The sequence below is a fragment of the Selaginella moellendorffii genome, unplaced genomic scaffold, assembly GCF_000143415.4.
Source record: "Selaginella moellendorffii unplaced genomic scaffold, v1.0 SELMOscaffold_91, whole genome shotgun sequence".
NCBI classification, from domain to species: domain Eukaryota; kingdom Viridiplantae; phylum Streptophyta; class Lycopodiopsida; order Selaginellales; family Selaginellaceae; genus Selaginella; species Selaginella moellendorffii.
The window spans coordinates 548640-610076 of NW_003314352.1; the positions used below are offsets into that span (position 1 = coordinate 548640).

Here is a 61437-nt window from a genome sequence, read left to right on the forward strand (position 1 = left end):
ATTCGATTTAAGTGCATGGTCATTGACTAGTTTTTCAATTAGCCTAAGTGGGAACTGATAACAGGTCAAACAATACCGACCTTTTGCCATTGTGGCAATATCCGAAAGGACTAGCCGACAAGTAACTTTTGATACCCGAAGTCACATTCGCGATATATGGGCAAAGATGTTCAATGCTTAGATATACTGTTGGTTATGAGAATTTATGTTGAGGTGAACTTATGTGAAGTTGTTAGTAGAAGGAAGTTAGTTAAGTCTTGAAAGTTTGTATTCTTGGATTGAGAGTCATTCTTTCTCTAGGATAGAAAAAAAAAATTCCACAAATTTTCTTAGACTTATTTAATGGCTAATTTGTTGATGATTTTGTTCAAAAACCATTCCATCTTTGTACGCCAGTACAAACTAATGAAGGGGTTAGAGTTGACTTTGTTAGTTTAGACCTTAGTAAGTAGTTTGTATGATGTGACCCGAAAGGGATGGTAAATTTTGGAGCTAAGGCAATTGAGTTGAATAGAGTCTGGAGTTGTTGTAAAAAAGTGGCTATTACGCTTTTCTAGAAAGGTGACCCTTATGCCTTTCTTTTGTAGCATTATGCTTGGTGGCAGGTTACACCTTGCATTTCGTTAGACTCTATGAGAATAATGATCTCTCAATGATCTTGACTTGGTCTTTGTGGTCTTATGCCTTGGCTGAGGATGGTGATGTCCAACTTAATTGTTTAAGGTTGAGGTATTGGTACCCATACTATAGCTTTGTCTATAAGGAGGTTGTGTACCAATATGAGTCCATCTTATGGTTTTCACTTTAGTTTCAATTGAGTGTTAATCGTGCATAATTAGCCTCTTCAAGGCATGCTCAGAGCTAATGGTTAAATGCATTGGTGAGCTTATTGCGGATAAGTTAGATTTGAGTGGTCATTTAGTTTGTGCTTGTCCATGAACCTTTATTTTGTACTTGAGGTATTACATTCTTGTTGGATGAGTATATGCCTTGATAGCATGAGTTTAGTGTTTGGGTCTTATGAATGCAAGTTGAAAAGTGATTATTGGTTGCTCTGCGACTAGTGATTATTTGTAAACTTTGTTAAGGATTGTTAACACTTGCTTCCCTCGATAAAGATTTATCACCGATGGACTTCCTTTATCAGATGGTGTTGCGAAGGATTGTATCGTTAATCTTACATGGGTTGTCCATGTTGGCATATTAACTCTACCTTTGTCAAGGATTGTTAACACTTGCTTTGTTCGATAAAGATTTATTAGCAATGGGCTTCCTTTACCGGATGGTGTTGCGGAGCATCGTGTCGTTAGTCTTACATGGGTTGTCTATGTTGGCATGTCGACTCTACCTTTGCCGATATCATTTGGTTGCGTTTAGTTCGTAATGTTGGATTACATTGAGTCTTGGATGTGGTGAATCACTCCTTGATAACATGTTATCTGTAGTTGAGTGTTGTTGAAGGTTTAGTCTCGGATACTGAGTAAAGTATCTTTGACTTTGGTTAGTTTAGTTGCTAGAGAGTTTTGAATGGTGATTCACTCTTGATTTCTTCTAGCTTTATAGAGTGATATTGAGTTTCATTTGTCTCGATGTAAATAGTGTTAATGCTTGGGCTATAGCTTTATGTTATTGGCATTCGTGCCTTTGTTAGTTAGCAACTGTATTGACATTCAAACAAGTTGAGTGGCAAGTTGAGTTAGTTGTGTTCCAAACGAAATTGCTTAATTGAGGTTGAGTTTTGAGTTTTTCCTTGAAAAATGATTTAGTCGTGCATTATGCTAGCCTTACGAGTGAAAGAGTTAGTGATTGATATTGAAGTGATTGAATATTTATTGGATTTGAGTTGGGATATATCGATCATTGATGATTTTTTTTGTGCTTGTTATAAAGTGAGTTACGTTTTACTATAGATGAATTCATGGAGGATTGTTTAGTGATCACTTGTTGAGCATAACTTTGTTATGCTCCACTTTTGGATTGATGCAAATATGCTCTTCATTATATTTGGCATTATGAAGTTTGGCTATAGATATGTTGAGGGGGATATTGTGGGTTGCACCATGATTTTTTCTTTAGCATTGAAGTTGATTCATGTGCAACTTGTGATCATTGCTAGGCAAAACTTAGCTATAGACTTTTTTGAGTTTTTGGTTCCTTGAGTTTTCATGCTTGTGGTCCATTTGTTTGAAGTGGCTGGGGAAGGCATTTTGGCTCATAGCTTCGATGTTGTAGTTAGTATTTGCATTTAGCAATTGTTGATGATGATTAACTATCATCTAGGATAGTTGATTATCCTTGTCAAAAGGTTTTGCTTGATTGTTGTTGATATAGAATAGTTCGCTATTCTTCGAGATGGTAGATTCTTTCTTTGACAATCATTATGTATCTCTTTATTGATGGGATGATTAATAGTCTTATATGATAGTTAGTGGTTCTCCTTGGTAGCTTTTGGCTTTTCACATTATCACATGTTCTTTGTGGTTTGCTCTAAATTGGTCTCTTAGGTTCAAGACATTAGTAGGATGTTGTTGACACTTACTTGAGCAACTCTGTTTCCTTGGTATTGTTAACTGGGATCTATTCAAATTGGCTAATGCGATAGTTGGCATAAATGAGTGTTTGTTGATCTTACTACATTCATTTTGTTTTGTTGATTATTACTTAAGTTAATTCTGATAGATTGGGATGTTATTTCCTTTGGGTGATACATTCGCGACCATTTTGCTTGTCATTCAATGATACTTTGTGTTTATTTGGTTCTTTTTGGTAAGTTGTTTAGCATACTATTGACAATCTTTGGTAGTTAAGTTTTATTATTGAGTTTCCTTGATAATACATTGGCTATTGAATTTTGTTGGATGGTGAATTTTATATTTCCAAAAACATGATGATCTTGGTGGTTCATATACTGTAATACTAGTTTATCAGATGATAACTTACTTGGAATACTTTTGTGTTCTAATTTAAGATTTAATCACTAATAATTAAGTCTCTAAAATATCATTGTCTATGATTTTGATATTGTCCATCTATTGATCTTTGAGTTTGGGCCAGTATAGGCAAACTAGCTTCAACACTTCATGTGCATGGTGAAATCTTTAGTCATGGGGTAGCTACTATCGACTGGTCACATCACCTGCCTCTCTGTTGATGTTCCTTATTCTGTTAAAAGAGCATGACCGTGTAAACAACATTAACTGCCTATTTATAATAGTCTATTTAAACTTTACCGATAGGTTTGGTTTCTTTGCTCAAGAGGGTTGGGGCCTCTGATTTCTCTATCTATATCCCTGTGTGTAGAGGTGTATCACACTTTTGTAAGCTGGGTGACACCTAGAGTAGCAAGGGTGGCTAACACCGTTAGTCATTTTTTTGTTGGTGATGGCCAGAAGGTGTCTAAGCTGGTAGTGCATCCGCGTTTAACAAAGAGGTTGCCTTCTAACTCATTTAAGTTGGTGCATTTCTCTTATAGTATGAATACCGTGAACTTTTTCTGGAGTTTCTTCCTTAGCGGTATTCTAGACTGGAGTATGCATCGACGAAGACGTTAATTTTCCCTAAAGAGGGGAAAGTGTCACGAATGTGACTTCGGGTATCGAAAGTTATCTGTCGGCTAGTCTTTTTGGATATTTTTTTCTTATTGCCACAACAGCAGAAGGTTAGTATTGCTAGACCCGTTATTAGTTCCTACATGGGCTAATTGAGAAATTGGTCAATGACCGTGCATTTAAATCGGATGAACATAAGGTAGGAACCCTATGTGTTTCTTGTTGAGCATACTTGGCCTGGTTTGAGAAACTCCTGTCATTGGCTTGCACTTGCTAGTATCAAGAACCCCTGAGATATTAAAATTAATCCCTCAATATTCACTACATGATAGCTTACCGTGTGTGCCAAACAACCTCGTTATCATGCCCTTTGTATTAGTTGCATTTCAGTCCCAAATCCTATTTATGGAAAGTGTCTAGATTTGCTCATTTGTCATATCTACAGTATAAAGATTGACTTGCACAGTGGAGTACAAAATGGATGACTTGGTGTTGGTCCATTTTCCCCATCTTACGGTACGTGGTTTATCTAAAGGACTCTTTGCTTAGTGGAAAGGACCGTATCAAGTGTTGCGGCAAATGGGACCACAAGTTTATGAGGTTCAGCATGATGTCCAGCAGATCAATCCTCTAGAGATTGTGCATATGCAATGGTTGAAATGCTTCATACAAAGGGATCAGGAGCAATTAATACCACCTACAGATCCACCAATGCCTCCTCCTGATGTTCCTCCAGATCCTAGCCCATCTATAAGAGAACTCTGATGGTCTTCCATTATTCCGAGAGGAGGGGATGATGTGAGGGCCAAGTGTACGGCTACGATGCCGTATACTAATATTAGTGTAGTGGGATTTTAGTAACTGTTAGATTAGTTTCAATCTGGACCTATATAAGCTAGGGTTTTTGGGCTAATTGATATGCACATTTTCTGTATTTCCTTTCCATATTCCAAGCACTCAAAAGCCTTAATTTTTGAAACTTTATAATATTTATATTAAGCTTGTAAACTCAAAAATGGTCTACACTCATCACAGACATTTAATGTATGCATTTAATCTTCCAGAGGTTATATGGAAAATTTGTTCAAAGTTGGAACTTTAGTTGAATCCAAAGCCTTGGTTCATGCAGCCTGATTTCCTAGATTGCTTGTCCAGCTTGCAACGAGGGTTTCTTTTATAGGATGAATCATACAGATGTAGTTGAACTGGACATAAGTTTTTCCTGCATCTAAGTAGAACCTGCATCCGGCTGCAACCAATGCTGTGAGCAATTTTCCTATCCCATGATTCCCATCTCTAAAATCAGAATCATTGTTCAACATGGAAGAGAAGCACAAAGTTTGACTGGATGACTTTGATCCTTTGTTTGAGTCGAAACTGACGCGTATCCTGGATGTTTCCATAGCTTAACAATGTTGGTCTCACTCTCAGTTTCATGATCGAGAGAGTTTAGCACATAAATACAAGAGCATCATTCCATCTGAGCCAGCATGCCGTCAGACTAGTCGTTGTTGAACATTTGTTATATAGAAGTCCAGATCATGGGTCACAAAGTCGTGATGGAAGTCTAATAAGCACAAAATTTCAGGCCTACATATCCATATGAGAAAGAACAAACCTTGCATCGTCTGGAGAAGAGCCATGTTGTGGCTCGCGATATTGCTCACATTTGCGACCGTTGGTGGTGGGAATGACTCCACGATCCTCCTCCGCTTGAGAGAACATATGGCAGGTAATGCTTGGGATTCAAGCACAAGCAGCATCTGTGAATGGGAAGGCATTGCTTGTTCTAACCAGGGGCGGGTAGTTGGACTTCATTTACGGAATCTGGCATCGTTCCCGAGCTCTCTTCTGGCATCTGCTATCCAAGGACTGCTGGAGTTGAAAAAGTTGATCATTTCCAACACCAACTTCACGGGTTCTGTTGAGGATCTGTCGCTCCAAACATGCGCTTTGAACATGCTCGACTTGTCCGGTAACAGATTGGAAGGAGGCGTCCTGTTGCAGCTTCTTGCTGACTGCTGAGGCATGAAATCGCTGAATCTGTCCAACAATATGCTCAGTGGTGCCTTGCCACCGTCATTCTTTTCTCTATCATGCAGCTTGCAGCATCTGGATGTCTCCAAGAATTGGCTAACCGGCAGTGTCTGTAGAGCTTGTTCTTTCAGAACAACTCCTGACCGGTGGAATCCCTGAGTCCCTCGGGGACCTCAGCAATTTGCTCTACATGGACCTCTCACAAAATGCCTTGCAGGGAATCATACTGGCTTCCCTCTCCCACCTCAACATTGGCCTATTCAACGTTTCTCACAACAATCTCTCAGGTTCGATTCCACAGACTGGCAAACTGACGACGTTCCCGGCCAGCAGCTATGCCAGGAATCCATACCTCTGCGGCTTACCTCTCATCACTGTGCAATGCAGCCCTAACCCCACCGAATGATGATCGCCGCGAGCAGCAGCAACACAATGCTGGCGATGGTGATGGACTGCTCCCCTTGAGCATCGCCATGGGTGTCATCAGCTTCATCACATTTGGCATCTGAGAAAACCGCGCCATATGCAGTCTGGAGTACCTCTTGTATTATTACGTGCTGCCTTGATACGAACATGAAATTAAATATAAAAATCTTGGATTATTATTATTTGTATCTGGGCGATATATTAATCATGGATGTTGTAGATGTCATAAGTTTCATATTGTTTTTGGTGTTCCTAATGAAATTTAGTTCACATTCAATAGAAAGCCTCTCTAGGATTCCAAAGTATTTTAGAGATTGCATCCCTTTAACCAAAGTCACTAAAAGAACTCCATCCACATCTTTGTTTATACTGTGTTGTAAACTAAAATTAAATGAAAAGAACAAAAGAAATCAAATGGATGCTAGACTTACTTCATCTTCCATGGGAAAGTCTTGGAATGTCAATTCCTAATATGGACAAGGTGAGGGCTTCTGTAGCTGTTTTATTTGTTGTAACCACCTAATGCTTCTGCTTTTGGAATCCACGAGCACTATATCATTATTCCATAGTTCCGCTCTCTCCAATCCTCTAAATGCCAAGGTTTCTCCAATAACCCTTCAATTTCCCTTGCTAGATACTTTTGAAAAAGAAAAGACTAACATATTCAACAAGCTCACCAAGGATGAAGTCTTCATACTCAAATTTGTTGGTCAATGCACAGCTACAAGGACTGCAAGTGCAAGTAGCATCTAAAGAAAGATCACTCATCTAGTGTTTCATTTATGTCTTTCAATTTCCATGTTCTATCATCTAGCTCCTCTAGAAATAGACAACATTGGTGTTTACAATATATGGTTTTAAAAGAGTGATTTTAATATTCTAAGACATAAGTATGTTTTTTATTTTTTATTTTTATTTTTAAAAAGAATAAAAAAATAGAAAATGCACATTTAAAGTGCTTAGGATATAAAAATAAGTATATTAATTGGTTTAAACCCTTACTTATATACATGAATAGATGGACTAAATTCAATCTTATATAGACAATCCACATGTTATATTATGTATGTTAGGCAAAAAAGTTTTGGAATCCTTGAAGAGATGGGTAACACTTTCTTACTCATGTAATAAATAGCTAAAGCTAAACAAAACTAAATAAGAGTGGGCTTTGACAAAAAAAATTTAGCTATAGTTAAAAAAAGAGTTGTTAAATAAATGAGGTAAGTTAGCAAATTAGAAAAAGAAATTTTATGGCTTACAATATCTTGTATATTTAGTATGAGAGTTAATCTCATAAAAATCCAAGTTGTAACTGATTGGCTTGTTTCTTTGGTATAATTGGAGTTTTTTCACAATTTATAAAGCACTTTTTAGAAATAGTTATTCCCTTGGCCATCTTCTTTATAACATATTAAAGCATGCTACTATTTGTTTGTTGAGATGAAAAGTGTCAAAATGGTGTTTCAACAATTAAAGCAATGTTAAGTCATTATCTAAGAGCTCTAATTTCTCTAGTCTTAACTTTGATGGAAACTCTCATAGTCAAGTTCTTGATGGACAGGTTAAGCAATTATAACATTGAGCTAAACTATGGAACTCCAATTACTACTAAAGATTTCTCATTAAAATCCAAGCTTTACAGGCTCTCAAAGACAAAGAGGTTTTTTAGGACCTCTTGCAAAAAATTAGAGCTCAAATTGAGTAGCTTGAGCTACATGTTCTTGCAATCAACCACCTCCAGAGTGAGGAGATGGTCCAAGTGGCTAGTGATGGAAGGTAGTCATTCTAAAGAGATTAAACATGGATAGATTGATGGTATTCATTTGGTTATTTGAGCTCCACTCCACACTCAGCTATGCTCTTGGAATGGTGGTCTTGGATTAGTGGTATTGTGATACACTTTGATATCAAGCTTAACACAGAGAATAATGTTGAAGATTTTAAATCTTAAAAAGCCTTTTATTGTTGAGATAGATAAAAGTGACGTTGTATTGCTTGAAGTTGGGCACCTCTGACATTTACAAGTTATAAGTTTGATATTATACAGTAAAACTAGCTTACTTAAGACAAAAAGTTCTATGTTATAAACATTGGTGTGAAAGAATGACATTATCCATATAGATTGGACTTCCATGTGGATTTAAACCATTAAATGTTTATTAAGATCCAATACAAGCATAGTGATAATAAGGTGGCTGATGTATTATGTAGGATTATAAATTCTATCTAATTCATGGCAATCTCTTAAATAAACTTAAAGAGTTTGTTAATTTCAACTCCTTTATCATTAATGTTTATGCTAAAGTTTTGTGAAGGGATACCCCTATAGATTTGAGGGGTGATAAATTTGTGTTATTCAATATACTATATCATTTGCTTGTGGGCAGGGTTAAGCACACAGCATTCCCAGAAAAGCTTGAGGAAAGCAACGAGGTTTGTACTCACACCTTACCTCTTGTATACTGAGTTTGCATTGTATTTCAGGTTTCCTCTGGATAAAGCGGCACGGATTGCTGTAGAAAGCATACAAAGGGCACTCAAATGTGCTAAAGTGTATGTTCAAGCAAGGTCATACAATGGCCCATTCACTAGCCTCCTGCTCTTGCTGTCCCGCTCCTCTACTGCCACTATACACTGCACCTTCTTGTTGCCCTGGTCAGTGGTGTAGCTCACCATAGTTTTCTCTTGAATGGCAAATTAAGAAATAATTTCTTCCATTCAACACAAGCACTAGATACTTGGAAGCAATTGAACCCCAAGGATTAGTGCTGAAGCTCTGCATGTGGCCTGTATAGTTTCAAAAGGGCACTTGTGAAGGCTTTGTTATACACTTCTTTGGGGGTGAATGAAAAGTGAGGTCTGTTGCTCCAACAAGATATATAGCCATCATAATCATCAAAAGCAAGGAGGTCTGTTGCAGCTACCTAGGCTCTCTAAAGTGGACCTACAATTTCAAACACGAATAACAAACACATGTCTAATTCAGGGCAGCTTACCTTGCTGTCGGCTTGAAATGAATCTTACGGCCATGTCTTAGAATATTCTTAGAATATTATTGTGGTGAGTACAGGGCTAGAGAAAAGATTTGCAAATAACAACACTAACATTGTGATAAACAGCCACAAAGGAAAGAAAATAATATGGCTTTTTTACATGATACTACATAAACAAGAGAATGAAAATAAAATAACAGTATAACAATATAGTTATAGAACTTCTTCTTTAGGAATGTTGCCCAATTATAATTAAAACTTGGAAATACTTTTTTTAAGTCATTTACAAACTTCACATATAGCCTTTGCTATAAGCCATTCCACTAAACTAACAACTCCTTAGCTATTTTATAGTGTATCTTCACCAACTTTATAGGTTGGACTAACTTCTTTAACATCAATTTTTAAGAATAACATTGCTAAAGTGCACACACTTTAATCTTCCATGTGGAATGTTGAATGGATTTTAAATTAGAATGTTGGATAATCTTCAAATACCATAAAAATAACTTAGTATTACCACCTCCTTTCAAAGACCATTATGTATTAGATAGCTTAAGGAAAAACTTGTCACTAACTTTGTACTCCAATGATAATAATGCTCACCATCCAACCTTTTGTCTCATTCTTGAATTTACCTTATGTTCAACTTTGCTAACTCAAGCTTATTTTATATATCCTTGAAGAAATTATAAGTAAACTGCATTCAAACATAAGTCAAACTCAAACCTATGGTAGACATACAATGCTATAAATGAAGATATATCAATAGCTAATTTTTTAGAATTATTATGACAAATAAGTACTTTTTCCCATATCAAGTTTCCTACAAAAAAAACCCTCAACATATCTTCTAATAGCTAATTCATGCACTTTATTTACTCATTTAATTATGGATGCTCACCACTACTAATGCTTAGTGTAGTCTCTAGCTTTTTAAACACTACTTGCCAAAACTTTGATATGAATTTAAGATATCATTCACTCACAATGTCACTCATCAAACCATAAATACTGAACAACTAATGTACATAAGTTCAAAAACTTTAATTGTTGTTTTCACCAAGAAGAAGTGAGCCAATCTTTATCAAATGATCCATAGCAACCCAAATAACATCATTTCTTCAAAAAGTCTTGAGCAAACCAATGATAAAACTCATCAAAATTTTATCTGAATTATTCAGATAACAAACTAGATAACAAACTTTGAATGATCAACTTTGACTGCTTGGTAAGTCAAACAACTGTATATTTACCTCTAAGCATCTAACTTTATCCCAAGCTAGAAAAAATGCCTTTTCATTAACACATATGTCTTTAGTACCCCTAAATGCCACTACTTATAGCAAAAGCACAATGTATTAAATTTGCTACTCATACCTGTAAGTGAGACCAAGATGCTTGGCAGCTTCCATCTCCCTGACTTTGGAGTATTTTGGGCCTTGAGTAATAATGCTGGCAGTCTTGCTGAAGGGCTGAGAAACAAGTTAGTTAAAAGGTAAAAAGATGAAATAAGGAAAGACAGTTACATGATATCCAACAGTAAAGGAACCATTAGCAAAACATATTTCTGAAAAGACAAAAGCTCAAGTCAAATGCCAAACACCCTTTGCTTTACCTCTGTGTATCTGACCTCTAACAGAATTACAATAGCATCATTCTTTCCGTCCACAAACCACTCTCCTATGTTCCCACATTTAATCACAAACTTGCAAGAGTTGACTTTATAAACAAGCTTGAGGTCCTTTTCCTGATAAAAAAATCTCAAACAACAAAGAAAAAGAGAGGTGAATTTGAAGCGCTATTACCTTGAAGTCCATCACCCTTATGCAGGGTTCCCTGGGACGTGCGGGCTTGCAAGACGTAACGGGTTTGGGTACTTGAGGGTTCCCATTGACTAAAAACGGTACTATGGTTATATAGCTGCAAATAGATTATGGATGTACGGTGGGGGTGCAAACCATGCATTTCTTTGTCTTCAGACTCAAATATATGTTGATTTCCTCTTTGTCCCCTGTGGCGCTGTATAGCTGTCCACTCACCTCTTGAGTCACTCCATTGGCCACTTTCTGTCGCAGCAGCTCTCCAACAGGAACTACTGCGAATGTCCTGCATTCAACAGTCCCTGTACCGGCAATCTGGCGGCATGCTTCCTCGAGGCCCTGTACTAGTTCGCACATTACAAGCTCGTCTTTTGTGGATTAGAAGTAGTGCGTCAATCCGAGAGGTGAAAACGCTTGTAAAATCGCTATCCATGTGACACTCTAGGTGATTTGACGCAACAATAAGATAGGTGTCTGCTGTAGTCAGCCGCTCCTGTGTGCACAAACTTTCAGAATATGTGGTAATAAAAAGGTTGACTGCTACTTTGCAGGGGGCTAGCATTTTTGAGACGGTAAAGAGAACTTAGACGGCTCAGCATCTCGTCCTTCCCACTTCGACACAGCGTCACCGACGCAAGGGCCTCGCCAAACACATACACATGTGCGTCTCCAAGCACCACCTTCAAGGACATGTTTTGTGCACACCAATCCTATACTGAACACCAAACATTAACAGCAATCAAGAAGATGGATGGACACATATCCAGCAATCTGATGTTCCCACCTCAGCCCGCAGCTGCAAAAGAACCACCGACATGTAAAAAACACCCTGTGTAACATATACTCACTTTGTGAATGCGAGCTCCAGAGCTTGTGGCGTACCGCACGTTGACAGGAGATGCTCGAATGTGACCCATGAGTCGAGATCGGCATAACTTGAGAAGTTCAAGTTGTACGGAATAGAGGTGGTAATCTGTTACCTGCAGAAGAGATGCATGGAAAAACTCGCTCCTGCACTTTCTCTAGCTCCGCCAAGCACAGCGCATGTCCAGTCCTACCCTCGGGCGGCTCGACCAAAACTGCCTCTTGGCGCCTTTTATCAATCACCATTACTGCAGTGATTTGTTGAATCAAGCTTTAGAACTGTGTTCGCCATCAGCAACAAAGCCTAGATGACAGACAGCTTGTGGCCATTTTGGCTTGAAGAGTTTGTAAAATCATTACCAAGTGACCAAAATTGCCATGGACACAGCGAGAATGTTAGGCATGGATGTGATATTGCCACATGCAGCCATTGGACGTTGCATGATTCGACCCCTACAAGTGTTACTTCAAGCAAGGTGTGGATGAAACTCTTGGACATCTTGGACACACAGTCAATCTCACACAATTATCCAGTAGAGCCATGGCTATGGCTTTGACAGCTGCAAACATCTAGTAGGTTTGAATGTCATGGACACTCACCTTGGTCGAAGTACACTCCACGCAGCATGTTTCGACAACTTTGAACAAGACTTTAAGGCTCCGGAGCTAGGAGCCCAAGACACTGGTAGCCACCTCAATCATGAACTAGAACCTAAGCTCTCATGCAGCCTGAGCAGCATAAGGATCCAGTGCAGCTCGAGCACAGCACGAGATCCATCCAGCAACCGAGCAGCCACTGCCGGATGAGGTGACTAACCTGGTTTCACCACACTTCGTACCGGGCAAGATCGGTACTTATTTTGCATTCACTTCTGGCCTTGTTGTATAGAGAGACCTTATGAACTTTCTGAACAAAACTAATTTAGATCTAGCAGGAATTTTTGAAATCCGATCAAGTTAGCCTTTTGATGCTTCTAAGTAATATTCCTTCTTACCATCTTCTAAAGTTGATTATTGTACCGACTTATGATCGAGATACACTGCGTGCGGTAGGAGCTCCCAAAGAGATTGTAATGGTTCAAGTAGTGGTAGAGCTTGTAGAGATGGAGCCGGTCTTCAAATCCCTTCTGCTTTGGCATCTCCTGGAAAAGAAAAGAACGAGACTGTTTAACACGCTTTCTCCTCAGCAACGATGAAGGGAATGACGACTTTTTACTTTGAAGTATGCATCGTAGAAGCTTGAGTTGAAACTCGCACACCACGACATTCCAAATTCCGCCTCGTTGTGACCATCTGGGAAGAAAAATTGAAAACTTTGAGAGGACGACGAGGATCTTACAGTAGCAAGCTGGATCGAGAATGACAGGCTTGCCATCCTTGTCGTAAGCCATGTTGCCACTCCAGAGATCTCCGTGAAGCAAGCACGGTTGCACGTCCTTCAAGTCTCTGAGAAGATATGGGATCTTCTCCAGCAGTTTTTTGCCTGGAAGACAAAATGGCGCTTCAGCACTCTACTTCACGTGGAAGAACCTTTCTCGTAGATTTGTTGGTCGCTGTAATTCGTCAAGAGTAGTTCCAGCTGGTGACCAATGCGGTGATCACGGAAGAACGTGATCCAGTCGGGTGTCCATGGATTCGGCTGCGGTGTGCTGATCACAGCAAAAACACAATGACAAAACACGAACTCCAAAAGCACTTGCCTGCCAATGGTGTTATCCATCTCAAATCCAAATCCCCTGTCAGAAATCCCAGCCTTGTGCATTTTCCCAAGCATCCTCCCCAGCTCCCTCTGGAAAACTGAAAGTGTTTAAACAAAACAACTCTTCATCACCATGCACTGCTTTCTCACCTGGCCATGAAGTGTCGATCCGCCAAACTCGATGTATTCCATGATGATGAAAGAGCCTCCTCGGGGCAAACTCCCTGCCTAGAAAAGAAAAAAAAAAGGTAGAAGCAAAGAAACAAGACAACTCTATGAAACAAAGTTGGAGAAAGAAGAAAGAAAATGTGAGACCTTTAGAGGCTTTGGCACGCGTACAGTGTTCGTCCGGTACATGGCATCCAGGCCAGCGGCCTCGGCCTCAAACATGGAAGAATCGATTCCTCTGTAGAAACAATCCATCCATCCATCCCGGTAAGAAACCATAGCTCTCAAGAGAAAAGAAAATAAGAGAATTCCGCGCCTGTTCGTTTTCACGAAGAAAGAGCCAGCGTCCGTGTCGTAGCGATTGGCAGCATTGATGCATCCGCCTCCCACAGGCGTAATCCTGGTGATCTTGGTGGCGCCGCCATCTCCAAGGATCCAATGCCGGATGGGATCGCCATCGCCATCGCCGCCGCTAGCCACTGGGATCACCAATCAAGAGAGTGATTGACACCACCCAAATCGCAACGACTCACTGCTAGCAGAGGCCAAATGCCGCTGGGACGTCGATCTGGGCGCTGCGAATGGCGATGGCGATGGCGAGGGCGAGAAGAACCTTACTCCACATGAAAATGCCATGAAACTTAGGGCATTCTCATCCGGCCCGGATGACGATCGGCTATGATCCAGCGCGAATGGGCAAGCAACGCCGCAAGATCGAGACTGGCAGCTCCCTCCGTGGATCGGCTCGGCGAGGAGATCCGCCGCTGCGCCAGATCCAAGGCCCTAGCCGATGGCAAGCAAATCCACGCCGAGCTCGGCAAGCTGGGGCTGGATGGATCAACGTTTCTGGGGAATCTCCTCGTCCAGATGTATGGCAGCTGCCGCGATATCGAGGGCGCCGCGAGGGCTTTTTCCAGGATCAAGGAGCGCAACGTCTTCTCCTGGAACATCATGAGTGCGGCATTTGCCCAGAACGGGCATTTTGGTGACGCGAAGAAAATCTTTGAGCGGATGCCTGAGAGAGACTCGGTCTCCTGGAATCTGATGATCACAAGCTTCGCGCAGAAGGGATGGGTACGCGAGGCCAGAGAGGTCTTCGATCAAACCCCGGATCACGACACCGTGACATGGAACGCGATGATCGCAGCGTATGCCCAGAACGGGTATTCCCAGCAGGCGATCGATCTCTTTCGACTGATGCAAATTGAGGGCGTCGCGGCGGATCGCATTACATTCACGACCGCGATCGAAGCGTGTGCTGGCTGCCTCGCGTGGGCGTCCCTCGGCCGGATCATCCACGCGGAGGTTGCGAGCAGTGGCGTCTTGCTGGATCGCAAGGTCCACAACAGCTTGATCAATCTCTATGGCAAGGCCGGGCAGGCGATCGAGGCGGCCAGCGTCTTCCACTCCATGGCCGGGAGGGACGTGATCAGCTGGACCGCACTGATGATGAGCTTCTCGCAGCACGGCCATCTCTCGCAGGCGAGCAGCGTCTTCGATCGGATGCCGCAGCACGACAACCTCGCCTGGAACGCGCTCATCATCGACTTTGCCCGGATCGGTGACCTCTCCTCCGCGATGCGTCTCTACAATTTCCTCCCGGAGGAGAGCCCCGTCTCCTCAACCACGATGATCGCAGCGTTCGCCCAGAACGGGCACTTGCAAGGAGCGAGAGACGTCTTCCACGCGCTGGCCGACCCGGATGTGGTGGCCTGGAACGCGATCATCGCGGCGGCGGTCCAGCACTCGAGCTTCCGCGAGGCGCTGGAGCTCTTCCGGGCAATGGTGGCGAGCGGCGCGTCCCCGAATCGCATCACCTTCATCAGCAGCCTCCACGCGTGCGCGCGCGAGGCCGTGCTGGACGCGGGCAAGGCCATCCACGAGGAGATCTCCATCCGGGCCCTCGCCGCCGACGCCACGCTCGCCGCGATGCTCATCAACGTCTACGGCCGCTGTGGCCATGTCGCCACTGCGCGCAAGCTTTTCGACGACCTCCCGGAGCTGTGCGTGCTGCTGTGGAACACGATGCTCGCGGCGTACGCGCACGCCGGCCACTCCGCCGCCGCATTGGAGCTCTTCCAAGACATGAACCTGGCGGGCTTCCACGCCGATCCCGTGAGCTTTACCGTGCTTCTCTCGGCGTGCAGCCACGCGGGGGAGCTCCGCGACGCTCTCCGCTGCTTCGCAACCATGGTGGGCGATCACGGCATCGTCCCTGAGAGGGATCACTTCGGCTGCGTTGTGGATCTCATGGGGAGAACCGGGCAGCTGGAAAAGGCCGAGGATCTCGTCGCCAACATGCCGTTTGAGCCCGACTTTGTGAGCTTGACGAGCTTGGTGGGCGCTTGCCGGGTTCACCGAGATCCAAGGAGGGGTCGCAGGATCTCGGAGTTGGCACTCGCGTCGTCGCCCAAGAGATCGTCCGCGTATGCCCTCCTCTCCAGCCTCTTCGCCCAGGATCACGAGGTGGACGAGTCGAAGTCCTTGCTGCTAGTGGAGGAGACGATAGATCATTCGTTCTTCGAATACAAGCAAGTTAGAAGAAGCTCTTGTTATCACCAATGCGATTGATACCAAAACTTTGTATAAGAGTTTGCTCTTGTGAAGATCAAGCACATCAACGCAAGAGAAAAGGCAAAACACCGAAAACTTCGGAAGTTACTTCTTTTGGGCGGGAACGCGCAACTCTCTTCTCGGTCAGCGTTTCACCGAGATCAACGTTCAATTCAAACAGGAATTAGGGTTCCTGGGTCAATGCTGTAGGAGAGGAAGAATGGCGGGCGATGGCGTAGACGACATGGGCGCCAGGGGGATGGGGCGGCGGGGCATCCTCGCCGCTCTCTCCTACATGGCTTGCGCAGGTACGCCGATCGATGGATGAATGGACCGATCGATTCATCCTGTAGGTTAGGAGAGCTGATCTCTTTGTTTTTTTCTTCCATCTCTTGCAGTTTTGCTCGTCATGTTTAACAAGGCTGCGCTCTCAACTTACAGCTTTCCCTGTGCTAACGTGATCACACTTCTTCAGGTACTTCGGTTTCTTTTTTTCCTCCTGTGGACTGTTTGTGATGTTTCTTCCTTTTCACATTTTTCGCAAAGATCATCTGCTCGATCTGCCTACTTTACACTCTGCGATACTGGAACTTGATCACGTTTGAGAATGAGCCACTGGAAATTATTCTCGGGAAGGAAGGGTCGACCAGCAAGAGGCTTTTGGTTCCCATGAGAACTTTCAAGCGGACTCTACCACTGTCATTCTCGTATCTAATGTACATGGTGAGTGAGCTCGACTTTGTCAATCTCTTCTCAGTTTTCGCGCATGAACAGGTGATTGGAATGGCCTCACTCAGAGGAGTGAGCGTGCCAATGTACACAACGCTCCGGCGAACGACAGTCTTGTTCACAATGGCAATGGAGTACGCCATCATGGGACAGAGGCATTCGAGAGAAGTGATTTGCAGGTTTGGGTCTAAGATCTCGCAAGATAGAGAAAGGAAAAACTTTAAGAACTTTTGCCTCTTTCTTTTTGCAGCGTGGGAGTTATAGTCTTTGGAGCGTTTCTAGCTGGAGCCAGAGACTTCTCCTTTGATACCGCCGGCTATTCTTTGGTTGTCATCTCCAACGTAACAACGGCAATCTACCTAGCGGTGATTGCTCGCCTCGGTATGTTTGCGACTTTTTCTCCCGTTTTATGCTCATTGTCATACGATCAATCACTTTGCAGGGAAGGTCACAGGACTAAACAGCTTTGGCCTCATGTGGTGTAATAGTAAGCTCATTGGTTTTCCGTAAAGCTCTGTGTGTTTCTTTACACTTTTATTCTGAGCAGGCTTAGTTTGTTTACCAATACTTCTAGTCTGGACATGGCTAACGGGAGAGCTTCACTCAGCAACAGATTTTCCAGCTTTATACGAGCACGGATTCCAGGTTGGAGTTTCATCACTCGGTTTAAGCTGCTTCATGATTAGCTTTTGGTTTCCTCTCTCTCAGGCTGTGCTACTTTTATCATGTATTCTAGCCTTCGTTCTTAACTACACAATTTTCCTCAACACGTCTCTAAACTCGCCATTGACGCAAACAATGTGCGGAAACATCAAGGTTCGCTTGCTACACATCTGTTACTTGGCAAACTTTCAAAGTTCTTTTTTGGTTTTTGATTTCGTTTGGCAGGACCTCGGCACTATTTTTCTGGGATGGCTGCTTTTTGGAGGCCTGCCGTTTGACTGGGTGAGGCCATGTTTTTGTGCTCGTTTTTGTTCTCACTCGAAAATCTGTGTGGCTTTGTGCCAACAGCTAAACGTTTTGGGCCAAGCTCTGGGATTTTTGGGTTCTGGATTCTACGCTTACTGCAAGCTGCATGGAAAGTAAGCAAGGCAAGAAGATCTTTCTTTCTTCGTTGTGTATACAGGCGAGATTGAGAGTTTCGCAATGGGGGACAAAGAAGCCCTTTTGTGAGAGCGTTTGACAATCGACTTAACATTATATAGTCTGACACAAATCCAAGCTCCAATTTTTTTTTTCAGCTTGTTGAGGAAAAACATGATTTTGTTTTGGGTCATGCTAAGGTCATTTTCTTTCTAGATTTTATGTTTCAGGGCGGGAGCGATGCACGAAGACAGCGAGAGAACAGCGAGAGCTCTGGATGCCATGGCAGCGATTGGGCTGCCCAGAAAATTTGTTCTCGGGGTTCTCACCGAGGCGCTCAAGGTCTCAAAAGAGCCACTTTTTTTTTTGTGTGTGTGCCTCGATCGTCGGCTTGCAGGTTTACAATGGATGGGCATTCCTGGAGCAAAACCATTTCGAAGTTCTGGCCGAGCTTTGCCTCGACCAGATGGTATTTCCCATTCGTTTCTTCGTTTCTTCCCTTTGGTTTCGCTTCCATGCTCATACCCGATGTTGCGCAGCAGGAAGCGGACACATTGGCGATCGAAAGCGGTACTTCCATGAAGAGCTCCTCGACTGGCACTGGTAAGAAAAAAAAAATCTCTTTTCTCTCTTTTCTCGAACAAAAGCATGACTGCCAGTGGTCGACCGGGGAAAGGAAAAGAGACCATCGCGATGTCGCGCATCGCCAGCGGCAAAGGCTGCTGGATTCAAAGCTTCCACTTCCAGTCCGGTGGAAGCTTCAAGAAAAGCTGCCGCTGGAGCCAAAGTTTCTTCCTCTCGTCTCAAACCGGTGGAAACTCAAAAGCCTGCCGTTTCTTCCTCTCCTCTCAAACCGGTGGAAGCTCAAAAGCCTGCCGCTGGATCTAAAGAGGAGATCGCTGTTCTTGGGGGAAGCAAAGCCTTTCCTCCGGCTAATAAAAAGCCTCGAACGAATCCGGAGCGTCTCGGGATCGTCCTGGAGCCATTCATCTTCCGGGCTCCAACAAGGAAAGTCTCTCCATACGGTAAACGAAAAAAGCGTAGCTTTACGACTATACGATCTCATCCTCGGCGAGTTTTGCAGGAGATTTTCCATCCGCTGTGGCTGATCCCATGAATGGTAAGTTCGTCCCACTTTTTCTTTCGTTTCTAGTTGAAAAACGATGGTTTTTGCGCAGGAGCCGAGCATTCCAAGCAAATGATGGTCACTGGTAAGAGCATTGATCTTCATTCTTCCGCTTTTCATCTTGGAAAACGAAGCTTTTTGCGCAGGAGGCGAGCATTCCAAGCAAATGGTGGCCTTGAGCGTCCAGCCCCTCGCGGAGAACATACCCCCAGAGCAAGATCTGGCTCTGGCACCGGTTGTGAGCATGAGCGATCAAGCCAGCGAGCTCTCGGATGATCCAGAGCTTCCATCGCGTGGATTCAGCCCGGATGCTTGGGCGCTCTCCTTGATCAACAGCCAATATGGCGATGACGACTAGAGAATCTCTTGGGAGGGTCGACTTACGAACGGTTTTTGTATGTATGGATGTATATTCCTTGATAGCTAGAATAGTTCTAGAAGTCCAAGCTTTGATCAAAGCTACTTTAGCTATGATGGCTCTTTACCAATGTTTTCTAGAATCATTATCAATGTCCATCGTTTCTTCTTCCTTCAGCTTAACGGCTTGGTTTGGGCGGATTATTCCAAGCGCACTGGAGGAAATGGAGGCAATGAGACCGCCACTACTTTTTATTAAACCCCCATTAATTAACTCTTAATTAGCACACTCTTTCTTCCTGTTTTTTACCGTAGCTAAACCCTAAACCCGTTCCATCCTGGCTTTATTTGTTTAAATTAGCGTAACTCTCAAAACCCTAGCGCAAGATCGGAGAGCGATGGTGCCGCGGCGCTGTGGGGATCTACGCACTCGCAGGTAGCAGCCGCTGTGCTGCATTTCCCCGACGCGCTCGCCGCTGGCGCTGGGATTTGGCAGCGAAATCAAGGCGCGCGCCACGAAATCCACCGGCATTGCTCTCCTCGGCCCCGGCGCCTCCTGCTCCGCCGCTCCAGGGAACACCGCAAGCACCGGGGGAGTGGCATTTCGCCCGGATTCGACAATGCCGGGGGTGTACACCGCGGATCTAGCACTGACGGGGTAAGGAGTGCTTCTAGGGAAAATATTTCGGCACGGGCATTGGTTCTTGGCGCGGGGCAAGGGAAATATTTCGCGAGATTTCGTCCGTCCACACCGGGAAGGCCATGGCTGGCAGCAACAGCGGCAACTACAGCATCCCGACCACGAGCTTCCCCTCGCATCAGCTCAGCAATGGGCTCTACGTCTCCGGGCGGCCGGATCCGTACAAGGAGAGGCTGCCAACGATGAGCTCCACAGCGATGCCATACACAGGTGGTGACATAAAGAAGTCTGGCGAGCTGGGCAAGATGTTTGACATACCCGTAGAGGCTCCCAAGACAAAGAAGTCGGGTCCAATTGGGAGTGGAGTTGGGAATCCACAGGCAAAGCAGCAGCAGCAGCAGCAGCAACACCAAGTGGGTTCCGCGGTGCTGTCGCGCTCACACTCCGGACCACTCCCATCTGGAGCACCTCGGACGGCTTTCCCCACCTCGGGCCCGATGAGCGCTAGCAAGTCCTACTCCCAAAGATCCAACTCGGGGCCCCTCTCCGGGGCGGGCTTTGCGAGCTCTGGCTCCAAGTCGGGGCCGCTCACGGGACCACACGGCGCTGGTGGTGGCTTGAAGACGTCAGGGCCTTTGTCAGGCGGGACAACGCCCAACGTTCTGAAGACTTCCGGCCCACTTACGCCTAATCTCCCTGCCACCGGACTCATCACCTCTGGGCCGCTCTCCTCCACCGGGGCTCCGCGCAAGGGGCTGTCCGGCTCCATGGAGCTGGGGGCGTCCGGGAGGTTCCCCAGGGCGTCGTCCATGCACGGCCAGGCGGTGACCAACATGAGCAACGAGCAGAGCTACTCGCTCCGGAGCAACTTCCCGAAGGTGATACTGTGGACGGTCATCCCGCTCTTCATCATGGGGTTCATCGCGGGCGGCTTCATTCTCGTGGCGGTCCAGAACGCCATCCTGCTCATCGTGGTCGGGTCACTCTTTGTGGCCCTCATGGTTCTGCTCATCTGGAACACTTGCTGGGGAAAGAAGTCGGTGCTCGGCTTTATTGCCAACTTCCCAGACGCTCAGCTCGGGAATGCGAAGGACGGGCAGTACGTGAAAATCACCGGGGTAACTCTGCTAAACTTTGTTCTTTCTTTTCTTTCATTTTCTTCTTCTGATGGTTTTCTTTTGTCCCTTTTGTAGGTTGTGACTTGTGGCAGTGTTCCTTTAGAGTCATCCTACCAGAAAGTAAATCGCTGTATATACACGTCAACGGGTCTTCATGAATTCAGAGGCGTCGATTCAAAGCCGGTCAACGACAAGCAGAGGAGGTTTACCTGGGCTCTCCGACACATGGACGTGAGTTTTCCTCTTCCATTACCAGAGATTCCTGCTTATGAACTTCCCTGTTTGCGCAGAGGCATGTGGTGGACTTTTACATCTCAGACTTTCAATCGGGCTTGAGAGCTCTGGTAAAAGCCGGCTATGGTGCCAACATCACACCGTATGTCGAGGAGAGCCCCGTGGTGGAGGTCGCCCCCGCTACCAAGGAGCTGCCAAAGGATTTCGTTCGCTGGCTATCGGAGAGGAACCTCTCCCGGGAGGACAGGATAATGCGGCTCACCGAGGGGTAACAAGTCGACTCGCTTTGATCTTTCCTTGGGCTGATGGAATCGTTTGTTCCTGCGCAGGTATATCAAAGAGGGCAGCACCGTCACAGTGTTGGGGGTTGTCCAGAGGCACGAAAACGTCCTGATGATCGTCGCTCCTCCCGAGCCCGTGTCCACTGGCTGCCAATGGCGTAAGTTCCTCCTCCCGGCCAACTTGGACGGCCTCATTATCAGATGCGACGAAGTGTCCAGGGTGGACGGGATACCTCTGTGAAGAAATGCGATCGCAGGAGATGGAGAGTGAGAGGGAGAGAGAGAGAGAGGGGAGAAAGTTTCCAGCCGAATTTCTCGTGTTCTCGAGGACGCTGCTCGCAACAACGAAGAACTAAAGATTGGAAGAAAACGAGGAGCTGCTGAAAGCTTTGCTGCTTTCAATAACTAAATAGTGAGTTTGATTTCCTTGTGAAAGTCGATATGTCACCCTTTGTACCGAGTACTATGAATCAAAGTATATAGAAGGAAAAGATCAAAATTGTATTCTCTGGATCTTAGCTTGGCTGGAAGTTTCTCCAGCCAAAAAAAAAAAATTGGATCTTGATGGATCTCTCACCATGAAAGAATGGATATCTCAATCTAGTATCGAAACTGTGTCGAGGACAAAAAGCTTGAGGAGGATGATGTAAACGAGTGGGGAGATCTTCCCCGCGGCCACCATGGCCTTGATCGCTACCGCGAGATCCCACTGCTCGATCGAGAGCCTCTCCATGCAGACCCTCTCGATTGCCTCCAGCAGTTCGCGTGATTCGTCGTCACCTTGGATGGAAGAGAGCCAGTGCCACTCCGCGCCCTGCTGATCGAGCGAGACCACCATGCTGGCGATGCTGGGCAGCAAGAACTCGCGCCGGAGTGCCAATTGCTCCAGGTGAAGGAGCGCGTGGTGATCGTGCTCGTGGCGGTGGCTGTGATCCGGCGAGTTGGGCGGCTTGTACACGGATCTCGCTGTTGGCGGGTAGCGCCCCATGAATCGCACCACGATCGCGCTGCCCTGGGTCATCGCCCTCTTGCAAAAGGTCGCCATGGATCTTGTGGCGAGCGGCTAAGAACTAGATGAATTGATTACTCGATCGAGCGATGGATCGCCAGCACGCGATCGATCGCATTTTGATGGGGGCACTGATCGATCGCGCACTTCTAGTCCAGGGCCGCAGCACGCGACTTCACCGGCGGAGCGACTTTTCCGCGTAGTCAACGGTCAAGGATACGGCCACGGTTGACCAGTTCTTGCCAGCGAGATTGCTAGGTCGCCGGCCAATGCTGCTAGGCGCGGGGCTTCCGCCGCCACTGCCTCTTCTCCATCGTCCTTGCGCGGCAGCCGCGGGATGGATGAGAAATCTTCCTTTCCCGGGAATGCGAATGCGGGTGGCGGCTTCTTCGTCGCCCTTCGATGGCGACGACGCGAGGTAACGAGAAATTGTTGCGCGGCGGTTCTCGATTCATTGATTGATCTCGGCAGCGTCCGGAGGAATGATGCTGCTGCCACCGGGCCTGGCGCAAAACCGCTGCCAGAGGTAAATATCTCGATCGAGAGTGGTTTTGTGATTGTCCTCAAAACTCACACGAATCCTTTCCAGCTCAATGCCGAGGAGGCTGTGCGGATCCAACTGGATGCATTGCTGGAGAACAATACTCCTCGCCAAGATCACGGGCTGGAGGTCAGAGTTACCTCTTTTCATCTTTTTTTCTTTGGCAAACGCATGGAGTGGAGGAGTTTCTAAAGAACGCTCTCGCAGGTGATGTACTTGTTTGCAAATGCTGAAGGAGATTTTGACGGTAGCCTTCCTTGCTACTTTGGATCCGCGGCTGACCTCTACCACTTTGGCCATTTCGCGCTCAAGTTCAAGACAAGGTGAGTGTACGCGAATGCTATCGTTTTCTCTGGTTTCTAAAAGGCTCCAGGCAGGCAGATTTCCGGAGCTTCTCAAGATGGAAAGCTACGAAATCGTGAATGCCAGCGACGGCAAAGTTGTGGCGAGCGTGAGGCATGGCAAAAGGCTGACTAAGTGGCTGTTCAGGATGTCCAAGGTCACAAGGGGTGAAATCAGCTACTGGCTTACAGATGGTCTTGTCCAACTTACAGAACCACAACAGTAATCAAACCAGGTTCGTCTTGTCATTCTCCTGATCTGCTTTGTCTAGAATGATTCCAAAGATGCAAAATATCGTTTTTTACACTGTCAATTTTCCTTCAGATTTGAGATTCTAAATCGCTGATTTTCTTTGCGTTTTCTTTCTTCGTTAGTGCTAAGGTGAAGCGACGTTGGCACATAAAGTCCAAGCATTATTTCGATCGCTCTTTCTCGCAGGTAAGGTTTTGGTTTGCCTCACAGCCTGTGTGTGTGGCTGCCAATCCAATCCTTTTAACGGCCAGATATTAACCTTTGGTGGAGCTTCTTGGAAGTTTGCTGCGGGGTAGCTAAATAGTCTCGATTTGACGGACGAAGCCTGACAAAGGAGGAAGAATGTTACCTGGTGTCGAGCTTGCGCGTCGAAGGCGGACGAGCAACTATTCGTGCGTGAGCTCGGACAGATCCAGTCGCTCGACTTCCAACATAGTGGCGACGAGGGAGAAGCAGCAGCAGCGGCAGCAGCAGAAGATTGGAGTCCCCCGCTCGTCCTCCGAGGTACAAAATCTTGTTTTGAAATCGTTCTCCTGACACTCTTCCAAATCATAGATTGAAGAAGCAGCTGCTAACGCTCTAGCAACACTGCAAGCGCGCTATCGTTTCCACCCAAGAGACGAGGCATCCAGGACCGCAGCAAACGAAGCTCGGGAGAGGTTGGAAGCCAGGCTCCGAGCACCGGAGTTGAGGTAAGTTGTTTTTCTCTCGTTTCCTCTCACGAGCTCGAGCGAATGCGCAGAATAACTCGGCATGGATCCAACACGGTTCCTACTCCAACACCAACAAAAAAGAAATTTGGCAGTGGCAAGCACCAAATTCTCTCGCACAAGGATGAGAGGCCGGATTGCCCGATTTGCCTGGAAGAAATTGGGCGGACGAGCCTGCTACTGCCGTGTAGACACGGATTCCACAAGGAATGCATAGAGCCGTGGATCGAGCGAAGTAATCACTGTCCTTGTTGCCGCGCGAGTGTTGTGTGAGATATTCGAGGAAGGAGAGAAAAAATTTTTGGTAAAACGTCGTAGTTTAGGTTATCCCACATGCCTTGTTGGAGGATGAATATAAATTAAGTCCCAGGGCTAATGTCTAATGTAAGTGGCTGATGGCGAGCAATATGCTGTAAATCGGGTGGAAGAGTTTTCAACACCAAACCGTGTGAGGAATATTCTCAAGCAGAACCAGATTATTCTACTTTAAGATAAAACAGTCGTTAATGGTTTCATGGTGTAGTTGGTCATCACGTCAGTCTAACACACTGAAGGTCTCCAGTTCGAACCTGGATGAAGCCAGCTGAACTTTTTCTTGAGTACGCGTGTTGCACACGTCAGCCGATTAATTTCAGCGGGTTTTGATTTTAGGCATCTCGTGGAGGAGTGATTGGTTTCGAAGCGATAATGCGGATTGAGCATGGGCTTCTTTCAGTCGTAGAGCTCAGACATAGATGCACATATTCAATTTAGGTTAAGTGTTTTCTTTGAGAGTTCAAAAATTTTATAACCCAAAATTTTAAACTAAAGTAAAAAGTAGATAATCGAGTATTTAATTTATAAACATGGTGGAGTGGTACCTCCCACCAGGGTGCCTCTTTGCATACATTGTGAGGGATAGAAGCGAGAGCAAGATTTGAATAGTAGAGTTAGATCAAGCAAAGGCTATTCAAAGTTGTAATTGTTGTTGTAATCAAAGTTCAAAGTTGTAATCATATAGCAATTTGTAAATCTTACCATCCCCAGAAACAAATCAGCACGATTAAGAGTTATTTCAACTTTTTAATTCAATTTATGAATTTTATTTTTGTGTTATGTTGACATTATTTCTTGACAATTAACAGTATGAGATTGCCCTAATTTCAAACTTTTGAATTTCGCGCTTTGTCTGATCAAAGTTTCACGGATGCCAATGGCCAACAACGAGGGTCATATCATCGCAAACTGGCCGTCCAATGCCATTGATCAGAGAACGCAGCAGCCGGTGGTACGATCGATCTTTTACAAATTGCTTGTTCATAAAGATCAAAACTCTTTCTGGATTGTAGGGAATGCCGATGATCGTTTTACGAGACGAAGAGAGCGAAGGCAATGGCGTGGATCCTTCGACCACATCGGACGGAGACAAGTTTCACAGTTTTGGAGATCCCAGAGGCGATTGTTGCCGTGCAGCAACTGGACGGAGAAAAGGCAAGATTTGTCACAGTCTTTCTCTCGAGACATTATTTCGATCGCCCTCTTTCTCCCATGTAAGGTTTTGGTTTCCCTCACAGCCTGTGTGTGTGGCTGCCAATCCAATCTTTTAACGGCCAGGTATTACCCTTTGGGTGGAGCTTCTTGGAAGTTTGCCGCGGGTAGCTAAATAGTTTCGATTTGACGAACGGAGCCTGACAAAGGAGGAAGAATGTTACCTGGTGTCGAGCTTGCGCGTCGAAGGCGGACGAGCAACTATTCGTGCGTGAGCTCGGACAGATCCAGTCGCTCGACTTCCAACTTAGTGGCGACGAGGGACAAGCAGCTGCAGAAGATTGGCGTTCCCCGCTCGTCCTCCGAGGTACAAAATGTTGTTTAGAAACCGTTCTCTTGACACTCTTCCCAATCATGGAAGCCAGGCTCCGAGCATCGGAGTTGAGGTAAGTAGCCATAGCTTGTTTTTCTCTCGTTTCCTCTCACAAGCTCGATCGAATGCGCAGAATAAATCGGCATGGATCCAACATGGTTCCGACTCCAACACCACCCAAAAAGAAATTTGGCTCCAAATTCTCTCGCACAAGGATGAGAGGCCGGATTGCCCGATTTGCCTGGAAGAAATTGGGCGGACGAGCCTGCTACTGACGTGTAGACACGGATTCCACAAGGAATGCATGGAGCCATGGATCGAGCGAAGTAAAGACTGTCCTTGTTGCCGCGCGAGTGTTGTGTGAGATATTCGATAAGGAGAGAAAAAAAAAATGGTAAAACGTCGTAGTTTAGGTCAACATGCCCTATCCCACATTGGAAGGATGAATATAAATTAAGTCCAAGGGCTAATATGTAATGTATGGTCGCGGCTTACTTACACTCGTCACGGGATATAAATTGGTTGGATGGGGGACATATTTTTTGCTGTAGTATGAATTGCTTTTTTTGATCATGTGGGAGATATTAATCATTTAAATGTATGTTGCAAGGATTTGGAGACGAGAAGCTCTAGTTGCAATTATCAGGCCGCGAGATTCATGGCGACCAAACCGTGTTTAAAGTCTAGCAGATTATCCTAGTTTAAGATAAAACTTTTGTTAATGGTTTCATGGTGTAGTTGGTTATCACGTCAGTCTAACACACTGAAGGTCTCCAGTTCGAACCTGGATGAAGCCAATTAAACGTTTTAGCCCCTTAGCGGCTTTTAGGGCTGACGTGGACTCCCGGCAGTTAACTGTTAGATGAAGGATCAGTTCAATGCAGAGGGGAGAGAAGGGGAAAGGATCGTCTCTCTGTCTCCTCCGCGATCTCTTTCGATCCGTGGAGGAGTGATTGGAATTTGGAAGCGATAATGCGGAGGAGGAGGAGGAGCTCTCGATTGAATCCGGGAGCACAGTCGTCTAGATCATGATTCAGGCCAGGTCTCGCAGGCTTCTTTCACTCGTAGAGCTCAGACATCCATGATAGATGCCTCCGTCTCTATGGATCGGCAGCGCCCGGCGGAGATGGGCGAGCTTTTGGAACCGGATGGTATCATGGGATCTGGATCATCACATCTTGGGCAACGATCACTTGAATCCGCCTCCGCCGCCACATATGATCATCCCCACCTCCAACAATAACCAGCACCATGTCGTCCTCAAGCACAAGTACGTTGTGGCGCTCTTTCTCTTCCTTGTTTGTGTAGACCTGGTGAGTTCTTGCGAAAGTTTAGGCCACAGTTGTTCTGATGATCGATCGATTGATTCGGTCTTGGCAGATTGAGATTGTGGGAGTTTTGTGCTACCAGCTTTTCACGGCCAGCTATTTCCCATGGCACTTGTATCCCATGATGCTCAACCGGGCGATGGAGATAATCGCGCTCATTTGCTCGCGGGGATACATCCCATCTCTGGTAAGATTTACAAATCGCTATACGATTCATATCCATCAACGTTGAATAGCCTTTGCTTGATCTATTGATCAGTACTCTGCTGCTCAAATCTTGCTCTCGCTTCTATCCCTCGCGGTCTACGCGAAGAGGCAGCCTTGCGGGAGGTACCACTGCGCCGTGCCCCTTGTTCTCTACAGCATCCTCTTGTCGTACGAGGTACGAGATTACCCTAATTTCAAACTTTTGAATTTATCTCCCTTCGCGGGTGTCCCAGACCTTTGTCGCGGTTATGGTGATCAAAGTCTCACGGATGCCAATGGCCAACGACGAAGGCCATATCATCGCAAACTGGCCGAGCTTTCAGGTGTCCCCGCTCTCCAATGCCATTGATCAGAGGACACAGCAGCCGGTGGTACGATTGATTCTTCCACGAATTATTTGCTCATCGATCGGGAAGAAACTATTCTGGATTGCAGGGAATGCCGATGATAGTTTTACGAGACCGAGAGAGCGAGGGCAATGGCGTGGAGCCTTCGACCACATCGGACGGAGACAAGTTTCACAGTTTTGGAGATCCCAGAGAGGTGATTGTTGCCGTGCAGCAACCGGACGGAGAAAAGGTAAGATTTCTCACGATGTTTCTCTCGACACAAGCTCTGTTTTATTGTTTTTCTTCAGTTGGCAATTGCGAAGATCTGCGACGAGCAATTTCGTGAGCAGCCCACGCCTGCCGCCACGACTCCATCACCGCAGCCGCACGAATTCGATCGCGATCAGGCAGCCACCTCCACCGCCGACGAGGAAAACATCCAAATCTGCCACGAGCTCGCGTATGACGAGGAGCAGCTCCACCAGCTTCCCGGGATCCCTCTCTCGAGCAACAGCCTGCTCGAGATTATGAGAATGGAGGACGCGCTCCACCACCAACACCACGAAGATCGCCAAGATCTCGAATCCAGACTCTCATAGAGTCGTTTGTGACTCAACACACTGATTGTTGTGATATCCCGCATGAATTCTCTAATCTCTGTCCAGTTGATCAATCCTCTCTGCCGGTTATTTCGAAAAAAAGAGAGGGAAAAGAAACTACTCTTTTCTCCGCGAATTCGAAAACCATGTACAACTCTGCGAGTGATCAACGGCTTTGGAATCTGGATGGAGATCAAACCCTTCCTCCCTCTTTGATATCCTCGAGCCTCTGGCACACATCTCTCATGCACGGCCTCCTCACTGGAACGTCTTGCGTGCAATCCAGCGCCAGCCTCAAGAACTTGGCGAGACCATCGTGAGACCCCGCCGTCCTGGCCACGAGCGGATCAAGCAGCCGCGACAGCCGATCCCGCCGGTAACACTCCACCGCCCACTCCACCAAGTTGCTGTAACACTGATCCTCAAACTCCTCCACATTGTGATGAAGATCGCGACCACTGTCCTCCCCGGCCATGATATAGTTCCCAGCGTCGAGCATTGGCCTCCGCCCGGACAAGAGCTCCAGGAGGACGACGCCGTAGCTATACACGTCGCCCTTGACAGTAGCCCGCCACGTCTGGCAGTACTCTGGCGGGACATACCCCAGTGTCCCGGCCACGATGGTGCTGACGTGGGTCTCCTCCTGCCCGGCCAGAGCCCTGGCCAGGCCAAAGTCCGTGACACATGGCCGGAACCCCGCATCCAATAGGATATTACTGGCCTTCATGTCGCGGTGGATGATTGGCGGGGAGCAGCTGTGGTGCAAGAACTTGAGACCCCGTGCCGTACCAATCGCCACGTCGAGCCGGGCCAGCCAATCGAGGCCGCCCGCGCCGCCAGCGTGGCGGCGGCAGCCGTACAGCCAGTCCTCCACGCTGCCGTTGACCATGAGCTCGTACACGAGCAGCTTCTGCGCGCCGTACGAGGAATATCCCATGAGCGGGACGAGATTCTCGTGGACGATGTGGCCCAGGGTGTGCATTTCGGCCTGGAATTCCCGCTCGCCGGCTGGCCCTTCCCGGATGAGCTTCTTGATCGCCACCGTCGATCCGTCGGAAAGCCGGGCCTTGTACACCACGCCAAAGCCGCCACACCCCACGATGTTGGAGTCGTGGAAGTTGCCCGTGGCCGCCACCAGATCCTTGTACGTGAGCTGCTTGGGGAGATCCATGGTGAAGAGCGACACGGCGTCCATGGCGGCCGAGTGATCGAAGCGCGCCGACGAGGATTTCATCATCTTGAAGCCCTGCGAATCGAGCGCCGCCGATCCTCCGCCTCCTCCTTCTCCTCCGCCGCCGCCGCCGCTGCCTCTCCGGGTCATCCAGCAGATCGCCGCCAGGCCCATGGCGATCACGCCCAGCGCGCACGCCAGGCTGATGCCCAGGATGGTGGAGGCGTGCATTGGCGCGGGGACGCCGCGCGAGGACGACGAGCTAGGGTTCCTGGGAGATCCGTCGCAGAAGGGGATGGCGGTGCTGGGATCGCTGGTGCCGGTGAGCGCTGGGACGTAGCACAGCTGGGAATCACCGATGAAGGAGTCTTGATCGAACGTGGCGAGCTGCCCGGCGAAGGGGATCGGCCCCGCGAGGCCGGGGTTGTAGGAGACATTGAATTTGTTGAGCGAGGTGAGGCGCGTGAGCGAGTAGGGGATCTGGCCGCTCAGCCGGTTGCTGGACAGATCGAGGCTCTGGAGGCACTGGAACTGGCCGAAGCTGTCCGGGATGGCGCCCTCGAGCGCGTTGTGCGAGAGATTCAAGCCCGTGAGCTTGAGGTTGCTGAGCGATCCCGGGATGGCGCCGCTCAATCGGTTCTGGTAGAGGAAGAGGAGGCTCAGCCGATCGATGCCGCCATAGCTCGCCGGGATGCTGCCCGAGAGGCGGTTCTCCGAGAGCTGGATGTAGCCCATGGATTTCTCGGTGGGGATGGTGGAGCACACCGAGTAGATGAACTTGCCGCGCAGGAGGAGGTTCCAGAAGAGCTGGCAGCGATCGCGATCCAGGACCTTGTAGACGAGGCTGAATGGGGGATAGTTGCTGGGCAGCCAGCGGCGAAGAACAGCGCACTCGCCGATCTCCTTGGGGACCTGGGGGAGATTCGCGATGTTGTCATCGAAGGTCGCCTTGGCGGCCTTGCCCATGGATTCCAGCTCGGGCGGGAGCTCGCCGCCGATGGAGTTCTTGGCAGCATTGAGCCAAAGGAGGCTGGAGCAATTGCCCAGCTCGCGAGGGATCGTCCCGGAGAGCATGTTGTTGGCGAGCATGAGCCACAGCAATCGCCCCAGCTTCCCTAGCGATGGCGGGATGGAGCCCGTGAGGCGATTCCCGGAGAGATCCAGGAACTGGAGCTGCGAGATCTCGCCCAGGCTCGGCGGGATGGATCCCGTGAGGCGATTCCCGGCCAGGAGCAAGAACTGGAGCTTCGCCAAGCTGGTGGCGTTGAATCCGCTGGGGATGACCCCGGTGATGCGGTTGTCGCTGAGATCCAGGTGGAGGAGCTGGCGATGGCTCGTGGCGATCCACTCCGGAATCCCGCCGGTGAAGCCATTGGTGTGGAGGACCAGGAACTGGAGCTTGGCGAGCTTGGCGATGACGGCCGGGATCTCCCCCGCGAGGAGGTTCTCGTTGAGGATCAAAACCCTAAGCTCGCTGCAGTTGGCGATGGATGCCGGGAGCTCGGTGATGTTGTTCCTGCCGAGAACGAGGAAGCGCAGTGAGCGCAACAGCCCTATTTCCGGGGGGATGCGCGTGAAGTGGTTCTGCGAGAGGAAGAGGTTCTCGAGATCGGCGCTGCGGAATATCTCCCGCGGGATCTCGCCGGTGAGATTGTTGAGGGAGAGATCGATGTTGCGGAGGCTGGGGACGAAGAGGCCGCCGGGGATGGATCCGACCAGGTGATTGTTGGCGAGGTTGAGGTCCGTGAGGGATGCGAGGCTGCCGCTGGCGAGCTCTGGAGGGATCTCGCCGACGAGATTGGTGTTCTCCAGGCTCAAGACCTCCAATGCCGCGCAGCCGCCCAGGGAGCTAGGGATGGATCCGTGGAACTGGTTGCCGGAGAGATCCAGGCGCTCCAGCGCCTGGCATTGCGAGAAGAGCTCCGGGGGGATTGCGCCGGTGAGATTGTTGGAGGAGATGTTGAGGAACTGGATGCCGGGCGAGAGGATTCTTGGAAGAGAGCCCGAGAGGGAATTGTTGGAGATATTTAGGGTTCTTAGCCCGCCGAGGTTGCCGATCGCGTCCGGGATGCTGCCGTTGAGGGAGTTGGCAGCCAAGATCAGGGATTCCAGGTCCGCGAGGAGGCCGATGGCATCGGGGATTGGGCCCGTGAGGCGCTGGTTGGAGAGATCGATCGAGATTACGTGCTTGGCCACGCAGCTGACTCCTTGCCACTCGCAAGGGCTTCGATCGTCGGGTTTCCAGCTCTGGAGCGCGCTAGGGTTTGCTAGGAGGAGAGATCGCTTGAAGCGGAGCAAGATCGCCATCTCCTCCTCCAGGGAGATGGAATTTCCTGGGCAAGAATACGAGGTGTGTGAGCGAAGAAGATGCCATGGCCGGGCATTTTTTCCGTACCTTCGTGAGCCATCGCTAGGACAAGGATGGCGAGGAGGACGAGAGCCGCCATGGGGTAAGCCACGCTCCTCGCTTTCTTTCGATTGGAATTCGCTGCTACTTGAGTTATGATCCTGTGTGATCCATTCTCTCGATTTTCCTGTTTTTGGTGTTGATCTTGTTAGTGTAGCTTGTGATGATAGTGGATCTTCGTGAGCTCTTTGGGGTGGTACTTCGCATCTTTGATGAGTGGCTGTCTGTGCTCTTCTGTTCCAGGGAGGAAGAACGAAGGGGATTGGGGGATTGGATCAAGCGAAACGCGATCTCTTCTTCCTCTCTTCGCAGTGCGTGCGTGACGTGAGAGCGAGACAGGGACGGAAATGAAAAGAGAACGATGGGCTTCACGAGAGATGAACCGCAGCGCCAAAGAATCCCTTCTTTTGCTACCTGGACGCTCGCTCTCTCTCTCTCGCTCTCGCTCACTCGCGGTCGCGGCTCGAGAGCTCTTTCTTCCTCCACTCTGCCGGCCAAACCAGGTAATCTCGTTTTCGTCTTCCGTCTCACTTTGAATCACACCTCTCAGTCAAACTATGCTTGCGCCCGCAAGAGCTGATCAGAGAGCAAAGCTAGCTACAAGGAAACAAGCGGAAGGACGGGCCGGGGTTAGCTGAAGCTGGATAGAAACAACGGGAAAGACAAGGGACAACGAGCAAGAAGGCAAGTTCCTCTTTTTTATCTTTTCTTTTGCGTGGGCTTCTCTGTTTGTGTTTTTCCTTGCGCTTTTTATTCCTCTATTCGCTTTTGTTTGCACTCTTTGGTCTTGCGACTTTCGATTGAATTGTCCGCGCCAGTAGCAGCAGCAGTCGCTGCAGTATCAATCGACCGTCAAGCAGTTTTTACCGCCGTACTATGGCGACGACAGCTCAAGGTCTGCGCAGGCAAATGAATTGGAGAGACGCAATCCATGAGCATCAGCAAGGGCCAAGCGAACAGATATCTTATAATGCTGGTGGTGCTTGGCGAGACTGTCTCCTCTCCTCCTAAAGCTGCAAGCCAGGTCTGTGAACTTCTTTTTTCTTCTTTTATTCTTCTATTTTTCCTCTCTCTTCTCTTTTTGTTTCTTCTTTAATATCTCTGCTGCTTGGTAGGCTCGGATCCCATGGATCGAACTTGGTAGAAGACGGGAGTTCTTTGTGGATTGCTGATTTGTTTATGCCTTTCTTTGGTGGGTGCTGCAGGATCGAGGAGTCTAAAAGATGAAAGGAAAGGGAAAGGTATGAGAAGGGCCACATTAGCTACATGCGCGCACACGGTGGGTCAGACTGTTTCTCAGATCTTTGCATGGGGTGTTCCTTCTGTAAAGTGTTTGGTCAAACAGGGCAAGGACAGGACAAAGAAGAAATCCAAAAGTTTGAAGAGACTGGAGTAAGACGAAACCCAGAGCATTCAATGAAACAAGTTGGAATGGTGAATGGTAAAGTAGGAAACACAATAGATGAATTCCTGGTGATGTTGAAATATTCAATAAACTTCATATTTAATATTATTATTATTTAAATTTTGATTAATAAAAATATAAACTGTAGCACATTAATCTTTCATTTGAAAATGCCATTTCATTATTTATTTGAGGAAATTTTATTAAAATTGTAAGGTTATATTTTATTTCTCTCAAAGATTGCTCGTTAATTTAGTTTTTAGAATAATCAACATCTTACTTAGTTTTATAAAAAAAAAATTACTAAAATAATAACATTTGTTTTTATCAGTTACAACTTGGGTTGCTTTAAAAAACATTTCACTATAAATGTAAATATAATTTGAGCCACGTAAAAATATAAAGAAAACAAATATATTCTTGTTTATAAAAAAACTTATTTTACCTTTATTTGGAAACAAATTAATATAGTAAGCTATATTTACTAATACATTCACCGAAATTAAAATATAAACACCTCAAATTTTCCATTGCTTAACCTAAAAAATAATTTAAATATTAAACAAATGCATATATTCATAATAACCTATATAACTATTATTGCCAAGTCATAGATTAACAGTATCACCCACTAAATTTCTTTTTATGATTACATTTAACTTAAATATATAAATGTCAAAAGTGTTTTACATTAAAAAAGTTTCAACACCTCCCATTGGATTTGGAATGCAAAACATCTTGCTAGATTACTAGAAAACTCAAGCTCTTGGCAATGGCCCTTTCCATGAAAGCATGGGCCATGCTCCTTTGCATTGTTATTTATGCTTAAAATTTGTGAAAGAGTTACAGAAATCACTTTTGCAGGTATGCCTATCCCATTCTGTGAGTATAAGAAGGGAAGAAAACCTCTTAAGGCTAGATCTCCATAGCCATCACCTCCATCCCAACTCCCTCCAGCTGATCCCAAGATTTCAGCCCAAATGACATCATCCTTATAGCTTATCCTAAGGATGGTACCTCTTTGGATTAGTGGCGCTTAAGGGTGGGGTGTTCATTCCCAGTATCGAGCATGCAATATCACCTGAGACTTGAGTGTCCTACAGTTTTAACAACAAGTCCCAATTCAAGTAGTTCCAGTTAAAGCTTGGTTTATGACAGAGCTTCTATTGCATTATTAATATTGGAAAGAAACAAAGTGTTGCTGCATTTTTATAACCATACTCGCAGAAAGAATGACTGAAAGGGACAGAACACAGTGCCCGGGAGAGAAAAGCTGCAATCTCTTCACAAGACGTAAACTCTTGGTTTCTCTCCAGTACCATGCTCAAAGCTCCTGCATAGAGTGGAAAGAAAGTGTTCGAAGAGATGCCTACGCACAACCTGGCGTCGTGGAAGTCGATACTAGCTGTGCAGCCGTGTAGTGTCTATCAAGCAAAGTTTCTGTTCGATGCGATGCCAGAGCAAGACGTTGTCTCCTGCAACTTATATGCTCAGCATGGCCGACTGGACGAAGCTCAGAGCGTCCCTCTTGCAGATTCACAATGTTATAGTGGTCATTATAGACAAACCATCTCGTCGAGTCAGTCAGACAGACCTGGTGGAGCGTGGGATCGTGTGGCTGCGCCCGATGAGCAGCGATTCGAGCCTTGTTCCTGGAGCGCCGAATATTTGTTATAAACAAAATTATAAAGGTAAAAACATTAAAAGATCATCCTTTGATCCTCATAACGTGAAGAGCCATCCGGGAGGTTGGAATGACAACGGGCCACTCATCCGCAATGATCTCCCTCTCGGTGTCGCTGTATGCCCGGAGCTGGAGGAGATCATGCTCGATCATCGAGTCCAGGCCAGGAACATCGGCCAGAGAGTCATACGCGATGACACCGTCGCGGGAGTCGGCCATCTTCTTCACCAAGCGAGCCCAGTCGTCTTTTTTCCACTTCGGCGGCTCTCGAACACCTACCTTACGCATCCCTTCCGGACGAAATCCCTCCATGACACGGTACGCCGCATCCATGAACAGCCGCTTCTTCTCTCGCTCCCAGCGATCCCGGAGACGCTCGCCGGTGGCCACAGCGCGGTGTGCCAGGCGCACGATTCGGTGCAAATTGAGTATAGCGCCTCCAACGTGAGCGAACACATCATCCCACACAGCTTCGGCTTCCTTCTTGGACGATGCCGGCACGCGCTCCAGCATAAACGCCTTGGCTTCTTCTTCAGCCAGGTGGCCGACACCGAAGACGCTGACGCCGTGGCCTTGGAATGCAGCCGAGGAGAGCAGCCATCTCCTGAAGAAGCTCTCAGACGAGGCCAGCACAATGTGCGCTCCACACTCCTGCTTGGAGATGCGCACAAGGAAGCGGAAGAGCGTCTCCAGCTGGGCTTCTCCATCGGGCAGTGAGTGCCATGCCGCTAACGCATTCGCCTCGTCGATGAAGATGGTCGGAAACCCTTGCTTGTATGCATCCACCAAGGTGGTGGAGCACTGCTCCGGCTCCACCAGATGACGTCTCTCCAAGCAGTATGATTCCAGCCAGCGCATTGTCATGGACAATCCATCCTCACTAGCACTGCCCTTGCAGTGCTCTACGTTGCCTCCCAGGACTTCGATCCCCAGCTTTACTTTAAGCTCCATGCTATCAACCATGCTACCACGAAGGCTTGCCGCAAAGCCTGCTGGATCTACGTTGGGCTTCTCGCGCATGTCGATGTAGGAAGAGACCCCCAGAAACTCGCCATGGGCTTGCCGGCGGCGGTACTCCCTGAGCAGCGCCGTCTTACCCGAGTCTTTCGGGCCCGTCATGATCACCATCTGCCCCGGCTCCGCCAACACCTCCGGCGTCAAAAGGTCGTCAAGATCCGACAGCTCGCGCCTCCTGTTGAAGAAGCTGGCAGCCAGCAGATCCTTCTCCAAGGGACGCACTGCTCGCGCCATCTTTAAAATGAAAGAATTTTAGGGCGCAATGGAATTCTAGGGTTTATGGTGTAGGGTTTATGAAATGGCCGCGACAGCGGCAGCAAGACGGGCATCCGGATGGCAATGGCGCCGTCCCAATGCCAATGCAGGGCTCCAGGCAGTGGTGGAAGCCAAGGCGATGCCCATGGTCATCACGCGCAGCTACGCCAAGACCCCGCCCAAGCCCAAGCCCCAGCCCGCCTATCTCTTCGCCAAGAACATGGAAGAGGTGGACTACTGCCCGCGCACCTCCGCCGCCCGGCTGCGCACCACCAATCTCATCTCCTACCTCTGGATCAGCAGCTACCGCAGCCCCGACAAGACGCACCACAATCTGGAGCGCTTCCTCCACAGCCCCGACCTCTGGCACTGCGCCTACCAGCGATCCTGCTACAACCGCGGCCTCTGGTCGCCCACCAGCCGGATCGACCAGGAGACCCTGGCCGACCTCGACAACCTCAAGCGCGCGGTCATGGACGGCACCTTCGCCTGGGGCGGCAAGGAGCAGATCTTCGTCTTCCCGCCGCCCAAGCCCGGCAGCGACCCGCCCCCAGTCCGGCAGCGCGACGACCCCCGCGGGGATTTCCAGGACGAGATTGTCCAGGAGGTGCTCATCTTCGTGCTGGAGCCGCTGTTCGAGGTGAGGCTCTCGCAGCGCGCGTTTGGGGGGCGGCCGGGGCGGAGCGCGCAGTCGTGCCTGCGCTACATCCAGGGCAACTTCGACGGCGTGGTGTGGACCGTCAAGGGCGATCTCACCAAGCTCTACGACGATCCACAGCCGGAGCTCATCACCCGGGTGCTCGCCAACGTCGTCCAGGACTCGAGGGTGATCGAGCTCATCGCCAGCGGCCTCCGGGGGAGGCTCCGGCTCGAGGTTCCCATCCCGCGGCCGGTGAGAGTCTCGTATCGCCAGCTAAAGCAGCTGAGCGAGGATAAGAAGCCCAAGCGGTGCCCGTTTTGGCTGGACACCGTGCTCGGCTTCGCTCCGGTCGAGGCGCAAAAGTCGCCCAAGTGGGGATACTGCCACAAGCTCGCGCCTCTCCTCGCCAACATCTACCTCAACGAGCTGGATTCGTGGATGGAGGGCCAGATGACCGAGTTCTTCCGCCCCCACGATCCAAACTTGGGCGTGGAGCCGGACGAGTCCCCGCAAGGAGATTATCTGTGGCAGCACAAGAAGGAGCCGGACAGCAGCGACGACGAGGAGACTTACAGGAACACGCCTTACATCGAGCGGCGGCACTACGAGGATTCCTCGTCGAGCAGCGACGATGAAGAAGGTGGCGATGGAAAAGGTGGCGGTGGCTCCCCGCCGCCGAATCCCCGGCTGGAGCAGCAGCTGGCGGTGGTGGCCGGGAAGGAGCTCATGTCGGACAACTCCAAGCGCATGGAGTACATCCGCTACTCGGGGCATTTCCTGATATCGGTGCGCGGCACGCGGCATGACGCGCTGCGCGCCGTGGAGCGCTGCCGGGCCTTTTGCCGCGAGACCTTCTTCACGGAGCCGGACCTGGACCCGCCGGTGCACATCACCCGCCGGACCTTCTTCCTGGGCCACGAGATCTTCCGCCGCCGCCTCATCATTACCCGGCGGCAGCTCTTCTCGGACAACAGGTACCGCACGCTCAAGCTCCACAAGACCATCCTGTGCGTCAAGGCGGACATGCAGTACTGCCTCCACAAGCTCCGCGAGGTCGGGGTGCTCAAAGGTGACGACCACCCGCTGGCGTGCATGAGGCTCTTCCACACCGAGCAGGCGCAGACCAACGCACACATGAACAAGCTCCTCCGCGCGCTCTCCGACTGGTACAAGTACGCCTTCAATCGCAAGGCCGTCTGCGGCCTCATCGGCTACGTCTTCCGATCGTCGCTGGCGAAGATGTACGCCGCCAAGTACAAGCTCCGCTCGCAGGCGAAGGTTTACAAGACGGCCAGCTCCGACTTGAGCTACCAGCTCAAGGACCGCAAGGGCCGGACGCCGCAGTACCGGCAGGCGGTGGTGTCGGGCATGAAGACGGGCATCGAGCCGATCGAGTTCCGGTTCCTGGACCGGATACCCGAGGCGGTGTTCTCGCCGCTGCCGCGGAACTGGATGCCGGTGCACGAGCGGCTGCTGCGCGAGTTTGCGAGCCTCAAGGAGCCGCAGACCATGGAGGCGGAGCTGGAGGCGATGCGGGACAAGGAGCCGGCGGCGGTGAGGGAGAGGCTGTCGAGCATCGTGTGGGAGTTTTACCGGGGCGGGACGGCGAGCATGGCCAACTTGGACGAGGACCTCGCCAAGAAGAAGCTCCGGCATGTCACTCCATACCTCTCGGAGCACGACCATGTCCCTCCTCCACCTCTCTAGCTTCGTATGCTCGATCGATCATAGCAAATGTGTACATTTATGCCTTGAAGGACAATTATTTACAAAAAAAAGGAAGAAAAATCAGGTTTTTACGATCTTATCTTTAGAAATAGAACTAATATAAGTTGAGGATGGGAAAAATATTTGGGAGAATAAGGGCATGCTATTCTTCTGTTAGCAATGGCGAGTGATAGCAAGTGTGTAGATGTGGAGGCTTGGGGGCGCAAGCCGGGGGTCTATCTGTACACCTTGAGGAATGGAGGCATCACTGCCAGGATCACGAACTGGGGAGCGACCATCGTCTCGCTCTGCCTCAGGGATCCTTCAGGTTTGAGAATAATCCTTGGTTTTCTCTCTAGATTTGAATTTTGCAGCTGGAGAGGACATTGATATCGTTCTGGGATTTGATTCCTGCGATCCTTACATGGTATCTTCTCTTCTTTGTTGTTTTTTTCGCCCTTCTTCTTCTTCTTCTTCTTCTTAGAGTCGTCGTTTTTCCAGGATGGAACCTCGCCGTATTTTGGATGCATTGTTGGTCGCGTAGCGAACCGGATCAAAGACGCATCTTTTTCCATGGATGGAGTCACGTACACTCTGCCTGCCAATAACAACATGAACACTCTTCATGGTACGCTTGCTCTTTTCTGCCTGGACTTTCCTCACTGTGAAGTTTGTGTGGGACAAAAACAAAAAAACAAAAAAACACCATCCACACTGCACAGGTGGTGAAGTTGGATATGACAAAGTGCTGTGGCAGTCGCAAATTGTCAAGGAATCTCAGGTCCCAGTGGTCGAATTTACGTACCACAGCAGCGATGGCGAGCAAGGTATAGCTTCCTCGCTTTCGACTTCCTGTACAGCTTTAAAGCTTTCTCTTCCTTTTCGTGAAGGATTCCCGGGCGAGCTGGACGTTTCAGTAACTTATGCTCTTCACGAGAACGAGCTGCGCGTGGAAATGAGAGCTGTGCCGGCGAGCAAGCAAACTCCGGTCAGCCTTGCGCAGCACACGTACTGGAACCTGGCGGGGCACAAGAGCGGCAGCATCCTCGACCACACCATTTGCATCTCGGCCTCTCGCTACACTCCAGTGGACGACTTCCAAATTCCCACTGGCGAGCTCGCCCCCGTCGCAGGCACCGCCTTTGATTTCCTGCAAGAGGCCAGGATCGGTTCCAGGATTGATCAAGTCGAGGGGGGATACGATCACAACTACGTGCTGGATCAGAAGCAAGGACCTGGGCTTTGCTTTGCTGCCAGGGTGAGAGATCCATCCAGTGGAAGAACGATGGAGCTTCTCACGGACGCGCCGGGCTTGCAGTTCTACACGGGGAACTTCTTGGTGGCAGAGGCTGGAAAAGATGGAGAGGTTTACAGGAAGCACGCCGGGCTTTGCCTCGAGACGCAGGGATTTCCAAATGCCGTGAACGACGCAAGGTTCCCGAGCGTGATGGTTTCCCCCGGGGAAGTTTACAGGCACCAGATGGTGTTTAGATTCTCCGTGACACAAAAGGAAAAAACAAAGTGTTTGCTCGAGTGATTGATAGCAGCTTTCGGCCGACGTAAGATCATGAGCTTTAAATTCTCTGGTCCGAGGATAAAAACACGAGGAACTGGCTAACAACTTGGCTGCTGCAGTGGAGCATTCAAGGTACTGGGAGGAGAGGATTGATTGATAGTGTCATTCCATCCACACAGCAGATAATAAGTTTACAGAGCAAGACGATTGATCCTATAACAAACATAGCAACGAACACAGAGAGAGAGAGAGAGATCACAGTGGAATTTATAAAGAATCCATAGCTTAGAGAAAATGTTACAGCTTGATCTCAAATTCATGGGTGTCTCTGACCATGCTCTTTTCGTTTTTGGTGTCTTGTGGAGCCATGATGTTTTGCAGTACTTGTCTTTCAAGTTTCATGTGGAGGAAATAAGAGATTTTGACAAGACATTCAAAGAGCGAAAGGGGAGACGAGATCCATCCCGCGGGGCCCTAAGTGAGAAGATCAAAGTTTGGAAACCAATGCGAGAATTGCTGCTCGCTCGCCTGTTCTCTCACGCTTTGACGAAAGAGTTTAGCAATGGACGGGTGGGGATGCGCTTAAACCCAACGGCTGGGATGGAGTCTCGTACGGATGAGATTGAGAAATTAATGAGCCAGCGAGGAAGCGCGTCGGTCTCGTCTGGTGTTTTTTACCAGCATGTACGGTAATAAAGCGCAGTTTCCCCCCCTAAATTTGGGGGTGCCAATCACTGCCGCCAAATCCACCAACTCGCACTTACGCCCGCCCTCTGGTAAAAAATAAGTGCCCCCATTTCACTAAAACAGCTTTTAACCTTGTCCTTTCATCGTCAATGTTTTGAATGTCCGCCATAGCCATCAATCTTTGGGGGCCTGGCTTGGCTTTGCCGCGCGACACGGGCGGCGCATCGATCGATCGCTAGCGGCTGGCAGCGAAGCGAGAGGATTCTCCGTGTTTTCTTGCTCGCGGCTGCCAATGGGGGTGGATTCTAGGACAAAGATGATCCTGCCCAGTCGATGTCTGTGCTGTGCTTGCGAGCGCCAATGCGTGGCGGGCGCAGGCGCTGTTCTTGGCCATGGGTGCACAGCTGGAATCGCAATTCGAGGTTCGTGATGTGATGTTTCCAGGTATTTCGACTCCCTTGGCGCCGCTGCGCGATCGACGACCCCGGCACTAGCAGCATTGGATGAGGCGGCGGAGTAGAATCTAGCGCAGGAAGAGATGAGAATTTCCAGGATTGCCTTGGTCGTCGTCGCGATAATCTCCGGCCTTGATCCTGGATCCGCGCAGTCGAGCGGCGCCGAATCGGACAGGGAATCGCTACGAATCTTTCTCCAAGGCGCGCTTCCAGCGCAACCGGCATTCAATCTCTCCGGCTCGCCCTGCCGCTGGCCGGGCGTCAGCTGCTCGGACACGGATAGCCGGGTCACTCGCATCGATTGGCAGGGCTGGGAGTTGCGAGGATCCATCCCACAGGACTCCATTGGCAGGCTCGATTCGCTGCTCTACCTCAATCTCTACAACAACTCCATCTCGGGCACTCTCCCGCCGGATCTATGGGACCTCCCGCAGCTCCAGTACCTCAACCTCTCCAGGAACCTCCTCCAGGGATCCATGTCCATCGCGCTGGGTCGGCCATCGGGGCTCTTCTTCCTGGATCTCTCGCAAAACCATCTTGCCGGCCAGATTCCTCCCAGCATTGGGCTGCTCAAGAGCTTGGTGATGTTGAATCTCAGCCGGAACGACTTCCAGGATCTGGTCCCAGGTGCCATCTTCGGCTGCTCGTTCCTGCGGACGCTCGACCTCTCCTACAACAGGATCTCGGGGGTCTTCCCGTCGGGGCTCTCGCATTTGGTCCAGCTCCAGGCTCTCTACCTCAACAACAACATGCTGAGTGGAATGGTGCCGCCGGAGACGAGCCGGCTACACTACCTCGCGGTGCTGGATCTCTCCGAGAACCACTTCACGGGGCCTTTTCCCCGAGTGGACGGGCTCAGGAAGCTGGAGGTTCTCAACATCTCGGGGAACTTTTTGGGTGGGACGATTCCAACGGGCACTTTCCGCATCCCCGGATTGAGGAAGTTCTCGGCCAGGAGCAACTTTTTCGTGGGGAGTTTACCAACACCGTCGCTCATGCACAGCACCTTGAGCTACATCGATCTGGGGCAGAACAACTTGTCAGGAAATGTTTCTGTGGGGATCTGGAGTATGAACTCGGTAGAAACTCTGCGGCTGGACGGAAACAGCTTGTCTGGGCTTTTGCCATCGCAGGTCGGTGCTGCATTGAAGGAGCTCGACCTCAAAAACAACGAGTTCAGCGGCCCCGTTTCTTCCGACTTGGGAGCGTTCCAAAGTCTTGCGTACTTGGACTTGTCAACAAACAGGCTGAGTGGGCCTCTACCGGAGAAGTTGACCGGGTTCCCGTCCTTGGTCCATCTCGGGCTGGACAACAATCCGTTTGTGGAGAGCAGGTTCCCAAAGCTTCAAGAACTCAAAAAGCTCGAGTACTTGAATCTTTCCGCGACTCAGCTCACCGGAGGCATTCCCGAAGAGATTGGCAATCTCCAGACGTTGAAGCAGCTGGACCTCTCGCACAACGAGCTCAACGGAACGCTTCCCGAAAGTCTGGGAAGCCTGGTGGGATTGACTTCGCTGGACATGTCGTACAATCAACTCAATGGCTCCATTCCCAACTCCATGGCCAGGTTGACACAGCTACAGCACTTGAACTTTTCGTACAATGATCTCAGTGGAGATGTTCCCGGCTGGCCCTTCATGCTCCCTTCAGGCTTACTGGGGAACAAGGTACTACTTGCCAACTTTCCTCTCTGATAATTTCTTTCGTTCTTTTCTCCGTAGCCCCAAAAGCTGATCTCTTTTTCTATGACAGGGACTGTGTGGGCGTGTGCTGAATGTGCCTTGCCCGCGAGAAATAGTACCGTCGTCGGGCCACAGTCCATCAGACAACAGCGAGCACAACATCCGGGACTCACCACACAGGAGGCATTTGCGAGTCGCAGTCATAGTCGGCATTGTCACGGGATCAGCAGCTGCAATCCTCTGCGTCGTGGCCGGACTCTGCTACTGCCGGGGCAGCGTCAAAGTTTTCAACAAGAAGCAAGAGCCAACAAAGGAGGAGCGCTTCATCTCCATGTCGGGCCCCTTCTCGTCCGAGATGGATCCATCAGTGTGGGCGGCGGGGGTCCGGGATCCACACACCATTCCAGTGGTGATGTTTGAGAAGCCGCTACTCAACCTCACATTCTCGGATCTCGTCCAGGCCACCGCCAACTTTAGCAAGGACGCGCAAGTCCCCGACGGCGGCTGTGGCCCGGTCTTCCAAGGCGTCCTCCCAGGTGGAATCCACGTTGCGGTGAAGATCCTCGGCGAGGGGATACCATCCGAGGACGTGGCATCCGCTTGTGCACAGCTAGCAGCCATCGGCCGGCTCAAGCATCCCAACGTGGTACCGCTGCTGGGCTACTGCATGGTCGGGGTGGAGAGGCTGCTGGTTTACGACTACGTCCAGGACGGGGGCGACCTGTATGGCCGGCTCCACGAGCTGCCCGAGGGTATGCCCAACACCGAGGACTGGTCAACGGACACTTGGGAGCACGGGCAGGAGGGGACTACTAACGCGGCGGTGCTGGCCGTGCTGCCGTGGTCGGTCCGCCACCGCGTCGCGCTGTGTACCGCCCGGGCTCTGGCGTTCTTGCACCACGGCTGCAGCCCCCCGGTGGTGCATGGCGACGTGAAGGCGAGCAACGTGCTTCTGGACGCAGAGTGTGAGGCTCGGCTGGCCGGGACTGGGCTGGCGCAGCTCGTGGAGATTGGGACCGGAGAGGCCGGCTACGTGCCGCCGGAGTTTGGCAGCAGCAGCTCCAATGCCGGAAACAACAACAGCAACAGCAACTCCGGCTCCTCCCGCGAGATGTCGCCGAAGGCCGACGTTTACTCGTTCGGGGTGGTGCTCCTGGAGCTTGTGACGGGTAAGAGGCCCGTCGGGGACGACTACCCGGGAGGCCACGGCAACCAAGGCGGGGTTGTGCAGTGGACGAGGTGGCTGGTCAAAGAGAAGCGGGGTTTCAAGGCTCTGGACGTGAGGGTGATGCAAGGGGACGAGGACATGACCGAGATGCTCGAGGCTTTGAGAGTGGCCTACTTGTGCACGGCGGAGACTCCCAGCAAGAGACCCACAATGCAACAGGTTGTGGGGCTGCTCAAGGACTTGCGGCCATCGACCTCGATCTCCGGAGAGCTGGTTGGAGGGTCCTTCTGATCCACGTACAGGTGCTTTTGGCGGTTCTTGCTGAGGTCAGCTAGCTTTGTTTTCTTCTCGTTTTGCTATTTGTTTTGATCCCGTGCGTCCTGTTACAGGAGATCCGGATCGATAGCAACAAAAACAAATGACACTACTGAAACCCAACAGTGATCTCTCTAGAACAGGAGATGATTCCTCTCCGCGGAAACTCTTAACTGGCAGCTAAGGTAGCAGTAAAATATGATTTGTTCTTCGCGAGTCCTCTATCTATTCCCAGTGGATCGCACGTCAGTACAAAAGAATGCGCTCCTTCCGAATTCGTGTCCCCAACAAAATCCAATTGTTGCTTAAACTTCCATCTTCGAAACGACGAAATCGAAAGAGAACTTCTCAAACGCGGCCCCACGCGTTGGGCCGTCCCGCTGCACGAAGCCTGCACGTCACAGGTTATTCCGCTCGCTCTCCGGCATATTCCGACAAAATCTGACGGCATATCCGTGGGATGCCGCACATTCCGCTTGCCGGCTCACGGCCGTCAATGAAAATGACCTAATAAAACAGGGCGCGTTCCAATGCAGCGTGGAAGGAAGAAGTTTAGCCGCGTGATTGTTTTTTGTGAAATCGTCAAATCCACTCCCTCTTGCACGGGTAATTCCCTTCTTATAGCTGTGATCGCGATATAGAGCCCACAGCAGTAGAAAGACCCCACGAATTTTTCCACATCCCAGCGATCTAGAAATCCATGGTGGCGCAAAAATGACTTAGTCCCTCCCGCACTGTGGCGACGCCGCTAAAGTCGCTGCATCCATGCCAATTCTTCTCTCCTCGCGTTTCTCAGCACGAATCGGTCGCAGGTTTTAGCTGGTCCTTCTTAGTCCTCTCTAGGCCATCAGCACTTCATAAGCACCAGCATCATCGATCAAAATGGCCTCTTCGCAGCAGCAGCAGCAGCAGCAGAGCACTCGCACAAATAGCTTCCGCAATCCCGCGGCCGCTCCAAACAGCACAGGTCCTCAGCTTCGATCCTCCAGCGGCCGCTACCGGTATGCTTCACGCGACGAGAGCGAGATGTCCGATATCATGTCCACCGCCGACTTCCCCGTGAGCGGGGAGTTCCTGAATCCTTACACGGTGCACATACCCCCGACGCCGGACAACCAGCCTATGAACTTCTCGGGCCCGACAGCACCGCAGCAAGCGTCCCAGCAGTTCGTCTCAAGCGCCATCTTCACCGGAGGATACAACGCCATCACCCGCGGCCACATCATGGAGAAGCACCCCGAGCACGGCCAGCAGCTCCTCACCGGGCCTTCCACCTGCGGCGTCCGGGGCTGCGACCAGCTCGCAATGAGGGACGAGCAAGGCAACGAGATCCATCCCTGCGAGTGCGGCTTTAGCATCTGTAAGGAGTGCTTCATCGACGCCGTCTCCAACGGTGGAATCTGTCCCGGCTGCAAGGAGGTGTACAAGGAGGAGGAGGAGGAGGATGACGAGCGGGAGACGGAGTCCAAGACCAAAGCTCTCACTCCCACTTCTGGCGCCTCTGCCGCCACCACCACGGCCACTGCCAAGGCCGATCCCCGGAGGCTTGGATCCCGGAAGAACACCATGATCGTGAAGCAGTCGGAGTTTGACCACGCCCAGTGGCTCTTCGAGACCAAAGGTACCTATGGATATGGAAACGCTCACTGGCCACCCAACGATTATAACTTCGGCCCGGATGCCGATCCACCTGCCTTTAACGAGCGGTCCAAGCGCCCCCTGGCCAGGAAATCTAGCATCCCAGCCGCCATCATCAGCCCATACAGGTACTTTGCTCGATCCGCAAACTTTGTCTTTTGTCTGCTAACATTTTTTTTTTCTGGACTCCAGGTTCTTAGTGCTCTTCCGGATGGTTGTCCTGGTCCTGTTCCTCATGTGGCGAGTGACGAATCCAAACCGTGACGCAGTGTGGCTGTGGGGTATGTCCGTCGCCTGTGAGATCTGGTTTGCCTTCTCGTGGCTGCTCGATCAGCTGCCAAAGCTAGTTCCGGTTAACCGGCACACGGACTTGGAGGCGCTCAAAGAAAGGTTTGAGAAGCCGGGTCCGAACAATCCCAAGGGACGGTCTGATCTTCCAGGCGTGGACCTGTTCGTCTCTACTGCTGATCCCGAGAAGGAGCCACCACTCGTCACTGCCAACACTATCCTGTCCATTCTAGCCGCAGAATACCCCGTCGAGAAGACCGCCTGCTATCTTTCTGACGATGGAGGAGCACTGTTAACCTTCGAGGCACTAGCCGAGGCCGCCAGTTTTGCTCAGACCTGGGTCCCCTTCTGCCGCAAGCACGTGATCGAGCCTCGCAATCCCGAGACGTATTTCGCGCTGAGAGGCGATCCAACCAAGAACAAGTCGCGTCCTGATTTCGTAAAGGACAGGAGACGAGTGAAGCGTGAGTACGACGAGTTCAAAGTCAGGATCAACGGCCTACCTGAGGCGATCCGGCGGAGGTCCGATGCCTACAATGCGCACGAGGAGATCAAAGCCAAGCGAGCACAGATCGAGAGCGGCAGAGACGTGACAGAGCCTCTCAACATCCCAAAAGCGACCTGGATGTCCGATGGCACACACTGGCCAGGAACTTGGACGGTGACGTCGTCGGAGCATGGTCGAGGTGATCACGCTGGTATCATCCAAGTAAGTTTTTTCGCCACCTTTTGTTTTTCCTTGAAAAGTTGGCTGACTCGATCTGTGGCTGTTCCCAGGTGATGCTGGCTCCTCCAAGCAGTGACCCAATCCTCGGCACCCCCGATACTTCTACCATCATCGACACCACCGGCATCGACACCCGCCTTCCAATGCTGGTCTACGTCTCTCGAGAGAAGCGCCCCGGCTACGACCACAACAAGAAAGCCGGAGCCATGAACGCGCTCGTCCGGGCCAGCGCCATCATGTCCAACGGAGCCTTCATCCTCAACCTCGACTGCGACCACTACATCTACAACGCGCTCGCTATCCGTGAGGCGATGTGCTTCATGATGGACCGCACCGGCGACCAGATCTGCTACGTCCAGTTCCCCCAGCGGTTCGAGGGGATCGACCCCAACGACCGCTACGCCAACCACAACTCCGTCTTCTTCGACGTCAACATGCGAGCTCTGGACGGAATCCAGGGCCCCGTCTACGTTGGCACCGGCTGCTGCTTCCGGAGAACCGCCCTCTACGGCTTCGACCCCCCAAGAGTGAAAGACCGAGGCTGCTGCGGCGGAGGAAGGAAGAAAACATCCAAGACCAAGAGCATCGAGGACGACGACGTCGAGCTCCAGCTCTTGCCAAAGCGGTTCGGCAACTCGGCCGGTTTCGCTGCTTCCGTCCCTGTTGCCGAGTTCCAAGGCCGGCCTCTAGCAGAGCAGGGTGCGAAGAACGGTCGACCACCTGGAGCTCTTCTCGCCCCCCGCGAGCCTCTCGATGCCACCACGGTCGCGGAGGCCATTCACGTTATCTCGTGCTTCTACGAGGGGAAGACCGAGTGGGGGCAGCGAGTCGGATGGATCTACGGCTCGGTCACCGAGGACGTGGTCACCGGCTTCCGGATGCACAACCGCGGGTGGAGGTCGATCTACTGCGTCACCAAAGTCGACGCCTTCCACGGCACAGCTCCCATCAACCTCACCGATCGTCTCCACCAGGTCCTCCGCTGGGCCACCGGCTCGGTCGAGATTTTCTTCTCCAGGAACAACGCTCTCTTCGCCAACACCCGGCTTAAGTTCCTCCAGAGGATCGCCTACCTCAACGTTGGCGTCTATCCCTTCACCTCGATCTTCCTCGTCGTCTACTGCTTCCTCCCAGCGCTGTCGCTCTTCACAGGAGAGTTCATCGTCCAGACGCTGAGCACCACCTTCCTGGTCTACCTCTTCGTCATCACGCTCACGCTGTGCCTGCTAGCGGTGCTCGAGATCCGGTGGTCGGGTATCACCCTGGACGAATGGTGGCGGAACGAGCAGTTCTGGCTGATCGGCGGAACCAGCGCTCACCTCGTGGCGGTCCTCCAGGGGCTGCTCAAGGTGGTCGCAGGCATTGATATCTCCTTCACGCTCACGTCCAAGGCCGCTGGAGACGAGCAGGACGTGTATGCCGACCTCTACATCGTCAAGTGGTCGGCGCTCATGATCCCGCCCATCACGATCATGCTCACCAATCTCATCGCCATCGCCGTGGCGGTGTCGCGTGAGATCTACTCCGAGGTCCCGCGCTGGAGCCAGCTCCTGGGCGGGGTGTTCTTCAGCTTCTGGGTGCTGTGCCATCTCTATCCCTTCGCCAAGGGCCTGATGGGCCGCAAGGGCAGGGCTCCCACGATCGTCTTCGTCTGGGCGGGGCTCCTGGCTATCATAATCTCGCTGCTGTGGGTGTCGCTGAGGAACCCTAGCGGCGCCAACAACATTGGAGGGGGATTCCAGTTCCCATAGCCATACCCGAGACAATGCAGCTCCATTCTTCGCCCAGTTGCCGCCGCGGCTGCTCCACGGAGCATTGTAGATCGAGAGAGAAGGACTGGATCGATTCGGGGCGATCGATCGATCGATTTTTTGGACGCCAATGCGCGCCGCGAAAGAAAAAAAAAAAACTTTGTGAATAAAGGAACCCTAAATCCAAAATGGGTTGAGGTCGAAGAGTTAGGGTTTTCCGGAGCGCAGAGCTAGGCGGGAGAACGCACGCGGCGAGAGATGGTATGTTTTCCTTGTGCTGATCGATCGATCGCGCGTTTCTTAGGGTTTTTTTCGCGCAGCTTCCGCTTTCGCTGCTCAAGACAGCGCATGGGCACCCAATGGTGAGTGATGTTCTTCGTTTCCTTCTTTGTCTGAAAATTCGCTTGGGTAGCTAGTGGAGCTCAAGAATGGAGAGACTTACAATGGGCATTTGGTGAGCTGCGATAGCTGGATGAACATCCATCTACGAGAAGTTATTTGCACTTCCAAGGCGAGTGATGTTTTCTCCTTCCTTTCTTTTCTCATCCTTCTTCTCTCCAGGATGGAGACCGGTTTTGGAGAATGCCCGAGTGCTACATCAGGGGCAACACCATCAAGTATCTTCGTGTTCCAGACGAGGTGAGCGATTTCCATTCGCGTTACTGCCGAGCTTGTTTGTGAGGGAGAGATCCTCACTCACTTCGTTTGAACCAGGTGATTGACAAGGTCCAAGAAGAAACCAAGCGCTCTGGTAAATCTTCCTCTTCTCCTGGTTCTAGTTTTCTCACAGATCTGGCTTTACAGATAGAAAGCCCCCGAGCGTCGGGCGTGGCCGCGGAAGAGGGGAGGTTGTAGGACGAGGCAGGGGGCGAGGGCCGCAAGAAGGAGGCCGAGGAGGCCGTGGAGCTCCAAGAGGAGGCCGAGGTACCAAGTTTGTCTCTGCGAATAAGAACCTTTTTTCACTTCGTTCTTTGCTTTGTTTTTGTAGGTGGTCGGGGTCGTGGCTGATGATTCACATACGTCGCAAAGATCTGGGAAAAGAGAGACTTGTGCATGAAAGTTTTGTAGAGCTCCTCTAAGATTTGAAGATTTGAGAGCTACTATTTTCAGTGTATCACCATATCAATTTTATTGGCATCTACAAAACTTTGATCATACTTCAAAGTGATAGTCTTCCAGCCAGATAAGCACTTCGTTTCTCTGCAATGAACAAGCAGAAAAAATATGAGATTTCCAAGTGATAAATCTTACTCTTAAGAAAGCTGGAGTGCTATCGGGATCGTTGTAGCGAGCAAGCAAGTAGCCATCCGCAGGCTTAAGATCATCTCTGCAAAGACTGTCTCTCAAGAGCTTTTGCTTTTCCATGACGAGTTCTTCGGTGACTGCGCCGCTAAACTTGATCGCAGCAGCGTAGACTCTGCTCACTTCACGTAGAGTTAGCTCACTGGAGTTTGGAGGAGGCAATCTAGAACAATTTAAAGATCAGTAATGCTTTACTTGGTTCTACTTACTTCGGGAGCTCGCAATTCAACGGCAAGACAATCTGGATCACGTCGCTGCAATCCTGGCTCTGCCTCGCTGTAAAAACTGGTGTGGTCATTTTCATCTTCTCCTCGCGTTGGTTCTTTCCAAAGATGTACCTGTTCTCGCGACGTGAAGCGCTTAACTTGCTTAGAATAATAATTTACCCGGCAACGCTGTTGAAACCGCTTGAGCTAGCCAGTCCATCAGTCGTGGTTTCGACTACTAGAAATGCGTCATACTTCCGAATCTACATTTGTTTTTCAGCAGTCAGTATTAGAAAAAAAAAGGGGGAAAAGAACAGAACCTCGTAATACTTGGTTCTCTTCAAAGCCGTGTATTTTGGAGTTTCCAAGCCGGGTGTTTTGAAAGGTCGCATCTATTACAAAAAATCATAAAAGAATCGTCATAGAATAGAGAGCTTGCCTGCTTCAACACGTCCATGACGGCCTCAAACGAGAAATAGTCATTGTTGTCTACAGAATCCCAGTAGTCCTGTTCTACAACGAGATGAAGTGCCTGTGAAACGAAAAAGCTCGAAGTTACCACATGGCTGCGAAATCTTCCAGTGCTCAAGTTGACTCCCATGACCGAAACTCCTGTAATCAGCAGCACTGGCTTCCATGGCAACAGTTTGAAGGTCATGTTCATTGTCCATCGTGTCGTGATCTCGTCCTGTTTTGTCTGTGGAAAATCGAGAATACAGCAGCCGAGTCAAGCCTAGAAAACAATGGCCTCGTCAAACCTTCTTGGCCTCGTGAAGGATAAATTCGACGTTGAAAACCACGCGGAGGAGCTGGAGGTTGAAAAGGTACCCGCTCAGAGTGTCATACTTGGTGATGGGATCTCTAAACTCCACTCGCTCCTCGTAGCGGGTCCTGTCGATTCCCTGGTCGTCAAACAGGTGTGGCAAATCCTTCTCCAGGAACCCGACCAAACTTTCCGCATCAGTAGCAACAGGAGTGGCAGTAGCAGAGACTCGCCTAGACAAGCGGGGCACCGATACTCTGCTGTGGAACTTGGACGGCTTCGCTCCAGGCAGCTTGGGAAACTTACAGCAGCTACGACCACCAGAGGCAAAAAACTGTGAGGGAAGAAGTCCCGTCGCCATAGCCACCTTTAAGCTGAAGTTAGCATTTGATGAAAGAAAAAATTTATGTAGACCTCTCAATCTTCAATCTTGGCCATATGAGAGACACCTTGCAGAAAACTACATGTTACTGAAAACTCCAAAGCCTGCATTTAGCATTTAAAAGACGTCAGAGGAAAATTCTGAGAATGAAAGTTCTACGAACCTCTTTCCTCGTTTTGCTCTTCATTCACTTTGAATCCATGTAGAAACTACATCGTACGCAGTTCCTGGAAAACAATTCTTTGTCAGCAAGATAAAGGACCATATTCTGACGAACCTGTTTGCCTCGTTCACGATCCAATTCTCTTTCGTGATATTGCCATGAACTATACCATCGTTGCAGTCATCAGCTGATTGGAGAGCAGCAAGTATGGAGCCACGCCAGTCTCGTCGTCTTTCAGCCCAAAAAACCTCTTTGAAACTCTCTCCCCGCGCTGGAACTCTCCATGCGTCTCACACCCTCCAAGCACGGCAGTCCACTCCACAGCATTGGGCTCAAACGGCATCAGCTCGACGAGCTCCTCGGCGTCGTTCAATCGGCCAGCTCGTCCCAGGAGATCCAGCATGCAGCAGTAGTGATCCCGCGTCGGGAAGCTGCTAAAGTCGGCGGTGATAGAGTGGAAGTGGCTGCGACCATCCTCGACCAGTCCAGCATGGCTGCAAGTCGAGATCACGCACAGGAACGTCACAAAGTCGGGGACGATCCCGTCCAAGTTGAGCAGCCAGTAGAGCTCCAAAACTCTCCTCCCCTGACCCTTTTGAGCGTAGGACGAGATCATCGCGTTCCAAGTCTCGATCGTCTTCCTCGCCGCCATCTCGTCGAAGATCTCTCTCGCCTCCGCCAGCTTCCCGCATTTTCCATAGAGGTTGAGCAGCGCGGTCTTGACGATCGCGCACTCACCCAGCTCCTCCACGCCTTGGACGATCCAGTGCACAGTTCTTCCCTCGTCGAGCCTCGTGAGGTTCGCGCAGGCGTCGAGAACCGTGACGCACGAGATCTTGTCCGCAGTCACTCCTTCCACATCCATCTCGCGGAAAACTTCGATCGCGAGAGAGTACTCGGCGCTCTGGATCATCGCTCCCATCATCGCATTCCACGACACGAGTGACCTCCCCGGCATCCGCTGGAAAAATCTCTCGGCCTCGGGGAGCTCTCCATTGGATCCACACGCCACGATCATGCTCGTCCAGCAGACGTGATCCCTGGCGCTGGAAAGCCCGTGGAAGAGCTCCCTCGCTCGATCGATCTCGCCATTTTCAGCGAAGGCCGCGATCATCGAGGTGTGGAGAATCACATCACCGCCGGAGCTCACCGAGTCATACACCTCCTTGGCGCTCGCGGTGGATCCAAACTTTCCATACATACTCACGAGCGAGGTAGCGACGAGAACATCCGCGGCCAGGCAAGCGGTAGCGGCGCGCGAGTGAAGATCTTTGCCGAGCTCCACCGCCAGCGCGGAGGCGCAGGCATCGATGCACGACACGAATGTGATGTGATCCGGCGGCACGTCCATCCGCCGGAACAACGCGATCGCCTCCGCCGCACGGCCCGCCCGGACGAGCGCGGTGATTATCGTGTTCCAGGATACCACGTCGCGGCGCGGCATCTCCTGGAACAGCGCCTTCGCGTCGTCAAGATACCCGGTCTGGGCAAATGCTGTAACAATGATGTTCCAGGAGATGCTGTTCTTCCGGATCTCCGGCATCCGGTGGAAGATCGCGCGCACCTCGGCAAGATCTCCACCTTGCGCGTAGGCGAGCATCAGCAAGTGCCAGGAGACCGAATTGGGCTCCGCGATGGAGTCGAAGACGCACCGAGCGGATGCCGTGCTGCCGCAATTGCCATACATCTGGACGAGGAGATTCTGGAGGAAGATGTCGCGCTCCAATCCGGTGTTGACGATGTGCCGGTGGATTCTCCTCCCCTGATCCAGGGCCTGGCGACTGCCGCATTGGCGGAGGAGCGATGCAAACGTGTTCTTGTCCGCGGTCTCGCTGCGATCCAGGAGACCGAGGCTCGCGGTGAGATGATCCTGGTGCTTCTTGCCGCCGCTGGAAACGATCCTGGGAGGGATTCTTGCTGCTTGGAAGCGAAACCTTGTCCATTGCTTCATTCATCTTCTTCTTCCATAAACCCTAAATATTGTCTCCAGCCATGGCGGAGCTGCGCGAGCGATTGTGGCGCCCCGCCGCGCAGCGGAATGTGAGGAACGTCTGGTCTTCGATTGCGGCGGCGCGATCGTCGTGGTCGGCGGCTTCCAGCAAGGGCCTCTCGGCAGCCACTGGATTCGTCAATGCTTTCCTCACGCAGGGGTAGTTCTTCCAATCTGGATCGTGCTTGCTCCAATCCTTCTTCGCAGATATTTGGTGTCCATGGATTTGGGAGTGCTGGAAGACATGCCTGGCCTGCGATCGGCATCGAGCGAGAAGCTCCTGTGCCAGCAGGTTTGAATCAAATCGATCTTTTCAGGAAGATTTATTTTTCTTTCATTTGCAGAGATCAAACTGCCAGGAGCTCGTCTCGGCGTACCAAGAGCTGGTGTGAGTGGATTTTTTCTCCATAGCTTTTGGTTCTTATGCTTGTTTGAGCAGGAAGATGCCACTTCCAGGTTGATTTATGCGGCCAAGTCCATGAGAACCTACGTGAAGGATTCTGGAAGCGTAGCTACATTCTCGCAAGAGAAAGCTTTCGACGGTGACAATGGCGATGGCGATGGAGCTCCCGTGTTCTCAATGCTCACTATCAAATGCTACGGTTTGTTTTCTCGATTTCTTGTGTCCGTATTGATCCTTTTGTCTTTGCAGAAGATTTAGCAACGGAGATCACTGCCATGTACCTTAGAGAACTAAAGATCAAGGTGACGTTTACAATGCAATGGCTTGCTGATCTTACTTATCAACTTCTTCAGTGGCGCATTGCTTCCAAGCTCTTGGGTTTCCAGGACAATGAAGTTCTCTCCACAGAGAATCTGAGAGCTCTTCATTGCTTGATGTTCTGCGAGCACGAGTTATCGATAGCTGGACACTGCACAAACCACGATTTACCAAGCTCAGCTCTTGACCTTCCCGGAACCAAACTCGAAAGAGAAGCTCTAGAGGTAACTTGCGAGTGTTTTAACCTTCGAAAGGTGCCAACCAGCTCTTTATAGGTGTGTTTAACTTCTTGGCTTGCCGAGGCTCAAGTCGAGAAAAACAGGTATGCAAAGCCATGAAAGCACTTTTCTCCTAATTACTGCAGCTTTACAGGGTCGAAGAAATGCTGGCTATCGTGAATGACGAGATGTCCAAGGATAAAAGATGAGTACAAGGTACTCGGACCTTCCTTCAAGCTTAAAAGACCGCCTATTCTTTGATTGTGGCGCAGAGATGAGCGCCGTCGAAAATGTGGAGCAACGTGTTTATGGTTCTCTGGCAGATCGTCGCCACTCTCTTGTCAATGCGCCAACGCCACCACCATCCAATAAGCCGCTGCTTCCTGTGCGTTCACAATCCAGGTACCGATGAGTCTACAACACTGTGTAGGAAGAAAGCTTGCTTTTGCTCCCAATGTCTCGAGCAACCAAACGAGCTCTCTCCGTCCTCTGGCGAATTCGACGATGGCCTTGAGACGATCCCGTCCTCATCCTGCTTTCCAGCCGGTTCCAAGTCCCGGAGAAGAGCGATCAAGCTCGTCACCAAGCGCTGCGTCAACTGTTTGATGGGTTACTCGGCCGACTGTCTAGCATTGTGCTGCTGTCCGCTCTCGATCCCACACTTTCTCTTCGTCACGCTTCCCGTGCTACTCTACCGCCGGATCTGCAAGCTTACAACGAAAGCCAAGTCGGTGTCAGCGTACCAGAGGCTGGGCATCAATCCCGACGAGCTCAGGAAACCCAAGGACTCACTACTCAAGGAGGACGAGATCCCTTTCACTGGTTTTGGAGGCGAATACTGGAAAGAGAATTTCGAATCTTAAGAAACGCATAAAGAATATTGTCTTTAAACTTGAAGTTTCAAAATAGTTAATCAAAATATATCTCAAATACAAATTTTATCCCCATCTTGATTGTCATTCCCTAAACCCTACTCTAAACCCTAAACCTTAAACCTTATACATTTTCATGAAAATAACATAAATATTATATAATTCTTGCTGTATTACATAAATAAGTTCATATGGAATTATAATTTTTAAGAAATCAGAAATAAATATTTCTTTTTAATAATGAAATCTGTATATGACTAACAAACTGACAAACAAAAATCAAACATATCATAAAGTTTGTAAACATGTTTGATTATTGTTCATAAAAAATTTAAACTAAAAATTAATTAAATTATTTTAAAGAATATTTTATACATAAGGTATAATATATAAAAGGAAAAACATAATTAATTTTTAATAAATATATTTAAGAGATTTTTAAGATTTAAATTTCATGTATTGACTTCTAGACCTCCAACTTCAACATTAGAAATAATTTATATAAAATTAATATTAATATAATATAAATAATAAAAATGTTATATGTAATTAAAATTTAATTAAAATTATTGATTAAGTTGGTAAATTATAAAAGGTATTTTATAAATTTTTTAATCAATATGAATAATATATATCTTAATTAATAATAAAAGTGTTAACTGTAATATGTAAATAAAAGGTTAGAAGGATATAAATGCCCCAACGTTTTTAATATCAAATTCCATATAATAATATTTCACCATAAAAACCAAAACATTCTATTGTTTTAAGTATTTATCTTAATGCCTTCAAACTCCTTCAATTATACTCAACTCTTTTGGCAGTATTAGATCATAACCATATAGAAGTTTATATGGTAAAACATCAATAAAACTCTATACTTTTATAACATATATATACCAAAGAGATAGCAAATAACTATTTTAATTTGAATATTCAAAGCTTACATACTTCACAACCATCCCTTTGAAAGTCCAAATAAATTATTCTATTAAACCATCCATTTGTGGATGATAAACACTCATGAAAGTATTATAAATCCTTAACCAAGACATTAAAACATGAAATGCCTCAACTAGAAATATGAGGCTATTATCCAAGAGAATCTACTCTGAATAAAAATATTGGATCACCATTCAATTGAAAAGAAAGTATCTAATAATAGTTACATATGCACTAGCAAGAGCATTGATTTCCACTTAGCAAGTCAAGTAGTTGGAGGCAATAATGAGTAGTATTAATGAGCAGTAATAATGAGCAGTTCATTATTAGCAGTTGACTATAGAAAAAAACCCCATCAAATCAAATGCTACTAACTTAAATAAACGAGAAACTATATAACTATCTTTCTTTAACATGAAGGGGAATATTATAAGTTTGACACCAAACATAGCTACATATAAACAAAAATAATATTATATCATATCTTTGGCTAAGATAAAGACCTGTATAACTTTCAAGTCACATGACAATATCACATGTACTCATCTAAAATAAAAGAGTCATAGTAAGTATAGAGAAATAAAGTGTGAAATAAAAATTGAAGGCCCTATCATGAATACTTCAGATTTATAGCTTAATCTTTGAAGCTTTACAAACTTTATTAAGAGAAGGTAAATTTTATTTGCACCTTGTGGACAATAAATATCAAATATAACAACTATCAACAACACTAAATCCTCATCCAAAAAATCCACTTAAGTAAGGGCATCACTATTAACTTGTAAACTCCTAAATTTAAACTTCCCAGGAGATCATCCTTAAAACTCAAGAAAATTTAACCTTAAGTATCCCAAAACCATTAACCAACTAAAAAAAAGTGCATTTTATTCATGAGCCCTTTCCTTTTATATTTTAACCCAACTTAGTATTATTTAAACTTAAACCCCAAATATCCAAATACCCTTAATCAATTGATAAAGAGGGTATATTTTTATTTATAGGCCCTTTCCTTCTACATTTGAACCCTTATAAATCAAATTTAAGCCATTTTGCTTACAAAGTTATAAAACTCTTTAAATAATGAACAACCTTGAAATTATATATCTAAAGCTATAGAGCTCACTAAATAGTATGGCTAACTAAATTCTTCCACTTTAATAATGAAGTAATTGCAGCATAATCACCTTTTAGTAATATTCAAGAATTATACAAATATACATAAAACTCTCAAAATCCTAAACTGCTACTAAACACTCCTTTTATGTTATGAAGTAATTTATCTCTACTAATAGCAGTATATAATTGATGTATGTAATGGGATTATGCTAACCAAACATAAATATGCTCTCTTGCATCAAAACACCTTTGAGACTGATATAAAAACATCAATATGCAAAATGAAAGGTTAAATGTAGTTAGGATATAGAGTCATCACCAACTCTTTGAGATCCACAAAAACCCATTCACAGTCTTTAAATAAAATGAAAGATAATATTAACAACTTCAACACACTCACAATGGCATAGTATGATTAAAAAAATTATCAATAAAATGATTGATATATTGCATCTTACCTAAGAAGCACTACACATAATTTACACATCAAATTAAGGAACTTCAAAATAATCACAAGTTTATTAAGACCAATTTGCAAACTTTCATACCCTATGACTTCCATGGCAAAATCAAATTGATTTAATTTGCACCGACTAGTGTGCATCTCAAATAGAGTGGTATCCTTATAAACAATGGGCATTTTGTCTACCAGCTTGGGAAAAAAGTAGCCATAAACTTTGCAAAGAGAACAACTTAAAAAACAATTTATGGGGTTTAAATATATAAAAGAAAATAGCATATGAATAAAAATGCACCCTTTTTTTTTAATTCGTTAGTCTTGGGATACTTGAGGTTAAGTGTCCTTGTGTTTGATTAGTATGAGCTGGATGACTTCTCGAAAAGTCTAGATTCAAAAGTTTATATTTGGTATTAGAGCAGTCTTTAGTCCAACTCTATTGGTTGATTTAGGGGCATCATACTATATGTTGAAATTGATATTTAGTAGGTTTAGTTTTCTCCCAGTTTGACTCGAGAATTAAGGTGTCAAGAGGGCATAGCTCTCAGAAGAGCTGCATTCTCAACTTCCATTCATGAGGGTGTGAACTTGTGGTGGGTTATAAGTAACCAAGAAAACAATGTAAGAGACAATCCATTGGGTTCAAGTATATAAAGGAAAAAGGCCTATAAATAAAAGTGCACTCCTTTTTCCAATTTATTAAGGGTCTTGGAATACTTGGAGTTTAGTGTTTTTGGGTTTGAATAGTACTGACCTCCTAGAAAGTTCAAATTCATGAATTTATATAATAAAGTACTTAAGATAAATTATGTCTTTAAACCTAAATACTGTAAGCCACAAATTTTTCATTTCCAATTTGCCAGCTTACCTCGTGTATCCGACCAACACTGCTTTGGCTTTAACTAAGTTCCCTTGCCAAAGTTCCCACCTATTGTACCACCTCCTACTTGGTTTTACTTGGCTTTAACTACTCATTGAACGAACAACAAAGTGTTAACCATCCGTCTACAGATTCCCAAATCTCTCCCAATCCCCCTCTCCGGGTTAGATTGAACTTAAAGTTCAGCTACACTCCCCGTAACCAAGCACACCAAGCCTCCAGATTCCTAACATCCTTTGATACAACAAGACTTGATCATGAGACCCTCTAACTCCCAAGCTTTGGGTGCCACACTTTGGGATGCCGGGGGGAAACACCGTGGCCTAATAGCCCGGTATAAGTACCTCTACCTCCCCACTTCCATCCCGAAGGGAAGGCCTAAACCCCTAGGAAGGGTGAGGACTAATGAGCCACAAAGTACTCAAGTGGAGCACCACTCCACATGAACCAAGAGCACCACAATTGGTTTCCCTTTTGAGAATAGGAGCTGCTCTTAAGCACTTCCTTGGGTGGCCCCTCCGGCACCACTCGAGTCCATGCTCACTCCCAATCTCAACCTCAAGTCAGTTTGGAAGCACCACTAGAGAGTTCCTTCAACACTGGTTCCTAAACCTCACTATCCCTACTATACTTTTGGAACCCCCTATAGCCCCCCGGGAGAAACATGCTTTGGGCTTTCACCCCTCGACCTGTATTAGTACTCGGACTTGGTCTCAAACTCAATCTTGGACTCGATATCGGACCCAACTTCAGACTCGGTCTAGGACCCGACTTCGGACTCGGTCTCGGGCTCGATCTCAGACTCAACCTCAGACCTGATCTTAGACTCGACCTCGGACTCAACCTCAGACTTGGTCTCGGACCCGATCTCGGATCTCGGACTCTGTCTCGAACTCGATCTCAAACTCGGTTTCGGAGTCGATCTCGGACTCGATTCTGGACTCCATCTCGAACTTGATCTTAGAGTCAATCTTGGACCCGATCTTAGACTTAGTCCCATCCGATAAACTCTTTATCATTTTGGTCGTGCTTTCGGGGATCTTTTAGCCTACAACACCTCGGGGAGTTGGTTCCTTACAAATACACACTTTAATGGTTTCAGCTTGAAACCAACTTCTTGCAACTCATTTAACACCTTGTGAACATCATAAACATGCTCCTCCTATATCCCCTCTAAATGGATCAACAATCATTTTCAACATATCACAAAGAATTTTATCCATCATCCACTGGAAAGTCACCAAAGCATTATTCAAACCAAACAACATTATTAAGACTTTGTACAAATCAAATAGTGTATGAAAAGTAGTTTTTGCAATATTTTCCTCAACCATCGGCACTTGCCTATACCCAAAAACAACATTTAACTTAGTGATAAGAGAGGTGCTGTTTCATAGTGTTGTGCTAATCAAAGAACATTGTCAAGGATAGGTAAAACAAGTGTGTGCACAAGTCCTATAAAATCTTGATGAAGTGTTTGCCACAACTCAATAAACTCTAACATACTTAGTTTTGTATGAAGTAAAAATCTCCAAAAGAAAATCATAAATTGTATAACTAACTCAAATGGCCCTTGATAGAGATAATGCAATTGCTAAAAAGCATTATCAATGCATATTTAAGGATGTTCGGGAGAAGGTTCTAATCTGCATGAGTAGCTATGCTCAAATTATTGTACTATTGCAACACTATTTGTTGGAGACATGTGGAAAACTTGCACAAACACCAAACATTATCCAAAAGGTGGTAATCACTAAACATTGATTGAACCAATGATATACATCATCCAGGATTCCTATGAAAGAACTCTACAAGGATTGACAATAAGAGTAGAAGGAGTTACACCACATGCCATGAATGGCATTATCAATTGAGTTTGATAGTTCAATTGCAATTGCATAATATCAAGTAATTACACTAATTATTACCTCAAAGTTAAAGGAGGAAGAGGCTATTGATTTGCCATGAAAATGAATTAAAAGAAAAAAAATAAGAAATTGAAAAAGTTACAAGATTAAGAAAGATTTAGACAATGCAAAAACTAAATCTAAACCAAAAGCACAAATTCAAGTACTC

At 48.4% G+C, this 61437-nt stretch overlaps 15 protein-coding genes, 1 long non-coding RNA gene and 2 other non-coding genes across 28 annotated transcripts; 14 read left to right on the forward strand and 4 right to left on the reverse strand.

Annotated features, from left to right (window-relative positions):
- Positions 1-12527: 12527 nt before the first annotated feature.
- On the reverse strand, positions 12528-14332 carry LOC9661225 (protein-ribulosamine 3-kinase, chloroplastic). The gene is made up of 9 exons (XM_002988831.2): positions 14092-14332; positions 13875-14037; positions 13706-13796; positions 13541-13618; positions 13392-13480; positions 13222-13340; positions 13031-13174; positions 12908-12984; positions 12528-12833 (listed from the first exon to the last, which is right to left on the reverse strand). The coding sequence occupies exons 1-9, from the start codon at positions 14192-14194 to the stop codon at positions 12693-12695; spliced, it is 1005 nt and encodes a 334-aa protein (XP_002988877.2). The 5' UTR covers positions 14195-14332; the 3' UTR covers positions 12528-12692.
- Positions 14224-16129, forward strand: LOC9661831 (pentatricopeptide repeat-containing protein At4g02750). The gene is made up of 2 exons (XM_024662643.1): positions 14224-14427; positions 14531-16129. Exons 1-2 carry the CDS (start codon positions 14224-14226, stop codon positions 16127-16129), a joined length of 1803 nt encoding a protein of 600 aa, XP_024518411.1.
- Positions 16130-16164: 35 nt separating this feature from the next.
- Positions 16165-18078, forward strand: LOC9661226 (nucleotide-sugar uncharacterized transporter 3). 2 transcript variants are annotated; one of them, XM_002988769.2, is made up of 10 exons: positions 16167-16419; positions 16510-16586; positions 16658-16834; positions 16886-17019; positions 17091-17221; positions 17283-17327; positions 17388-17485; positions 17549-17656; positions 17729-17785; positions 17852-18078. In XM_002988769.2, the coding sequence occupies exons 1-10, from the start codon at positions 16332-16334 to the stop codon at positions 17924-17926; spliced, it is 990 nt and encodes a 329-aa protein (XP_002988815.2). In that variant the 5' UTR covers positions 16167-16331; the 3' UTR covers positions 17927-18078. The 2 variants fall into 2 exon arrangements, with proteins under 2 accessions (XP_024518355.1, XP_002988815.2); XM_024662587.1 differs by having other exon boundaries at positions 16165-16419; positions 17388-17656.
- Positions 18079-18107: 29 nt separating this feature from the next.
- On the forward strand, positions 18108-19583 carry LOC112341815. 3 transcript variants are annotated; one of them, XM_024662588.1, is made up of 7 exons: positions 18108-18265; positions 18321-18392; positions 18463-18526; positions 18583-18948; positions 19008-19043; positions 19102-19134; positions 19184-19583. In XM_024662588.1, exons 1-7 carry the CDS (start codon positions 18164-18166, stop codon positions 19405-19407), a joined length of 897 nt encoding a protein of 298 aa, XP_024518356.1. In that variant the 5' UTR covers positions 18108-18163; the 3' UTR covers positions 19408-19583. The 3 variants fall into 3 exon arrangements, with proteins under 3 accessions (XP_024518356.1, XP_024518358.1, XP_024518357.1); XM_024662590.1 differs by having other exon boundaries at positions 19196-19583; XM_024662589.1 differs by having other exon boundaries at positions 18466-18526.
- Positions 19584-19784: 201 nt separating this feature from the next.
- On the forward strand, positions 19785-22114 carry LOC9661227 (uncharacterized membrane protein At1g16860). Its single transcript, XM_002988770.2, has 4 exons — positions 19785-21164; positions 21240-21395; positions 21455-21666; positions 21728-22114. The coding sequence occupies exons 1-4, from the start codon at positions 20169-20171 to the stop codon at positions 21918-21920; spliced, it is 1557 nt and encodes a 518-aa protein (XP_002988816.1). The 5' UTR covers positions 19785-20168; the 3' UTR covers positions 21921-22114.
- An 839-nt stretch (positions 22115-22953) lies between these two features.
- Positions 22954-24939, forward strand: LOC9661228. Of its 5 annotated transcripts, XR_002990699.1 has the most exons (9): positions 22954-23106; positions 23160-23214; positions 23278-23358; positions 23437-23552; positions 23611-23806; positions 23946-24009; positions 24105-24327; positions 24379-24515; positions 24566-24939. XR_002990699.1 is itself a non-coding variant. In XM_024662591.1 (5 exons), the coding sequence occupies exons 1-5, from the start codon at positions 22958-22960 to the stop codon at positions 23795-23797; spliced, it is 588 nt and encodes a 195-aa protein (XP_024518359.1). In that variant the 5' UTR covers positions 22954-22957; the 3' UTR covers positions 23798-23884. The 5 variants fall into 5 exon arrangements, 3 of the variants coding, with proteins under 3 accessions (XP_024518359.1, XP_024518360.1, XP_024518361.1); XR_002990698.1 differs by having other exon boundaries at positions 23946-24327; XM_024662591.1 differs by lacking the exons at positions 23946-24009; positions 24105-24327; positions 24379-24515; positions 24566-24939 and having other exon boundaries at positions 23611-23884.
- A 102-nt stretch (positions 24940-25041) lies between these two features.
- Positions 25042-25115, forward strand: TRNAV-AAC. The gene has a single exon. It is a non-coding gene; the product is annotated as a tRNA-Val (tRNA).
- A 1981-nt stretch (positions 25116-27096) lies between these two features.
- On the forward strand, positions 27097-27170 carry TRNAV-AAC. Its single transcript has one exon. It is a non-coding gene; the product is annotated as a tRNA-Val (tRNA).
- Positions 27171-28498: 1328 nt separating this feature from the next.
- Positions 28499-32651, reverse strand: LOC9661230 (probable LRR receptor-like serine/threonine-protein kinase At1g74360). The gene is made up of 2 exons (XM_024662584.1): positions 32403-32651; positions 28499-32340 (listed from the first exon to the last, which is right to left on the reverse strand). Exons 1-2 carry the CDS (start codon positions 32452-32454, stop codon positions 29030-29032), a joined length of 3363 nt encoding a protein of 1120 aa, XP_024518352.1. The 5' UTR covers positions 32455-32651; the 3' UTR covers positions 28499-29029.
- On the forward strand, positions 32341-33933 carry LOC9661832. 4 transcript variants are annotated; one of them, XR_002990702.1, is made up of 4 exons: positions 32341-32457; positions 32658-33438; positions 33620-33693; positions 33760-33933. It is a non-coding gene; the product is annotated as an uncharacterized LOC9661832 (long non-coding RNA). The 4 variants fall into 4 exon arrangements; XR_002990701.1 differs by having other exon boundaries at positions 32658-32917; positions 32965-33438; positions 33620-33927; XR_002990703.1 differs by having other exon boundaries at positions 33530-33927.
- Positions 33934-36818: 2885 nt separating this feature from the next.
- Positions 36819-39122, forward strand: LOC112341832 (nuclear intron maturase 2, mitochondrial-like). The gene has a single exon (XM_024662644.1). It carries the CDS (start codon positions 36819-36821, stop codon positions 39120-39122), a length of 2304 nt encoding a protein of 767 aa, XP_024518412.1.
- Positions 39123-39281: 159 nt separating this feature from the next.
- LOC9661833 (aldose 1-epimerase) lies at positions 39282-40973 on the forward strand. The gene is made up of 5 exons (XM_002988774.2): positions 39282-39450; positions 39497-39549; positions 39624-39750; positions 39845-39949; positions 40013-40973. The coding sequence occupies exons 1-5, from the start codon at positions 39303-39305 to the stop codon at positions 40657-40659; spliced, it is 1080 nt and encodes a 359-aa protein (XP_002988820.1). The 5' UTR covers positions 39282-39302; the 3' UTR covers positions 40660-40973.
- A 474-nt stretch (positions 40974-41447) lies between these two features.
- Positions 41448-45220, forward strand: LOC9661232 (probable LRR receptor-like serine/threonine-protein kinase At2g24230). Its single transcript, XM_024662585.1, has 3 exons — positions 41448-43447; positions 43533-44956; positions 45020-45220. The coding sequence occupies exons 1-2, from the start codon at positions 41864-41866 to the stop codon at positions 44919-44921; spliced, it is 2973 nt and encodes a 990-aa protein (XP_024518353.1). The 5' UTR covers positions 41448-41863; the 3' UTR covers positions 44922-44956; positions 45020-45220.
- Positions 45221-45333: 113 nt separating this feature from the next.
- LOC9661233 (cellulose synthase-like protein D3) lies at positions 45334-50504 on the forward strand. Its single transcript, XM_002988776.2, has 8 exons — positions 45334-46711; positions 46776-47580; positions 47649-49610; positions 49670-49711; positions 49762-49988; positions 50064-50100; positions 50154-50273; positions 50338-50504. Exons 1-3 carry the CDS (start codon positions 45828-45830, stop codon positions 49347-49349), a joined length of 3390 nt encoding a protein of 1129 aa, XP_002988822.1. The 5' UTR covers positions 45334-45827; the 3' UTR covers positions 49350-49610; positions 49670-49711; positions 49762-49988; positions 50064-50100; positions 50154-50273; positions 50338-50504.
- Positions 49543-50506, forward strand: LOC9661234 (sm-like protein LSM4). Its single transcript, XM_024662595.1, has 7 exons — positions 49543-49610; positions 49670-49711; positions 49762-49860; positions 49911-49988; positions 50064-50100; positions 50154-50273; positions 50338-50506. Exons 1-7 carry the CDS (start codon positions 49608-49610, stop codon positions 50355-50357), a joined length of 399 nt encoding a protein of 132 aa, XP_024518363.1. The 5' UTR covers positions 49543-49607; the 3' UTR covers positions 50358-50506.
- On the reverse strand, positions 50410-52015 carry LOC9661235. The gene is made up of 8 exons (XM_002988834.2): positions 51616-52015; positions 51417-51554; positions 51297-51365; positions 51178-51249; positions 51038-51120; positions 50861-50989; positions 50601-50814; positions 50410-50549 (listed from the first exon to the last, which is right to left on the reverse strand). Exons 1-8 carry the CDS (start codon positions 51979-51981, stop codon positions 50502-50504), a joined length of 1119 nt encoding a protein of 372 aa, XP_002988880.1. The 5' UTR covers positions 51982-52015; the 3' UTR covers positions 50410-50501.
- On the reverse strand, positions 51898-54116 carry LOC112341833 (pentatricopeptide repeat-containing protein At4g02750-like). The gene is made up of 4 exons (XM_024662646.1): positions 52280-54116; positions 52166-52229; positions 52035-52106; positions 51898-51954 (listed from the first exon to the last, which is right to left on the reverse strand). Exon 1 carries the CDS (start codon positions 54114-54116, stop codon positions 52329-52331), a length of 1788 nt encoding a protein of 595 aa, XP_024518414.1. The 3' UTR covers positions 51898-51954; positions 52035-52106; positions 52166-52229; positions 52280-52328.
- A 41-nt stretch (positions 54117-54157) lies between these two features.
- On the forward strand, positions 54158-56041 carry LOC9661834. The gene is made up of 8 exons (XM_024662596.1): positions 54158-54315; positions 54363-54447; positions 54500-54541; positions 54595-54757; positions 54808-54860; positions 54912-55100; positions 55152-55198; positions 55249-56041. Exons 1-8 carry the CDS (start codon positions 54158-54160, stop codon positions 55301-55303), a joined length of 792 nt encoding a protein of 263 aa, XP_024518364.1. The 3' UTR covers positions 55304-56041.
- Positions 56042-61437: the final 5396 nt, after the last annotated feature.

What these genes read in the sequence shown, in the direction of transcription:
- LOC9661233 (XM_002988776.2), top strand. Translation starts at nt 45,828, where the DNA reads ATGGCCTCTTCGCAGCAGCAGCAGCAGCAGCAGAGCACTCGCACAAAT. An exon ending in GCCATCATCAGCCCATACAG is followed by an intron (nt 46,712 to 46,775) that starts GTACTTTGCTCG and finishes TCTGGACTCCAG; the next exon opens with GTTCTTAGTGCTCTTCCGGA. An exon ending in ATCACGCTGGTATCATCCAA is followed by an intron (nt 47,581 to 47,648) that starts GTAAGTTTTTTC and finishes GGCTGTTCCCAG; the next exon opens with GTGATGCTGGCTCCTCCAAG.
- LOC112341832 (XM_024662644.1), top strand. Translation starts at nt 36,819, where the DNA reads ATGGCCGCGACAGCGGCAGCAAGACGGGCATCCGGATGGCAATGGCGC.
- LOC9661234 (XM_024662595.1), top strand. An exon ending in AAGTTATTTGCACTTCCAAG is followed by an intron (nt 49,861 to 49,910) that starts GCGAGTGATGTT and finishes TCTTCTCTCCAG; the next exon opens with GATGGAGACCGGTTTTGGAG. An exon ending in AGAAGAAACCAAGCGCTCTG is followed by an intron (nt 50,101 to 50,153) that starts GTAAATCTTCCT and finishes CTGGCTTTACAG; the next exon opens with ATAGAAAGCCCCCGAGCGTC.
- LOC9661834 (XM_024662596.1), top strand. Translation starts at nt 54,158, where the DNA reads ATGGCGGAGCTGCGCGAGCGATTGTGGCGCCCCGCCGCGCAGCGGAAT. An exon ending in GCTCACTATCAAATGCTACG is followed by an intron (nt 54,758 to 54,807) that starts GTTTGTTTTCTC and finishes TTGTCTTTGCAG; the next exon opens with AAGATTTAGCAACGGAGATC. An exon ending in GCTCAAGTCGAGAAAAACAG is followed by an intron (nt 55,199 to 55,248) that starts GTATGCAAAGCC and finishes GCAGCTTTACAG; the next exon opens with GGTCGAAGAAATGCTGGCTA.
- LOC9661226 (XM_024662587.1), top strand. Translation starts at nt 16,332, where the DNA reads ATGGCGGGCGATGGCGTAGACGACATGGGCGCCAGGGGGATGGGGCGG. An exon ending in TGGCCTCATGTGGTGTAATA is followed by an intron (nt 17,328 to 17,387) that starts GTAAGCTCATTG and finishes TATTCTGAGCAG; the next exon opens with GCTTAGTTTGTTTACCAATA. An exon ending in GAGGCCTGCCGTTTGACTGG is followed by an intron (nt 17,786 to 17,851) that starts GTGAGGCCATGT and finishes TTGTGCCAACAG; the next exon opens with CTAAACGTTTTGGGCCAAGC.
- LOC9661235 (XM_002988834.2), bottom strand. Translation starts at nt 51,981, where the DNA reads ATGGCGACGGGACTTCTTCCCTCACAGTTTTTTGCCTCTGGTGGTCGT. An exon ending in TCCTTCACGAGGCCAAGAAG is followed by an intron (nt 51,555 to 51,615) that starts GTTTGACGAGGC and finishes GATTTTCCACAG; the next exon opens with ACAAAACAGGACGAGATCAC. An exon ending in TTGAATTGCGAGCTCCCGAA is followed by an intron (nt 50,815 to 50,860) that starts GTAAGTAGAACC and finishes AAATTGTTCTAG; the next exon opens with ATTGCCTCCTCCAAACTCCA.
- LOC9661831 (XM_024662643.1), top strand. Translation starts at nt 14,224, where the DNA reads ATGACGATCGGCTATGATCCAGCGCGAATGGGCAAGCAACGCCGCAAG. An exon ending in GGGAATCTCCTCGTCCAGAT is followed by an intron (nt 14,428 to 14,530) that starts GTATGGCAGCTG and finishes GCATTTGCCCAG; the next exon opens with AACGGGCATTTTGGTGACGC.
- LOC9661230 (XM_024662584.1), bottom strand. Translation starts at nt 32,454, where the DNA reads ATGGCGGCTCTCGTCCTCCTCGCCATCCTTGTCCTAGCGATGGCTCAC. An exon ending in CCTAGCGATGGCTCACGAAG is followed by an intron (nt 32,341 to 32,402) that starts GTACGGAAAAAA and finishes ATTCTTGCCCAG; the next exon opens with GAAATTCCATCTCCCTGGAG.
- LOC112341833 (XM_024662646.1), bottom strand. Translation starts at nt 54,116, where the DNA reads ATGAAGCAATGGACAAGGTTTCGCTTCCAAGCAGCAAGAATCCCTCCC.
- LOC9661228 (XM_024662591.1), top strand. Translation starts at nt 22,958, where the DNA reads ATGCTGCTAGGCGCGGGGCTTCCGCCGCCACTGCCTCTTCTCCATCGT. An exon ending in TTCGATGGCGACGACGCGAG is followed by an intron (nt 23,107 to 23,159) that starts GTAACGAGAAAT and finishes TGATCTCGGCAG; the next exon opens with CGTCCGGAGGAATGATGCTG. An exon ending in GCGCAAAACCGCTGCCAGAG is followed by an intron (nt 23,215 to 23,277) that starts GTAAATATCTCG and finishes AATCCTTTCCAG; the next exon opens with CTCAATGCCGAGGAGGCTGT.
- LOC9661225 (XM_002988831.2), bottom strand. Translation starts at nt 14,194, where the DNA reads ATGGCATTTTCATGTGGAGTAAGGTTCTTCTCGCCCTCGCCATCGCCA. An exon ending in GCGTGCCAAAGCCTCTAAAG is followed by an intron (nt 13,619 to 13,705) that starts GTCTCACATTTT and finishes TTTCTTTTCTAG; the next exon opens with GCAGGGAGTTTGCCCCGAGG. An exon ending in TCTCGATCCAGCTTGCTACT is followed by an intron (nt 12,985 to 13,030) that starts GTAAGATCCTCG and finishes TTTTCTTCCCAG; the next exon opens with ATGGTCACAACGAGGCGGAA.
- LOC9661227 (XM_002988770.2), top strand. Translation starts at nt 20,169, where the DNA reads ATGGCTGGCAGCAACAGCGGCAACTACAGCATCCCGACCACGAGCTTC. An exon ending in AGTACGTGAAAATCACCGGG is followed by an intron (nt 21,165 to 21,239) that starts GTAACTCTGCTA and finishes TCCCTTTTGTAG; the next exon opens with GTTGTGACTTGTGGCAGTGT. An exon ending in GGGCTCTCCGACACATGGAC is followed by an intron (nt 21,396 to 21,454) that starts GTGAGTTTTCCT and finishes CTGTTTGCGCAG; the next exon opens with AGGCATGTGGTGGACTTTTA.
- LOC112341815 (XM_024662588.1), top strand. Translation starts at nt 18,164, where the DNA reads ATGCACGAAGACAGCGAGAGAACAGCGAGAGCTCTGGATGCCATGGCA. An exon ending in TTCTCACCGAGGCGCTCAAG is followed by an intron (nt 18,266 to 18,320) that starts GTCTCAAAAGAG and finishes GTCGGCTTGCAG; the next exon opens with GTTTACAATGGATGGGCATT. An exon ending in AGCTTTGCCTCGACCAGATG is followed by an intron (nt 18,393 to 18,462) that starts GTATTTCCCATT and finishes GATGTTGCGCAG; the next exon opens with CAGGAAGCGGACACATTGGC.
- LOC9661232 (XM_024662585.1), top strand. Translation starts at nt 41,864, where the DNA reads ATGAGAATTTCCAGGATTGCCTTGGTCGTCGTCGCGATAATCTCCGGC. An exon ending in CAGGCTTACTGGGGAACAAG is followed by an intron (nt 43,448 to 43,532) that starts GTACTACTTGCC and finishes TTTCTATGACAG; the next exon opens with GGACTGTGTGGGCGTGTGCT.
- LOC9661833 (XM_002988774.2), top strand. Translation starts at nt 39,303, where the DNA reads ATGGCGAGTGATAGCAAGTGTGTAGATGTGGAGGCTTGGGGGCGCAAG. An exon ending in CTGCCTCAGGGATCCTTCAG is followed by an intron (nt 39,451 to 39,496) that starts GTTTGAGAATAA and finishes TGAATTTTGCAG; the next exon opens with CTGGAGAGGACATTGATATC. An exon ending in CAGCAGCGATGGCGAGCAAG is followed by an intron (nt 39,950 to 40,012) that starts GTATAGCTTCCT and finishes CTTTTCGTGAAG; the next exon opens with GATTCCCGGGCGAGCTGGAC.